This window comes from Bombina bombina, chromosome 2 (assembly GCF_027579735.1).
Source record: "Bombina bombina isolate aBomBom1 chromosome 2, aBomBom1.pri, whole genome shotgun sequence".
NCBI classification, from domain to species: Eukaryota; Metazoa; Chordata; class Amphibia; order Anura; family Bombinatoridae; genus Bombina; species Bombina bombina.
In genome coordinates, this window is record NC_069500.1 from 344,160,988 (window position 1) to 344,233,076 (window position 72,089).

The following is a 72,089-nucleotide window of genomic DNA, read 5'->3' on the forward strand; positions in this document are numbered from 1 at the left end:
TAATTTTAAAACACTTTTAAATTCACTTCTATTTTCAAATGTGCTTTATTCTATTAGTATCCCTTGTTGAAAAAGAATACGCACATATCATACACTAGTGGGAGATGCTGCTAATTGGTGCCTGCACATATTTGTCTCTTGTGATTGGCTAAATAGATGTGTTCAGCTTCCTGCCAGTAATGCAATACTATTCCTTTAGCAATGGATAAGAAGAGAATGAACTAAATTTGATAATAGAAGTAAATTGGAAAGTTGTTTAAAATTTTATGTTCTACCTAAATCATAAAAGAAAATGTTTGGGTTTACTATCCCTTTAAAGAAACATTTTCCACAAAAGTAAAATTCTTCCATTCACCTTTTTTTGTTTTAAGCAGATGTTATCAGTCTTAGGGACCACACCAATTCCATGTGAGGTGAGCAAACTGATTTAACCTAATAAATGTGTAAGTTTGCCTAAACAGTGATATCTTTAACAGGGACATTAAACACATTTTATTAGCATCGTGTTCAGGTTATTCCCCGACTCCCTCTAGTCATGGGTGCTGCTACCTAGCTGATACCTGCAGCGTAGCCTACGTTCCAAAATGGCAGCAGGATGTGCATGAAATCTATTAAGGGTTTAATGTCCCTTTAAGTCCTGCCCATTATGCAGCAAATGAATAATTAGGTTGGACACAGATTTAAAACATTTGAAAGCTGGATGAATTCTGGGTAAACAGTTGGCTGGTCTGTTGCAAAGGGACAGCCTGAATACAGGGGTAACTGTTTGCCACACTTCTACAGAATATCCCGAAATGTAAACCTGTGTAGAACTATTCAAAAAGCTTTGCCTATTAATGTTATATGGAGTCTCTTCTAATGGTGTATTGTTGGCCAAGACTTTGTACCACTGGTGGCAAAAGTGAGATCATTCTTAGAATTTTAAATGCAATCATGTAAAAAAACTTTATTTTTTTTATTAAACTATGGTTGTTTCATTATTTTATAATGCAACAAGAAGAGGACATGATGGAACTTTCTCCAAAGCAGATTATTAAAACAAGAATACCATATTGGTCCAGAAAGGTTTATTTTAAAATCATTGCTGAATGAGGGAAAGATGTAAAACAAATGTAAACAGTTACATATATTGTCATACACTGAAATGTAAATGTTTAAAACAAGAGGTATGGAAAAGAATAGCAAAACCATAAAAGGAATAAACTGTCAAGGTTACATATTTGTGCACTTTAGCTCATACTACATTGTTCTAAGAAAATATTATTGTGCATTTTATATTCAGACTGGAAATGAGCTCTGTACATCAAGCAGTTAAAAGGTGAACCGAGTACCAAGCACAGTCTGCCATTTATATACAGAAGAAATAAAACAAAATGTTAACAGTAGTGTTATTTGTGCAATATAAGCGAGGGGAAAATAAAAATAAAAATTATAGGCTCGATTTATCAAGCCCTTCTCTCCCCTTTGACTGCAGGTTCGCACAAGAGAACCTGCAGTCAGGATTCATCAAGCAGCTGCTTCCCTGTTCTCCACCTCTTAGGTGGAGATTTTCAATCTCCCTGGTCTCTTCTGACCAGGATGATTGACAGCTCCTGCCTGCGCATGAAATCATGTGCAATTGTGAATGCAGGCAGCCGATTGCTGCCCACCAGATGAGAACCCCGGGGGGACAGGGGAGAATATGTCCGCCCGCGGAGTCCTAAGAGACTGTGCAGACAGTATTTCTCCCAAGAACTCCTAGTGCAGGACTTGACAAAAGGTGTCTATAAGCTAGGGGCCAGCCCAAATCTATAGGACCCACTGATTTTCAAACGCATTTGGGCGCGTTTGTGTACATTTAAGAGGCAGTGCACTCTAAGACTGGTTTCCGGGGTATGGGGGAATTGCTCCTTTAGGATTATTTTTGTATATGAAAGAGCTGTTTTTGCCCTTTGAAACCACAACCCCATTAAAACGAGCTGAGTTTGCAGAGAGAACATATGATCTTATGCTATATAATCACCAACGTTTCTTGTCTCTGAGATAACAATTGAAAATTAATATGTTAGAACCCTTTTCTCACATCCCCACTAAGAGTGTGATTTCTTTTACTGGATCTTGTTCATATTGCTTTTGTGCACCATTACTGCAGTACTGAAAATTTCACTGTAGGTGGTGGCTTAATCAGGCAAAATCAGTCATTTCAAATGACAAAATAAAAAAGGTAAAATGTAGCTATTTGTAAACTATTTAATACACTCCAGTAGGTAAAATGCATAATTAAAAACACATTAAAACGGAGATTATACACTAGATTTTTCTTTGGATAAAGGTTTTGTAGATGATTCAATTTATATAGCCTACACAGCGCTTTTTTTATGTATAGTTTTGCTTATTTTTAAATAACATTGCTCTGATTTTCAGACTCCTAACCAAGCCCCAAAGTTTTAGGAGAATACTGATATGTACCTACTCCTGCTTGCTCCTGTTTGTGTAAAGTCTTTTCATATGCAGAGGAAGGGGGAGTGTCTGCTTTTTTATGCTATAGAACCACTTTCAGTAGGTGTTCCAGTTTATCTTTTCAACAGTGCTAAACTGGCAGCTTCTAAGTAAGTTTTTAAACTGTTTTATACTGGATTTTTAGATCAGTATCTGTGCATATTATTCTTTGTAGTAGTGTTTATACACCAATTTTCAATTAACTGCATGTACTACTGTTCCTTTAAGGGGAGACAAGTTTACAGTACAAAGTCCCCTTTCACACCCCACAAACATTATGGTCAATTAAGCCACATAACAGTAATCAACCTTTTGCATGACACACAATAGTAAAGAACAGCAAGTTGAGAGAAGGGATTCTGGGAGGAGATAAGGTGGGCATTGCTTTGCCTGGGAGGGATGCAAATGGAGTATATTGGGCTGGATGAGAGGACTGATTACAACAGTTACGGTTAGGTCTTTGCACAAGTTATTTCGAACCCCCACCGGGATGCGCTACCTCAGTGCTCCATCCAGAGCACCCATACATCACTATTAGCTCTCCATTTCTACATTTGCGCATTGTGCACGCATGTGCATTTATTAAAGAAAAAACTGTTAAACACAGGATCTTGAAAATCCAGTTTAACTCAGAGAATTTTACCATTGGTCCTAAATTTGATGGATTATTTTACATATAATCTATATATCTAATTCTGATTCATTTGAAATGTATGAGACAGCAAGGATGTAGATGAACGATCTGGTCAACACTTCATATATTGTGAATTATAGCATATACAATATGCTAACAAAGACACTTTTTGTTATAAAAAAATTAAACTGTTTTAAATACAAGATAACAGAAGATTGTAAATTACTATATTCCATGTCTAATGAGTGATTTCTCCAACATAATAAAAGTATGTTACCTTAGCCATCCCATCGGGGTCACCTGATTTCACAACAGCATCAGATTCACAAAACGTTATAAAATACATTTCTGAACATATTGGTTTTCATAACCCATAATCCCTTGGGCAGTGCATTTTATTCAACATTACAAAAATGAGGAACCTGAATTTGTATTACACTTTTATTTTTTAAAACTAAAGTAGATTGTCCCCTTGCTTGGTTCTCTCCTGTGTACATTTTTTTTTTTAATAAAAGATTGTCAGCTTGCTTGGTCCTCTCCTCTGTAGGTTAAAGGGATACTTAACCCAAATGTTCTCTTTTGTGATTTAGATAGAACATGCAATTTTAAGCAACGTTCTAATTTACTCCGATTATCAATTTTTCTTCGTTCGCTTGCTATCTTTATTTGAAAAAGAAAGTCCAGTGCCCTGGACAGCACTTGTTTATTGGTAGATGAATTTATCCACCAATCGGCAAGGACAACCCAGGTTGTTAACCAAAAACAGGCCGGCATCTAAACTTACATTCTTGCTTTTCAAATAAATATACCAAGAGAATGAAGAACATTTGCTAATAGGAGTTAATTAGAAAGTTTCTTAAAATCGCATGCTCTATCTAAATCACAAAAGAAAACATTTGGGTTCAGTGTCCCTTTAAAGCTGATACTAAAAATGTCTGAACAATATTTTAAAAAAAGGATATTCAGACATTCATGATAATTGGATACTCTCATATAAGGAAATAGTAGTGTTGAAATATTGTGCTTTTTGAGTACTCTTGTCTGAACGTTTGGGCAGTGTTTTATTTACCCCACAGGCAGTAGCCTCTACAAAGTGGTTACACATATACTTCATCATGCCCTGAACCTGAAGAGTTACACAGCTGATGAACCAGGTGTTTACCCGCTGTGTTCCTTTATGTGCATTTTATTATTATTCTTACACTTATGCTCCCAAATTAAAAACATTAATTTTACACCAAATTCTTAAAAAGGGATATTTTTAACTTGTTAATAAAATGTATAGGAGGGGGGAGTATTATTCACCAGGGTCTACATTTTGTTTTTCTAAATTTTCCAACCATTGGATTCTTACTTTCCTTATTTCTTCTCCATACAGTTTATGAAGCTTTAAAAAACAAAGCGGATCTGCTACATCTATAGTGTCCTCAGGAGAGAAGCATGCTTCATCAACCACCAACTCCGATTGGCTTCCTGGAGTTAAGGAGGCCCCTGACAAGTTTACCTCTGGATGCCCTAGCTCATCTTTATCCTTTGGTCCATTAACCTGTAAATATCCATTTGGCAAATTGACTTGATAGTTGTCCCATATAGCAGTGCCATTGTCTTTCTGATAATGTTGTTGGACTGAGGTCTCCTTAAGGTTTGAAGACAGCACTTGCCGTTCCATACTGGAATTAGTTTCTGAGGTTTCAGTTGATCCCTGTATGTCATAGGTCTTAGTAGTGGTTTTCTTTATGTCTGTAAGTTGCTTCTGCAGTTCATTTACAACAAGCCTAATATATTCAAAGTTTGCCCTTGAGAGTGCTTTCACCCATGATTCCATAACACTCTGGCTGTCTGCAGCAAGTATGTAAGACCGTGATTTGGGATAAGCAAAACTGATTGCAAAGCTGAATTCTTCTGTAGACTCACATAGCTCCACTCTGCATCCTTCTAGTATTATAACGCCAACCGGTTCACGGCTCTCTTCATTGTCAAAATAGAAGAACATATTGCCCTTCAGGACAAACCAGCGCTTGTGATAGGCAGCATTGCGGTCTCCTTTCTTAAACAGGAAACCACTCTTGTCCACAGGAGATTTGCATGTGGCGTAAAAAACCAGGTTTCGTTCGTTCAGCTTCATGGCTTAATTCTTATGTTTCCCTAAAAAAGCAAAGATAATTATCTCTCTCTCTCATTAGAAACAGCAACATATATACAGATAAATAGAAAGACAGTGTAATCAGACATTCATTATTAGGCTTTTGAACTTTTCAGTGCCTCCGAATTTGTGAAATACTATTTAGAGATTTAAGGAACTATACTAGTTAACCATTCACAGGGATTTTTTACTTATATAGCAGCTACTCACATATATATTTTCTTAACACCTCTGAAGGCCTAAGAAGAGGAGAATTTAAGAGATCAGTAGCCACCATGGCAAGAGTCCATGAGCTAGTGACGTCTGGGATATACATTCCTACCAGGTGGGGGCAAAGTTTCCCAAACCTCAAAATGCCTATAAATACACCTCCCACCTCACGCATACCTTAGTTTAATGTGTAGCCAAGAAGTGAGGTGTAAAAGAAGGAGTAAAAAGCATAAAAAAAAAGGAACTTGATAAATAAAGTGCTTTATACAAAAAAATCATAACCACCAAAAAAAGGGTGGGTCTCATGGACTCTTGCCACTATGAAAGAAATTAATTCATCAGGTAAGTTCTTACATAAATTATGTTTTCTTTCATGTAAGTGGCAAGAGTCCATGAGCTAGTGACGTATGTAAATATAATACCCAAGATGTGGAAATCCACGCGCCACGTGCCCCTCCTCTAAATATGCTTTGTGAATCAAAAAAGTTTCATCCAAGATGCCAGAGAAATGACAGAAGCTTTCTGACCTTTCCTGGAGCCAGAAAAAAGGAAATTTATGCTTGCCTGATAAATTTCTTTTTCGATACGATGATTCCACGGATTTCATCCTTACTTGTGGGATTACGCAGGAGGAGGCAAAGAGCACCACAGCAGAGCTGTATATATATATATATATATAGCTTCTCCCTTCCCTCCCAACTCCAGTCATTTGACCGAAGTTAGGAAGAGAAAGGAAAAGCCAAGGTGCAGAGGTGTCTGAAGTTTAACAAAAAATATAAAAACTTGTCTCAGAGAACAGGGCAGGCCGTGGACTCATCGTATCGGAAAAGAAATACATTTGTCAGGTAAGCATAAATTTCCTTTTCTTTTTCAAGATATGATTAGTCCACGGATTTCATCCTTACTAGTGGGATACAATACCAAAGGTATAGTACACGGATGAAAACGGGAGGGACAAGACAGGGAACGTAAACGGAAGGCACCACTGCTTGAAGAACCTATCTCCCAAAAAACAACCTCAACCGAGGCCAAGGTATCGAATTTATAAAATCCTTAGTAGCTTGTAAGTAGAACTGCAAGCACGTACGACATCTGAATAATGAAGCAGATGTTCCTTCTAATAAGGATTAGAACACAAAGATGGAACAACAACATCCTAATACAAGTTCTTTCTGAAACAACCTTAGAAGAAAACCAGGAGTAGAACATAACACTACCTTATCCCCATGAAAAATAAGGAAGGAGAATGATATAGGAATGTCGAAAACTCAGATACTCATCGAGTAAACGAAACAGCAACAGGAAATAAAACTTTCCAGGATAATAACTCAATATCTATGGAATACATAGATTCAATGGAACCTCTGAATTTGGATCTAACGGTTTTTTCAAACTCCATGGAGGAGCAAGTGGGTTAAACACAGGCCTGACCCTAATCAGAGCCTGACAAAAAGATTGAACAGAGATCCAACCTGTCAGGGAACTCACTGAAGAAACCCCTTCTCCAATCCTTCTTGGAGAGAAGATAAAAATCCTGTGAATCCTAACTCTACTCCATGAGTAACCTTCGGATTCACACCAATAAAATTATTTACACCCTAATGTAAGGTAAATCTTTTATTTACACCCTAATGTAAGGTAAATCTTCCTAGTTACAGACTTACACGCCTGAAATAAGGTATCTATGACCGAATCAGAGAATCTCAGCTTACATAGGATCAAGCGACCAATCTCCAATCAATCAGCTTCAGAGAAAATGGACTTAGATGGGAGGATAAAAATCCTGAATAAGAGGTCCTACCCCAACAGAAGTATCCATGTTGCAGAGATGACACGTCCACCTGATCAACATAGCAAATCCTGTGAGGCCATGCATAAGCGTGGAGGATCACTGATGCCCCTTCCTATAAGGCTTGAACAACAACCCGGAAAGCAGCACAAATGGAGAAAATAGACATTCTAGGCTGAAGGACCCAAGAACTTCCAAGGTAGCTATCAGCTTGGACTGGGGCCCTATACCTGGACCCGCAACCCAGAAGTCCGGCATTCTGACACAATGCCATGAGATCAAAATCCAGCCGATCTCATATGAAAACCCCAGCCGATCTCATATGAAAACCAGGTTGGAAAATACTCCCGGATGGAGCTCCCATTCTCCCGGATGAAAGATTCGTCTACTCAGAAACCCCGTTTCCCAAGGGTCCACCCCTGGAATATGGATCGCTGACAGATAGCAATAATGAGATGCTACCCACTGGATAAGCTTGGACACCTCAGCCCCGGTTAAGGAACACCTCGTTCCATCCTGGCGTGGACATAGTGTCCGTCTTAAGAAAGAAGAACTGGGCCGAAGCCAACTGAGACCAGACGAGCCTTGAGCTCGCTCTGAGTACCAGGAAGTCTACAAAAAGATTAGACTCCGCCAGAGGCCACACACTGCTAAATCAAGTTCCCTGGAATAGATGAGCCAGAGACTAACTGAGGAAACAAATCCGCATAGTCTCATTTCCCTGAGCATGCTTAACTGTATTGAAGCAACAAACAGAATCGGAAGGAACACAAGATACGGCTCAGTCGATCAACCTTAAAAAGATGAAAGACAGCAGACCACACCGGAGATAGAGTCCGCAACCCTTGGGTTGTCACAACGTACAGCCACAGTGCCATAGCACGCTGAGCTACCTGTCCGGCTATTGTGGCTTGCTGACACCATCTGACCAACTACAACTAAGTACTAATCCACTGAAGGCCGAGAGAGGATTGAAGAACTAGGCGGAAAATGATAGAAATTAATTTCCTGACCCAAGTCAGAAAATCCTACATAGATATGGAACCAGTCATGAATCCTAAGAAAAAACTACCAATGAGCTTGGGCCTAAGGAACACTTGTCCAAAGCCACCCTCCTCTCCTGGGAGCACGGGACGTAAAACACCATGTCCGAGTAAATCCTGCTCGTTACAAGGATGACGCTGGGAATAGGACATCAGCCAGATAGAGCGCTAGTGCAATGTCTCATAACCGAAGCATCACCATAGCGATCCCAGAGTCTCCGTAAGAACTCGGAACTATGGCAAGATCGAAAGGAACACAAATAGAAGTGTTTGTCCAGAAAGTCAAACCCAAAAACTTGAGCCGATTCTCGTGAACGGCACCTGAAGGCACCTGATCTTAAATCCACTGTTGTCATAAAATGACCTACTAGGATTAAGGGAGAAATGGCACAATAAAAGTACCCCTCCTGAAGGACAGAATCCTCACAAAATGGTTAGAGGATTCCCATTTTACGAGAGCCAGATCCTGGACCAGTATTAAAACTGGAACCATCACTCCCAGGTCCAAGAGATCTCCTGCACAGAGCAAGGACGACTCACCTTTCGTCTAATCTTCAGACAAGATTGAAAGCAGAAACTGCCTCTGAGAGAAAAACATTTGAGCTTAAACCAAACTTAAACGAAAAACAGAATTTATGCTTACCTGATAAATTACTTTCTCCAACGGTGTGTCCGGTCCACGGCGTCATCCTTACTTGTGGGAATCTCTCTTCCCCAACAGGAAATGGCAAAGAGTCCCAGCAAAGCTGGCCATATAGTCCCTCCTAGGCTCCGCCCACCCCAGTCATTCGACCGACGGACAGGAGGAAAAATATAGGAGAAACCATATGGTACCGTGGTGACTGTAGTTAGAGAAAATAATTTATCAGACCTGATTAAAAAACCAGGGCGGGCCGTGGACCGGACACACCGTTGGAGAAAGTAATTTATCAGGTAAGCATAAATTCTGTTTTCTCCAACATTGGTGTGTCCGGTCCACGGCGTCATCCTTACTTGTGGGAACCAATACCAAAGCTTTAGGACACGGATGAAGGGAGGGAGCAAATCAGGTTACCTAAACGGAAGGCACCACGGCTTGCAAAACCTTTCTCCCAAAAATAGCCTCCAAAGAAGCAAAAGTATCAAATTTGTAAAATTTGGCAAAAGTGTGCAGTGAAGACCAAGTCGCTGCCTTACATATCTGGTCAACAGAAGCCTCGTTCTTGAAGGCCCATGTGGAAGCCACAGCCCTAGTGGAGTGAGCTGTGATTCTTTCAGGAGGCTGCCGTCCGGCAGTCTCATAAGCCAATCGGATGATGCTTTTAAGCCAAAAGGAAAGAGAGGTAGAAGTCGCTTTTTGACCTCTCCTTTTACCAGAATAGACAACAAACAAAGAAGATGTTTGTCTGAAATCTTTTGTAGCCTCTAAATAGAATTTTAGAACACGGACTACGTCCAAATTGTGTAACAAACGTTCCTTCTTTGAAACTGGATTCGGACATAAAGAAGGTACAACTATCTCCTGGTTAATATTCTTGTTAGAAACAACCTTTGGAAGAAAACCAGGCTTAGTACGCAAAACCACCTTATCTGCATGGAACACCAGATAGGGCGGAGAACACTGCAGAGCAGATAACTCTGAAACTCTTCTAGCAGAAGAAATAGCAACCAAAAACAAAACTTTCCAAGATAGTAACTTAATATCTATGGAATGTAAAGGTTCAAACGGAACCCCTTGAAGAACTGAAAGAACTAGATTTAGACTTCAGGGAGGAGTCAAATGTCTGTAAACAGGCTTGATCCTAACCAGAGCCTGAACAAATGCTTGAACATCTGGCACAGCTGCCAGTCTTTTGTGTAGTAAGACAGATAAAGCAGAGATCTGTCCCTTTAGAGAACTTGCAGATAATCCTGTCTCCAAACCTTCTTGTAGAAAGGATAGAATCTTAGGAATTTTTATCTTATTCCATGGGAATCCTTTGGATTCACACCAACAGATATATCTTTTCCATATTTTATGGTAAATCTTTCTAGTTACCGGTTTTCTGGCCTGAACCAGAGTATCTATCACAGAATCTGAAAACCCACGCTTTGATAGAATCAAGCGTTCAATCTCCAAGCCGTCAGCTGGAGGGAGACCAGATTTGGATGTTCGAATGGACCCTGAACAAGAAGGTCCTGTCTCAAAGGTAGCTTCCATGGTGAAACCGATGACATATTCACCAGGTCTGCATACCAAGTCCTGCGTGGCCACGCAGGAGCTATCAAGATCACCGAGGCCCTCTCCTGTTTGATCCTGGCTACCAGCCTGGGAATGAGAGGAAATGGTGGAAATACATAAGCTAGGTTGAAGGTCCAAGGTGCTACTAGTGCATCTACTAGAGTCGCCTTGGGATCCCTGGATCTGGACCCGTAGCAAGGAACCTTGAAGTTCTGACGAGACGCCATCAGATCCATGTCTGGAATGCCCCATAATTGAGTTAGTTGGGCAAAGATCTCCGGGTGGAGTTCCCACTCCCCCGGATGGAATGTCTGACGACTCAGATAATCCGCTTCCCAGTTTTCCACACCTGGGATGTGGATCGCAGATAGGTGGCAGGAGTGATCCTCCGCCCATTGAATTATTTTGGTCACTTCTTTCATCGCCAGGGAACTCCTTGTTCCCCCCTGATGATTGATATACGCAACGGTCGTCATGTTGTCTGATTGGAATCTTATGAATCTAGCCTTTGCTAGATGAGGCCAAGCCCTGAGAGCATTGAAGATCGCTCTTAGTTCCAGAATGTTTATCGGGAGAAGAGACTCTTCCCGAGACCATAGTCCCTGAGCTTTCAGGGATTCCCGGACCGCGCCCCAGCCCACTAGACTGGCGTCGGTCGTGACAATGACCCACTCTGGTCTGCGGAAGCTCATTCCCTGGGATAGATGGTCCAGGGTCAGCCACCAACGGAGTGAATCTCTGGTCTTCTGATCTACTTGAATCATTGGAGACAAGTCTGTATAGTCCCCATTCCACTGTTTGAGCATGCACAGTTGTAATTGTCTTAGATGAATTCGTGCAAAAGGAACTATGTCCATTGCTGCAACCATCAACCCTACTACTTCCATGCACTGCGCTATGGAAGGACGTGGAACAGAATGAAGAACTTGACAAGTGCTTAGAAGTTTTGACTTTCTGACATCTGTCAGAAAAAACCTCATTTCTAAGGAATCTATTATTGTTCCCAAGAAGGGAACTCTTGTTGACGGAGACAGAGAACTTTTTTCTATGTTCACCTTCCATCTGTGTGATCTGAGAAAGGCCAGAATGATGTCTGTATGAGCCTTTGCTTTTGACAGGGACGACGCTTGTATTAGAATGTCGCCCAAGTAAGGTACTACTGCAATGCCCCTCGGTCTTAGAACCGCTAGAAGGGACCCTAGTACCTTTGTGAAAATCCTTGGAGCAGTGGCTAACCCGAATGGGAGGGCCACAAACTGGTAATGTTTGTCCAGAAAGGCGAACCTTAGGAACTGATGATGTTCTTTGTGGAAAGGAATATGTAGGTACGAATCCTTTAGATCCACGGTAGTCATAAATTGACCTTCCTGGATAGTGGGTAGAATCGTTCGAATGGTTTCCATCTTGAACGATGGTACCCTGAGAAATTTGTTTAGGATCTTCAAATCCAAAATTGGTCTGAAAGTTCCCTCTTTTTTGGGAACTACGAACAGATTTGAATAAAATCCCATTCCTTGTTCCTTTATTGGAACTGGGTGTATCACTCCCATCTTTAACAGGTCTTCTACACAATGTAAGAACGCCTGTCTCTTTATTTGGTTTAAGGATAAGTGAGACATGTGGAACCTTCCCCTTGGGGGTAGTTCCCTGAATTCCAGAAGATAACCCTGAGAAACTATTTCTAGTGCCCAGGGATCCTGAACATCTCTTGCCTGAGCAAAGAGAGAGAGTCTGCCCCCTACTAGATCCGGTCCCGGATCGGGGGCTACTCCTTCATGCTGTTTTGTTAGCAGCAGCAGGCTTCTTGGCCTGCTTACCCTTGTTCCAGCCTTGCATCGGTTTCCAGGCTGGTTTGGGTTGTGAGGCATTACCCTCTTGCTTAGAGGATGCAGAATTAGAGGCCGGTCCGTTCCTGAAATTGCGAAAGGAACGAAAATTAGACTTATTCTTGGCCTTGAAAGGCCTATCTTGTGGAAGGGCGTGGCCCTTTCCCCCAGTGATGTCTGAGATAATCTCTTTCAATTCTGGTCCAAATAGAGTTTTACCTTTGAAAGGGATGTTAAGCAATTTTGTCTTGGATGACACATCCGCTGACCAAGACATTAGCCAAAGCGCTCTGCGCGCCACGATTGCAAACCCTGAATTTTTTGCCGCTAATCTAGCTAATTGCAAAGCGGCATCTAAAATAAAAGAGTTAGCCAATTTAAGTGCGTGAACTCTGTCCATAACCTCCTCATATGGAGTCTCTCTACTGAGCGACTTTTCTAGTTCCTCGAACCAGAACCACGCTGCTGTAGTGACAGGAACAATGCACGAAATGGGTTGTAGAAGGTAACCTTGCTGTACAAAAATCTTTTTAAGCAAACCCTCCAATTTTTTATCCATAGGATCTTTGAAAGCACAACTATCCTCGATAGGAATAGTAGTGCGCTTGTTTAGAGTAGAAACTGCCCCCTCGACCTTAGGGACTGTCTGCCATAAGTCCTTTCTGGGGTCGACCATAGGAAATTATTTCTTAAATATAGGGGGGGGAACAAAAAGGTATGCCGGGCTTTTCCCACTCCTTATTCACTATGTCCGCCACCCGCTTGGGTATAGGAAAAGCGTCGGGGTGCACCGGAACCTCTAGGAACTTGTCCATCTTGCATAATTTCTCTGGAATGACCAAGTTGTCACAATCATCCAGAGTAGATAACACCTCCTTAAGCAGTGCGCGAAGATGTTCTAATTTAAATTTAAATGTCACAACATCAGGTTCAGCTTGTTGAGAAATTTTCCTGAATCTGAAATTTCCCCATCTGACAAAACCTCCCTCATGGCCACTTCAGATTGGTGTGAGGGTATGACAGAACAATTATCAGCGCCCTCCTGCTCTTCAGTGTTTAAAACAGAGCAATCGCGCTTTCTCTGATATGTAGGCATTTTGGATAAAATATTTGCTATGGAGTTATCCATTACAGCCGTCAATTGTTGCATAGTAATAAGCATTGGCGCTCTAGATGTACTAGGGGCCTCCTGCGTGGGCAAAACTGGTGTAGACACAGTAGGAGATGATTTAGTATCATGTTTACTCCCCTCATCTGAGGAATCATCTTGGGCAATTTCATTATCTGTGGCAGTACTGTCCTTACTTTGTTTGGACGCTATGGCACAATTATCACACAAATTTAAATGGGGAGACACATTGGCTTTCATACATATAGAACATAGCTTATCCGAAGGCACAGACATGTTGAACAGGCTTAAACTTGTCAATAAAGCACAAAAAACGTTTTAAAACAAAACCGTTACTGTCTCTTTAAATTTTAAACAGAAAACACTTTATTACTGAATATGTGAAAAAGTATGAAGGAATTGTTCAAAAATTACCAAAATTTCACCACAGTGTCTTAAAGCATTAAGAGTATTGCACACCAATTTTCAGAGCTTTAACCCTTAACCGGAGCCGTTTACAAATTTAACCCCTATACAGTCCCAGCTATAGCCTTTGCTGTGACCTAACCAAGCCCAGAGGGGAATACGATACCAAGTGACGCCTTCTAGAAACTTTTCCAGCTACTTTCAGATCCTCACACATGCATCTGCATGTCTTGCTCTCAAAAACAACTGTGCAGTAATGGCGAGAAAATGAGGCTCAGCCTACAACTGGGAAGGCCCTCCCTGACTGGAAAAGGTGTCTAACATAGTGCCTGCCGTTAAAAAACGTTCCCCAAGTTTATAAATGTGAATTATCAGCATAAACATGTATAAAATGCCCAAATAAAGCAATCGATTTAGCCCATAAAAGTGTCTACCAGTTTTATAGCCCATATTAAGCCTTTTATTCTGTTTGCTTGACTAAGAAAATGGCTTACCGGTCCCCATGAGGGGAAATGACAGCCTTCCAGCATTACATGGTCTTGTTAGAAATATGGCTAGTCATACCTTAAGCAGAAAAGTCTGCTAACTGTTTCCCCCAACTGAAGTTACTTCATCTCAACAGTCCTATGTGGAAACAGCAATCGATTTTAGTTACTGTCTGCTAAAATCATCTTCCTCTCACAAACAGAAATCTTCATCCTTTTCTGTTTCAGAGTAAATAGTACATACCAGCACTATTTTAAAATAACAAACACTTGATAGAAGAATAAAAAACTACATTTAAACACCAAAAAACTCTTAACCATCTCCGTGGAGATGTTGCCTGTGCAACGGCAAAGACAATGACTGGGGTGGGCGGAGCCTAGGAGGGACTATATGGCCAGCTTTGCTGGGACTCTTTGCCATTTCCTGTTGGGGAAGAGAGCCTAGGAGGGACTATATGGCCAGCTTTGCTGGGACTCTTTGCCATTTCCTGTTGGGGAAGATTTATTCCCACAAGTAAGGATGACGCCGTGGACCGGACACACCAATGTTGGAGAAAACTGAGAGAGTCAGCATGGAGAACTTGTCCCGGTCCGGAATTGGATCTTGTGGGGGCTGTCTTCGATTCAACAGCAGGCTATGTTTCCTTTTTTCTTTTATATCAAGCCAGGTCTCTACAAGTTAGCTCCTGGCAAGGACTTTTAAAACATATCACCATAAAACAAGGCTCCAACCATAAGGTCCCAAAAAATGGAACAGAGCCGAATGCCCCCAGTTAAAAAACTGGAATCCGCCATATGAAAACCTTTATCTAGTCCTGGATGTTATCCAGAGAAGCTACTGACTGAACAGCCTCAGACAGTGCAACAAACCAAAATGCCGTCACACTAGTAACGGTAATAAAGCACACAGAAGGTTGCCCTTGTAAACCCTGGTGCATGTCCCATTACACACACATTATATATATATATATATATATATATATATATATATATATATTCCCCTTTCTTTCTTTTTTATCAGACTACCCGCTAAGGGTATAGAAGTTCTTGTAGTGAAGTCGAAACTACACCGCTCCCCTAAAGGAGTGTCGCCCAGTCTCTTCAGCTGAGTCAGCAATGAACAAAAAACAGTCTTGAAAATATAGGGAATGCCTAAGGTACCCCTCCGTCTGAAACTGAGAGTCTCAGAAACATTGAGGAACCTAATGGAATAGCAATTCCTCCAGCAATGCTTTTACCTCGTGTAAAAGTATAGAATGCAACTTAACTCCTAGTGGAATGTGAAGGAAACGCAGGGCACTGCATGTGGGCCATAAAATTTCGATTGGAAACTATAGGAGAAATTTGTGGCCAAACAGCAATCGCTGAAGAGGGAGTAGGTGCAAAAAAGAAAAATAAATTAGACAATCAACTATTCTTGAGTGCGTTTGTTGCATCCTCAGCCATAAAGGATGAACTAACAAATAAACAGCTGAAATTCTTTAGCAGAACAAGACGTTACGGTCTCTTTAAATCTAAAGTAACTCAGTCCTGTAAGATTTAGTACCATCCTAAGCCACAAAGGATGATTTAAAAAACAAAACAGCCCCAATTCCTTTAATAAAATTTACACAGAAAAAAATATTACTGTCTCTTTAAATTTTAAAAGAATGGTTGATTTCTGTTGTTCAGAAACAATTCAATAACATATACATTGCTGTAACAAGACATCGCTATGCACATCAGAAGCAAAATCTTTGCTAGGAACTGCAGAGCACTGCCTGTGGGTCAAAAATTAGTTTGGGCACCCCATGTAGAATATTGTGGCATGGATTGACTGGTGACACCACTGCTGTAGACGGAGAAATCACAGTAAAATTTAACCAGGAAAATATGCTACTGTCTCTTTAAATGTAAAAGGAATAACATTATTCCTTCATATTAGCTGCAGATTATTTATTTTTTTAGAAAATGCAGCAGCTGTCCTTGGGATGGGGGCAGAGTACTTGGCACTGGGCAACATGACCCCCATTTATTAGTTAACTAAAGATATCAATACCCTTCAGTAGAAACTGTAAATATACCTCCCCGAGCAGTGTGTTCCCTATGTTTACCGGAACCCCACCGCAACAGAAAGAACATAGGCTACAGTCCAAGTATGCCTATAACATATGAAAAAAATATCAGTGTTTCTGTCATTCTAGAAAGGGGGAAACAGACACCTAAAGCGCGCAGAGCCTCTCTACTATATGATTTGCACACAGCCGAGAAAGCATCTGGCGTCCATTGAAGGGATAGATCAAAGGCGCGCAAACCATGGCGCGTATCTTAACTGAAACGCCCACGATGGGCGGAGCCAAGTCTCCCTGGCCGCTACTTAATGGCAAATGGAGCCGTCGGAGAACCGCATGGCACTTTCTCCCATGATGCCAAAGAAGTCATTGTGACTCTCAGTCTCAACGTGATACAAAACAGGGAAGTAAATCTTCCATTCAGCTGCCCTTGTGGTGCAATAAGCTGAAGGGAACGAGACATACCCACGCATGTACAATAAAATAATATAAGTTGTTGGGGGTCTGTAGCAACATGTAAAGCAATAAAAAAAACTCCCCGTCGACAGATTATACAAAATAAGCCCTAAGGGAGGTAGGACATGAAACCCCATGTATTTCTTTGTCGGTTGTTAGTTTTCTAAGAACAGAAGCCGCTGTAGAGTAACAACACTCTGAAAATACAAAAATGAAGCAGTGACTATTTCACACACATCCCATAACTGAACACGGATAACCCTCCTGGGCTGCAAACATATAGTCATTTAAGCCCTTGAAGGCAGTACTGAAGGGAGTAGATATGGTTACTGAGACTGCAGGAAAACTGCCCAATAACTTAACCTCCCCTGATTCACATAGGGATAAAGTTATGTAATGTCTCCAAGTAATAAGGGAAGTCTATAAAATCTAATTCCCCACTTATCAGATAGTTAAGCATACAGTCTATTCTGAGTTAGTTTTATGTCCCAGAATAATAAGGACTGCACTTACCTCTATGCTGAGCGACAGCATGACCGGTCTCACAGGATCAAGAGGTTTTTTCCCTCCTGCAGTTCTGTGGACACAGAAAGGGCCTTAGTTAATATCTGCTAAGACCATCAATCCAGAAGGGCAGCACTAGTATGGGAGGCGCAGTGAGTGTAAAAACCCACCAGTTCCCATTGCTTTAAAGCAACCTGTAGCTCTACTCTAGAGGCTGAAAAGGAATACAGATACACCCTGTAGTAAAATAGCACACTTTGGCACCATTTTAAAAATAATAAACTCTTGATTGAAGAATCTAAACTAACACCTCACTTTACCTCTTCCTATCACTAATACAGGCAAAGAGAATGACTGGAGTGGGAGGGAAGGGAGGAGCTATATATACATAGCTCTGCTGTGGTGCTCTTTGCCTCCTCCTGCTGACCAGGAGGCGTAATCCCACAAGTAAGGATGAAATCCGTGGACTCATCGTATCTTGAAAAAGAAAATAGACTAAAAAAAAAAAAAAAAAGTCTCTGAAATCTTTAGTAGTCTCAACATAATAATATTTCAAAGCTCTTACCACATCCAAATAATGTAAAGATCTTTCAAGAGTATTCTTAGGATTAGGACACAAAAGGAGGAACAACAATTTCCCTATTGATGTTAGAATTCAAAACTTTAGGCAAAAAAGTAAATGAAGTCTGCAAAACAGCTTTATCTTGATGGAAAAAAATCAGATAAGGAGACTCACAAGAGAGCAGACAATTGAGAAACTCTTCTTGCAGAAGAGATAGCCAAAATAAATAACACTTTCCAAGAAAGTAATTTAATATCCAGAAAATGCATAGGCTCAAAAGAAGGAGCCTGTAAAATCTTCAAAACCAAATTGAGACTCCAAGGGAGGAGAAATAGATTTAATAACAGGTTTGATACAAATCAAAGCCTGAACAAAAACAGTGATCAGGAAGTTTAGCAATCTTTCTATGAAAAAAGACAGAGCAGAAATTTGTTGTTTCAAAGTATTTGCAGCCAACCCCTTACCCAAACCATCTTGAAGAAACTAAAATCCTAGGAATACTGAAAGAATGCCAAGAATAATTATGAGTGGAACACCATGAAATATAGGTTTTCCAAACCTGATGATAAATTTTCCTTGAAACAGACTTACAAACCTGTATCATAGTGCTAATCACTGAGTCAGAGAAACCTCTATGACTAAGTACTAAGCGTTCAATTTCCATGCTTTCAAATGTAGAGATTTAAGATCCTGATAGAAAAAAATGGCCCTTGAGACAGAAGATCTGGCCTTAAAGGAAGTGGCCAAGGCTGGCAACTGGACATCCGAACCAGATCCACATACCAAAACCTGTGAGGCCATGCTGGTGCTATCAGAAACACATGAGATTGTTCCATTATGATCTTGTACATCACCCTTGGAGGAAGAACCAGAGGCGGAAGAATATAAGCAGGTTGGTAAAACCAAGAAACTGTTAAGGCATCCACCATCTCTGTCTGAGGATCCCTGGACCTGGAAAGGTATCTGGGAAGCTTCTTGTTTAGACGAGAGGCCATCAAATCTATTTCTGAAAAACCCCAACATCTGTACAAGATGAAAAAAACACACATCTGGATGGAGAGACCACTCCCCTGGATGTGAAGTCTGATGGCTGAGATAATCCGCTTCCCAATTATCTACACCTGGGATATGAATCACAGAAATTAGACAAGAGTTGGATTCCATCCAAGAAAGTATCCGAGATACTTCTTTCATTGCTGAAGGACTGATAGTCCCTCCTTGATGATTGATACATGCCATTGTTGTGATATTGTCTGTCTGAAAACAAATGAAAAGTTCTCTATTCAATAGAGGCCACGTCTGAAGAGCTTTGAAAATAGCACAGACTTCAAAAATATTGATTGGTAACCTCGCCTCTCGAGGTTTCCAAACTCCTTGTGCTGTCAGAGACCCCCAGACAGCTCCGCAACCTGTAAGACTTGCATCTGTTGTGATCACAGTCCAGGTAGGACGAACAAATGAGGCCCCTTGAACAATAAGATGATGGTCTAACCACCAAGTCAGAGAGAGTTGAGTGTTGGGATTTAAGTATATCAGTTGTGATATCCGAGTATAATCCCTGCAACATTGGTGCAAAATGCAAAGCTGTAGAGGCCTCATATGAAAACGAGCAAAGGGGATCGCGTCCGATGTTGCAGTCATGAGACCTAAAACTTCGATGCACATAGCCAGTGCCACTAAAGGGAATGATAGAGACTGAAGGTTTAGACGAGCTAAAACTAACTTTATTCATCTCTTGTCTGTCAGAGAAAGAGTCATGGACGCTGAATCTATCTGGAAACCTAAAAAGGTAACCCTTGTCTGAGGAATCAAACTCTTTAGTAAATTGATCCTCCAACCATGTTTTTGAAGAAACCACACTAGTTGTTTTGTGTGAGATTCTGCAAAATGAAAAGATTGAAGCGAGTACCAAGATATTGTCCAAATAAGGAAACACTGCAATACCCTGCTCTCTGATTACAGATAGAAGGGCACTGAGAACCTTTGAAAAGATTCTCGGAGATGTCGCTAGGCCAAACAAAAGAGCGACAAATTGGTAATGCTCGTCTAGAAAAGAGAATTTCAGAAAACGATAGTGGTCTGGATGAATTGGAATGTGAAGATAAGCGTCTTGTAAGTCTACTGTGGACATAAAATGACCTTGCTGAACAAAAGGCAGAATAGTCCTTAGTCACCATCTTGAAAGTTGAGACTCTTACAAAACCATTTAAAAATTTCAGATCCAGAATTGGTCTGAACGAATCTTCTTTCTTTGGGACAATGAATAGATTTGAATATTAAAAAAAAAAACAAAAAAACACGTTCCTGCAGAGGAACTAGAACAATCACCCCTGAAAACTCTAGGTCTGAAACATATTTCCGAAAAGCCTGAGCCTTCACAGGGTTTGTTGGAACATGAAAAAGAAAGAATCTTCCCATTGGAGGTCTTATTCTGAAACCTATTCGATACCCCTGAGAAACATTCTGAATCCACTGATTTTGAACAGAAACTGTCCAAATGTGTTGAAATAATTTCAATCTGCCCCCCAACAGTTGAACTGGTTTGAGGGCCCACCTTCATGCGGTCTAAGGGACTGGATTTTTTTTATTTTTTTTTATAAGGCTTGGATTTATTCCAATTTGAAGATGGTCTCCAATTAGAGCCAGAGGCCTTAGGAGAAGGAGTGGTCTTTTGTTCTCTATTCTGACGAAAGGAACGAAAACGATTGTAAGCTTTAAAATTTACCCTTAGATTTCTTATCTTGGGGCAGAAAAACTCCCTTCCCCCCGGTGATAGTGGAGCTAATAGAATCCAATTGAGAACCAAATAAATTACTACCCTGAAATGATAAAGATAGTAATCTAGATTTAGACACCATATCAGCATTCCAAGATTTAAGCCATAAAGCTCTTCTAGTAAGAATAGCTAAAGTCATAGATTTAATATCAATCTTAACATCAAAATATAGCATCACAAATAAAAACAGAATTTATGTTTACCTGATAAATTTCTTTCTCCAACGGTGTGTCCGGTCCACGGCGTCATCCTTACTTGTGGGATATTCTCTTCCCCAACAGGAAATGGCAAAGAGCCCAGCAAAGCTGGTCACATGATCCCTCCTAGGCTCCGCCTACCCCAGTCATTCGACCGACGTTAAGGAGGAATATTTGCATAGGAGAAACCATATGGTACCGTGGTGACTGTAGTTAAAGAAAATAAAATATCAGACCTGATTAAAAAAACCAGGGCGGGCCGTGGACCGGACACACCGTTGGAGAAAGAAATTTATCAGGTAAACATAAATTCTGTTTTCTCCAACATAGGTGTGTCCGGTCCACGGCGTCATCCTTACTTGTGGGAACCAATACCAAAGCTTTAGGACACGGATGAAGGGAGGGAGCAAATCAGGTCACCTAAATGGAAGGCACCACGGCTTGCAAAACCTTTCTCCCAAAAATAGCCTCAGAAGAAGCAAAAGTATCAAACTTGTAAAATTTGGTAAAAGTGTGCAGTGAAGACCAAGTCGCTGCCCTACATATCTGATCAACAGAAGCCTCGTTCTTGAAGGCCCATGTGGAAGCCACAGCCCTAGTGGAATGAGCTGTGATTCTTTCGGGAGGCTGCCGTCCGGCAGTCTCGTAAGCCAATCTGATGATGCTTTTAATCCAAAAAGAGAGAGAGGTAGAAGTTGCCTTTTGACCTCTCCTTTTACCTGAATAAACAACAAACAAGGAAGATGTTTGTCTAAAATCCTTTGTAGCATCTAAATAGAATTTTAGAGCGCGAACAACATCCAAATTGTGCAACAAACGTTCCTTCTTTGAAACTGGTTTTGGACACAGAGAAGGTACGAAAATCTCCTGGTTAATGTTTTTGTTAGAAACAACTTTTGGAAGAAAACCAGGTTTAGTACGTAAAACCACCTTATCTGCATGGAACACCAGATAAGGAGGAGAACACTGCAGAGCAGATAATTCTGAGACTCTTCTAGCAGAAGAAATCGCAACTAAAAACAACACTTTCCAAGATAATAACTTAATATCAACGGAATGTAAGGGTTCAAACGGAACCCCCTGAAGAACTGAAAGAACTAAATTGAGACTCCAAGGAGGAGTCAAAGGTTTGTAAACAGGCTTGATTCTAACCAGAGCCTGAACAAAGGCTTGAACATCTGGCACAGCTGCCAGCTTTTTGTGAAGTAATACCGACAAGGCAGAAATCTGTCCCTTCAGGGAACTTGCAGATAATCCTTTTTCCAATCCTTCTTGAAGGAAGGATAGAATCCTAGGAATCTTAACCTTGTCCCAAGGGAATCCTTTAGATTCACACCAACAGATATATTTTTTCCAAATTTTGTGGTAAATCTTTCTAGTCACAGGCTTTCTGGCCTGAACAAGAGTATCGATAACAGAATCTGAGAATCCTCGCTTCGATAAAATCAAGCGTTCAATCTCCAAGCAGTCAGCTGGAGTGAAACCAGATTCGGATGTTCGAACGGACCCTGAACAAGAAGGTCTCGTCTCAAAGGTAGCTTCCAAGGTGGAGCCGATGACATATTCACCAGATCTGCATACCAAGTCCTGCGTGGCCACGCAGGAGCTATCAAGATCACCGACGCCCTCTCCAGCTTGATCCTGGCTATCAGCCTGGGGATGAGAGGAAATGGCGGGAACACATAAGCTAGTTTGAAGGTCCAAGGTGCTACTAGTGCATCCACTAGAGCCGCCTTGGGATCCCTGGATCTGGCCCCGTAGCAAGGAACTTTGAAGTTCTGACGAGAGGCCATCAGATCCATGTCTGGAATGCCCCACAGGTGAGTGACTTGGGCAAAGATTTCCGGATGGAGTTCCCACTCCCCCGGATGCAATGTCTGCCGACTCAGAAAATCCGCTTCCCAATTTTCCACTCCTGGGATGTGGATAGCAGACAGGTGGCAGGAGTGAGACTCCGCCCAAAGAATAATTTTGGTTACTTCTTCCATCGCTAGGGAACTCCTTGTTCCCCCCTGATGGTTGATGTACGCAACAGTCGTCATGTTGTCTGATTGAAACCGTATGAACCTGGTCCTCGCAAGCTGGGGCCAGGCCTGGAGAGCATTGAATATCGCTCTCAGTTCCAGAATATTTATCGGTAGAAGAGATTCTTCCCGAGACCAAAGACCCTGAGCTTTCAGGGATCCCCAGACCGCGCCCCAGCCTATCAGACTGGCGTCGGTCGTGACAATGACCCACTCTGGTCTGTGGAACATCATCCCTTGAGACAGATTGTCCAGGGACAGCCACCAACGGAGTGAGTCTCTGGTTCTCTGATTTACTTGTATCTTCGGAGACAAGTCTGTATAGTCCCCATTCCACTGACTGAGCATGCACAGTTGTAATGGTCTTAGATGAATGCGCGCAAAAGGAACTATGTCCATCGCCGCCACCATCAACCCGATCACTTCCATGCACTGAGCTATGGAAGGAAGAGGAACGGAATGAAGTATCCGACAAGAGTCCAGAAGCTTTGTTTTTCTGGCCTCTGTTAGAAAGATCCTCATTTCTAAGGAGTCTATAATTGTTCCCAAGAAGGGAACCCTTGTTGACGGGGATAGAGAACTCTTTTCCACGTTCACTTTCCAGCCGTGAGATCTGAGAAAGGCCAGGACAATGTCCTTGTGAGCCTTTGCTTGAGGAAGGGACGACGCTTGAATCAGAATGTCGTCCAGGTAAGGTACTACTGCAATGCCCCTTGGTCTTAGCACCGCTAGAAGGGACCCTAGTACCTTTGTGAAAATCCTTGGAGCAGTGGCTAATCCGAAAGGAAGCGCCACGAACTGGTAATGTTTGTCCAGGAATGCAAACCTTAGGAACCGATGATGTTCCTTGTGGATAGGAATATGTAGATACGCATCCTTTAAATCCACCGTGGTCATGAATTGACCTTCCTGGATGGAAGGAAGGATAGTTCGAATGGTTTCCATCTTGAACGATGGGACCTTGAGAAATTTGTTTAAGATCTTGAGATCTAGGATTGGTCTGAACGTTCCCTCTTTTTTGGGAACTATGAACAGATTGGAGTAGAACCCCATCCCTTGTTCTCTTAATGGAACAGGATGAATCACTCCCATTTTTAACAGGTCTTCTACACAATGTAAGAACGCCTGTCTTTTTATGTGGTCTGAAGACAACTGCGACCTATGGAACCTCCCCCTTGGGGGAAGTCCCTTGAATTCCAGAAGATAACCCTGGGAGACTATTTCTAGCGCCCAAGGATCCAGAACATCTCTTGCCCAAGCCTGAGCGAAGAGAGAGAGTCTGCCCCCCACCAGATCCGGTCCCGGATCGGGGGCCAATATTTCATGCTGTCTTGGTAGCAGTGGCAGGTTTCTTGGCCTGCTTTCCCTTGTTCCAGCCTTGCATTGGTCTCCAAGCTGGCTTGGCCTGAGAAGTATTACCCTCTTGCTTAGAGGACGTAGCACCTTGGGCTGGTCCGTTTTTACGAAAGGGACGAAAATTAGGTCTATTTTTTGCCTTGAAAGGCCGATCCTGAGGAAGGGCGTGGCCCTTACCCCCAGTGATATCAGAGATAATCTCCTTCAAGTCAGGACCAAACAACGTTTTCCCCTTGAAAGGAATGTTTAGTAGCTTGTTCTTGGAAGACGCATCAGCCGACCAAGATTTCAACCAAAGCGCTCTGCGCGCCACAATAGCAAACCCAGAGTTCTTAGCCGCTAACTTAGCCAATTGCAAAGAGGCGTCTAGAGTGAAAGAATTAGCCAATTTGAGAGCATTGATTCTGTCCATAATCTCCTCATAAGGAGGAGAGTCACTATCGAGCACCTTAAGCAGTTCATCAAACCAGAAATATGCGGCAGTAGTGACAGGGACAATGCATGAAATGGGTTGTAGAAGGTAACCCTGCTGAACAAACATCTTTTTAAGCAAACCTTCTAATTTTTTATCCATAGGATCTTTGAAAGCACAACTATCCTCTATGGGAATAGTGGTGCGTTTGTTTAAAGTAGAAACCGCTCCCTCGACCTTGGGGACTGACTGCCATAAGTCCTTTCTGGGGTCGACCATAGGAAACAATTTTTTAAATATGGGGGGAGGGACGAAAGGAATACCGGGCCTTTCCCATTCTTTATTAACAATGTCCGCCACCCGCTTGGGTATAGGAAAAGCTTCTGGGAGCCCCGGCACCTCTAGGAACTTGTCCATTTTACATAGTTTCTCTGGGATGACTAAATTTTCACAATCATCCAGAGTGGATAATACCTCCTTAAGCAAAATGCGGAGATGTTCCAATTTAAATTTAAATGTAATCACATCAGATTCAGCCTGCTGAGAAATGTTCCCTAAATCAGTAATTTCTCCCTCAGACAAAACCTCCCTGGCCCCCTCAGATTGGGTTAGGGGCCCTTCAGAGATATTAATATCAGCGTCGTCATGCTCTTCAGTAACTAAAACAGAGCAGCCACGCTTACGCTGACAAGGGTTCATTTTGGCTAAAATGTTTTTGACAGAATTATCCATTACAGCCGTTAATTGTTGCATAGTAAGGAGTATTGGCGCGCTAGATGTACTAGGGGCCTCCTGAGTGGGCAAGACTCGTGTAGACGAAGGAGGGAATGATGCAGTACCATGCTTACTCCCCTCACTTGAGGAATCATCTTGGGCATCATTGTCATTATCACATAAATCACATTTATTTAAATGAATAGGAATTCTGGCTTCCCCACATTCAGAACACAGTCTATCTGGTAGTTCAGACATGTTAAACAGGCATAAACTTGATCAGAAAGTACAAAAAACGTTTTAAAATAAAACCGTTACTGTCACTTTAAATTTTAAACTGAACACACTTTATTACTGCAATTGCGAAAAAACATGAAGGAATTGTTCAAAATTCACCAAATTTTCACCACAGCGTCTTAAAGCCTTGAAAATATTGCACACCAATTTTGGAAGCTTTAACCCTTAAAATAACGGAACCGGAGCCGTTTTAAGCTTTAAACCCCTTTACAGTCCCTGGTATCTGCTTTGCTGAGACCCAACCAAACCCAAAGGGGAATACGATACCAAATGACGCCTTCAGAAGTCTTTTATAAGTATCAGAGCTCCTCTCACATGCGACTGCATGCCATGCCTCTCAAAAACAAGTGCGCAACACCGGCGCGAAAATGAGACTCTGCCTATGCTTTGGGAAAGCCCCTAAAGAATAAGGTGTCTAAAACAGTGCCTGCCGATATTATTATATCAAAATACCCAGATAAAATGATTCCTCAAGGCTAAATATGTGTTAATAATCAATCGATTTAGCCCAGAAAAAGTCTACAGTTTAAATAAGCCCTTGTGAAGCCCTTATTTACAATCGTAATAAACATGGCTTACCGGATCCCATAGGGAAAATGACAGCTTCCAGCATTACATCGTCTTGTTAGAATGTGTCATACCTCAAGCAGCAAGGGACTGCAAACTGTTCCCCCAACTGAAGTTAATTGCTCTCAACAGTCCTGTGTGGAACAGCCATGGATTTTAGTTACGGTTGCTAAAATCATTTTCCTCATACAAACAGAATTCTTCATCTCTTTTCTGTTTCTGAGTAAATAGTACGTACCAGCACTATTTGAAAATAACAAACTCTTGATTGAATAATGAAAAACTACAGTTAAACACTAAAAAACTCTAAGCCATCTCCGTGGAGATGTTGCCTGTACAACGGCAAAGAGAATGACTGGGGTAGGCGGAGCCTAGGAGGGATCATGTGACCAGCTTTGCTGGGCTCTTTGCCATTTCCTGTTGGGGAAGAGAATATCCCACAAGTAAGGATGACGCCGTGGACCGGACACACCTATGTTGGAGAAATGATTAGCATGTTGAAGTAAAAGAACAATGCTTGACAATTCAGGATCTGTTAACTGTTGAGCTAAAAACTGTCCAACCAAAAAGTTGAAGCAGCAGCAACATCATCAGCCATAGAAATGGCAGGTCTAAGAATATAGCCAGTATGTAAATATGGTTTTCTAAGATAGGAAGATTAAATCCTATCTAAAGGATCCTTAAAGGAAGAACTATCTGCCATAGCAATAGTAGTACGTTTGGCGAGAGTAGAAATAACCCCATCAACCTTAGGGACTTTTTCCCAAAACTCTGAAATTAGCTACAGGTAAAGGATATAGCTTTTTAAACCTAAAAGAAGGGTTAAAAGAAGCACCAAGTTTAGACCATTCCTTAGTAAACATATGAGAGCTAGCATCTGGAATAGGAAAAACTTCAGGAGTAACCTCAGAAGTTTTAAAAACAGAATTCAAACATTTGCTATTCTTGTTATCAAGAGAACTAGATTCCTCAATACCCAAAGTAAACAATACTTCCTTTAATAAAGAACAAATATATTCAATTGTAAAAAGAAAAGCTGATTTATCAATATCAGTCTCTGAAGTCTCTGATCCTCTGAGCCAGAAAAATCCTCATCAGCAGAAGATACTTCAGTATGCTGTAGATCAATACAAACCATCAGATTTATGAGAAGTTAGGAGAGATCTTTTACATTTATTTAAAGGGATACTGATTTCTCTTTCACGATTCAGATAGAGCATGCAATTTAAGCAACTTTCTAATTTACTCAATTTTCTTCATTCTCTTGGTAACTATATTTGAAAAGCAAGAATGTTTGTTTAGATGCCCGCCCATTTTTGGTGAACAGCCTTGGTTGTTTTTGCTGATTGGTGGATAAATTCACCCACAATTAAACCACTGCTGTCCATGGTCATGAACCAGAAATTGGCTGGCTCCTTAGCTTAGATGCATTTTTTTTCAAATAAAGATAGCAAGATAACGAAGAAAAATTGATAATGGGAGTAAAATTAGAAAGTTGCTTAAAATTGCATGCTCTTTCTGAATCACAAAATAAAAAAAATTGGGTTCAGTATCCCTTTTAAGGCGGAATAGAAGTTATAGCCTTCGCTATGGCAGCAGCAATATAATCTTTTTATATCTACAGGAATATCATGTACATTAGACTGTGAAGCTTTAACAGTAGATATATTTGTACTTATAGCATGTAATAATTTTTCATAACAAGTGCCACATATTTGAGCTGAAGAAGTAAGATCAGCTAATTTACAACAAACACATTTAGCTTTGGTAGAATTGTATTTAGGCAGCTTAGTTCCTACAGTAACATCTTGCAAAATGTAACAAAAAATAAAATAAAATATATACAAAATATCCAATTTCCTCAAAATAGTTTCAGGAATGGGAAAAAATGCTTATGAACCAAAATGAGAGCAGAGAGTAAAAGAGGGAGACACTTAATATAACAAATTATGGCTCCAAGAATGGTCCAAATGCATAGAGAAAAAAAACTTTTGACGCCAAAGTTTAACAAGTGAAATGACAAGACTTGAGTCAAAAAAGTCGCAAGAAATGACGCAATCATGGCGGGCGTGACTTTGCGCCAAAAATGGCGCAATAAAAAGTAACATTCTGCATTATCTCGCGCCTAAACCCACGAAAATTTAGAGGAAAAAAAAACAAAAAAAAAAAAAAAAACAAACAGACTCCAAAGTTACAACTAACTGGAACCCCAGGTAGGTCTAAAAACTCCCCAAAACATAAATTTCCATGCTGAAACTGCAAAGGGAAATACAGACCTGACTCATGGCAAATATATACAATATACATTTAAGACTTTATAAGATAGATAAAGTGCCAAACATAGCTGAGAGTGTCATAAAAAATGATATATACTTACCTGAAGACACCCATCCACATATAGCAGACAGCCAAACCAGTACTGAAACAGCAGAGGTAATGGTAGGAGTATAATGTCAATCTGCAAAGGGAGGCAGAGATGAATCTCTGTGACTGATTACATCGTTAGGCAATACTCCCTTCACATCCCTCAGAAAAACACTGTACTTTGAGAGGAACTGGGCTTCAATATGTTTAGAAGCGCCTATCACAGAAGAAAATCAAGCACAACTTGCTTCACCACCTCCATGAGAGGAAAAGTTTGCAAAACTAAGATATGTGTGAGGTAGGAGGTGTATTTATAGGCATTTTGAGGTTTCGGAAACTTTGCCCCCTCCTGGTAGGATTGTATATCCCATACGTCACTAGCTCATGTACTCTTGACACTTGCATGAAAGAAAAATGGGTTCAGTATCACTTTAACTGCATCAATAAGTCTGCCTATTTCACTGCAATATACATACAGTTTAACATATTGCTTCCAGTCTTTCTTCCCCCATCATATAGCTTTTTTTTTTTATTATTATTATTATTATTATTATGTTTGTTTTTAAGTTAAGCATGTAAGGTCTGCTTTAACTTTTTTTTTTTTTTAACCTTTGTACTTATGCAGTAATTATATAAAGATTTAAAATGTTATGCATGAATGTTAAAGGGCGACAAAAATGTTATTTGAAATCAAGAATCAGAATTCAAAAGTATATACTTGGCACATACACTTACATCAGCATTGGGTCATGTCACCGCAAAACACTAATTGAAACACAAACACAAGCATTTTCAATACTTGCACTTTACATTCACATACAGTGAAGGAATCTAGCTTTTCAAGAAAAGAACGGGAAAAAAAATAAAGTTTAACCCCTTTCCACCGTTAGGACGCTAGGCTTTAGTGCAGGTAGGATGGCATGGAACGTCCTAGCCGTTTGGCTGTACTGATGCCATAACTGCTTCCTTTATGTAATCGCGGGCTTCCCTCCTGACCCAATCCCATCATTGAAATCACACGATTGCATGAATGATCGTGTGATTTAAATTTACTTGTTTGTTTACATCAGAACTTTGTTCCGATGTAACAAAAGTATCGCCATGAAAGGGTTAAAAGGGATATTAAATTTATGTAAATTTTGATGCTCAAGTGACCGTTTTTTAAAAATTTGATTAAAAAAACAGGGGCACTTTAATTCATCAAAATTTACATTTCACTGATGTTGTGGAAAAAATACTTACCTTTTAAAAACAGAATTTATGCTTACCTGATAAATTACTTTCTCCAACGGTGTGTCCGGTCCACGGCGTCATCCTTACTTGTGGGATATTCTCTTCCCCAACAGGAAATGGCAAAGAGCCCAGCAAAGCTGGTCACATGATCCCTCCTAGGCTCCGCCTACCCCAGTCATTCGACCGACGTACAGGAGGAAATATGCATAGGAGAAACCATATGATACCGTGGTGACTGTAGTTAGAGAAAAAAATTCATCAGACCTGATTAAAAAAAACAAGGGCGGGCCGTGGACCGGACACACCGTTGGAGAAAGTAATTTATCAGGTAAGCATAAATTCTGTTTTCTCCAACATAGGTGTGTCCGGTCCACGGCGTCATCCTTACTTGTGGGAACCAATACCAAAGCTTTAGGACACGGATGAAGGGAGGGAGCAAATCAGGTCACCTAAATGGAAGGCACCACGGCTTGCAAAACCTTTCTTCCAAAAATAGCCTCTGAAGAAGCAAAAGTATCAAATTTGTAAAATTTGGCAAAAGTGTGCAGTGAAGACCAAGTCGCTGCCTTACATATCTGGTCAACAGAAGCCTCGTTCTTGAAGGCCCATGTGGAAGCCACAGCCCTAGTGGAATGAGCTGTGATTCTTTCAGGAGGCTGCCGTCCGGCAGTCTCATAAGCCAATCGGATAATGCTTTTAAGCCAAAAAGAAAGAGAGGTAGAAGTTGCTTTTTGACCTCTCCTTTTACCAGAATAAACAACAAACAAAGAAGATGTTTGTCTGAAATCATTAGTAGCCTCTAAATAGAATTTTAGAGCACGGACTACGTCCAAATTGTGTAACAAACGTTCCTTCTTTGAAACTGGATTCGGACACAAAGAAGGTACAACAATCTCCTGGTTAATATTTTTGTTGGAAACAACTTTCGGAAGAAAACCAGGCTTAGTACGCAAAACCACCTTATCTGCATGGAACACCAGATAGGGCGGAGAACACTGCAGAGCAGATAACTCAGAAACTCTTCTAGCAGAAGAAATTGCAACCAAAAACAAAACTTTCCAAGATAATAACTTAATATCTACGGAATGTAAGGGTTCAAACGGAACCCCTTGAAGAACTGAAAGAACTAGATTAAGACTCCAGGGAGGAGTCAAAGGTCTGTAAACAGGCTTGATTCTAACCAGAGCCTGAACAAACGCTTGAACGTCTGGCACAGCTGCCAGCCTTTTGTGAAGTAAAACAGATAAAGCAGAGATCTGTCCCTTCAGAGAACTTGCAGATAATCCTTTCTCCAAACCTTCTTGTAGAAAGGATAGAATCTTAGGAATTTTTATCTTGTTCCATGGGAATCCTTTAGATTCACACCAACAGATATATTTTTTCCATATTTTATGGTAAATCTTTCTAGTTACAGGCTTTCTAGCCTGAATAAGAGTATCTATTACGGAATCTGAAAACCCACGCTTTGATAAAATCAAGCGTTCAATCTCCAAGCAGTCAGTTGGAGGGAAACCAGATTCGGATGTTCGAATGGACCTTGAACAAGAAGGTCCTGTCTCAAAGGTAGCTTCCATGGTGGAGCCGATGACATATTCACCAGGTCTGCATACCAAGTCCTGCGTGGCCACGCAGGAGCTATCAAGATCACCGAAGCCCTCTCCTGATTGATCCTGGCTACCAGCCTGGGAATGAGAGGAAACGGTGGGAATACATAAGCTAGGTTGAAGGTCCAAGGTGCTACTAGTGCATCCACTAGAGTCGCCTTGGGATCCCTGGATCTGGACCCGTAACAAGGAACCTTGAAGTTCTGACGAGAGGCCATCAGATCCATGTCTGGAATGCCCCATAATTGAGTTATTTGGGCAAAGATTTCCGGATGGAGTTCCCACTCCCCCGGATGGAAGGTCTGACGACTCAGAAAATCCGCTTCCCAATTTTCCACCCCTGGGATGTGGATAGCAGACAAGTGGCAGGAGTGATCCTCCGCCCATTGAATTATCTTGGTCACTTCCTCCATCGCCAGGGAACTCCTTGTTCCCCCCTGATGGTTGATATATGCAACAGTCGTCATGTTGTCTGATTGAAACCTTATGAATTTGGCCTTTGCTAGATGAGGCCAAGCTTTGAGAGCATTGAATATCGCTCTCAGTTCCAGAATGTTTATCGGGAGAAGAGATTCTTCCCGAGACCATAGACCCTGAGCTTTCAGGGGTTCCCAGACCGCGCCCCAGCCCACCAGACTGGCGTCGGTCGTGACAATGACCCACTCTGGTCTGCGGAAGCTCATTCCCTGTGACAGGTTGTCCAGGATCAGCCACCAACGGAGTGAATTTCTGGTCCTTTGATCTACTTGAATCGTCGGAGACAAGTCTGTATAATCCCCATTCCACTGTCTGAGCATGCACAGTTGTAATGGTCTTAGATGAATTCGTGCAAAAGGAACTATGTCCATTGCTGCAACCATCAATCCTATTACTTCCATGCACTGCGCTATGGAAGGATGAAGAACAGAATGAATTACTTGACAAGAGCTTAGAAGTTTTGATTTTCTGACCTCTGTCAGAAAAATCCTCATTTCTAAGGAATCTATTATTGTTCCCAAGAAGGGGACTCTTGTTGACGGGGACAGAGAACTTTTTTCTATGTTCACTTTCCATCCGTGAGATCTGAGAAAGGCTAGAACGATGTCCGTATGAGCCTTTGCTTTTGACAGAGACGACGCTTGAATCAGGATGTCGTCCAAGTAAGGTACTACTGCAATGCCCCTTGGTCTTAGAACTGCTAGAAGGGACCCTAGTACCTTTGTGAAAATTCTCGGAGCAGTGGCTAATCCGAATGGAAGTGCCACAAATTGGTAATGCTTGTCCAGAAAAGCGAACCTTAGGAACTGATGATGTTCCCTGTGGATAGGAATATGTAGGTACGTATCCTTTAAATCCACCGTGGTCATAAATTGACCTTCCTGGATGGTAGGAAGGATCGTTCGAATGGTTTCCATTTTGAACGATGGAACCCTGAGAAATTTGTTTAGGATCTTGAGATCTAAAATTGGTCTGAATGTTCCCTCTTTTTTGGGAACTATGAACAGGTTGGAGTAAACCCCCATCCCTTGTTCTCCTATTGGAACTGGATGAATTACTCCCATCTTTAACAGGTCTTCTACACAATGTAAGAATGCCTGTCTTTTTATTTGGTTTGAAGATAATTGAGACCTGTGGAACCTTCCCCTTGGGGGTAGTTCCTTGAATTCCAGGAGATAACCCTGAGAAACTATTTCTAGTGCCCAGGGATCCTAAACATCTCTTGCCCAAGCCTGAGCAAAGAGAGAAAGTCTTCCCCCCACCAGATCCGGTCCCGGATCGGGGGCCATCCCTTCATGCTGTTTTGGTAGCTGTGGCAGGCTTCTTGGCCTGCTTACCCTTGTTCCAGCCTTGCATCGGTCTCCAGGCTGGTTTGGGTTGAGAAGAATTACCCTCTTGCTTAGAGGATGTAGAATTAGAGGCTGGTCCGTTTCTGCGAAAGGGACGAAAATTAGGCTTATTTTTAGCCTTAAAAGACCTATCCTGAGGAAGGGCGTGGCCCTTTCCCCCAGTGATGTCTGAAATAATCTCTTTCAAATCAGGACCAAACAGTGTTTTACCCTTGAAAGGGATGTTAAGCAATTTTGTCTTGGAAGACACATCCGCTGACCAAGACTTTAGCCAAAGCGCTCTGCGCGCCACGATAGCAACCCCTGAATTTTTCGCCGCTAATCTAGCTAATTGCAAAGCGGCATCTAAAATAAAAGAGTTAGCCAATTTAAGTGCTTGAACTCTGTCCATAACCTCCTCATACGAAGATTCTTTATTGAGCGACTTTTCTAGTTCTTCGAACCAGAAACACGCTGCTGTAGTGACAGGAACAATGCATGAAATTGGTTGTAGAAGGTAACCTTGCTGAACAAACATCTTTTTAAGCAAACCCTCTAATTTTTTGTCCATAGGATCTTTGAAAGCACAACTATCTTCTATAGGAATAGTAGTGCGTTTGTTTAGAGTTGAAACCGCCCCCTCGACCTTGGGGACTGTCTGCCATAAGTCCTTTCTGGGGTCGACTATAGGAAATAATTTCTTAAATATAGGGGGAGGAACAAAAGGTATGCCGGGCCTTTCCCACTCCTTATTTACTATGTCCGCCACCCGCTTGGGTATAGGAAAAGCATCGGGGGGCACCGGAACCTCTAGGAACTTGTCCATCTTACATAATTTCTCTGGAATGACCAAATTGTCACAATCATCCAGAGTAGATAATACCTCCTTAAGCAGTGCGCGGAGATGTTCTAGTTTAAATTTAAATGTTACAACATCAGGTTCAGCTTGTTGAGAAATTTTTCCTGAATCTGAAATTTCTCCCTCAGACAAAACCTCCCTCCTGGCCCCTTCAGATTGGTGTGAGGGTATGTCAGAACAGTTATCATCAGCGTCCTCTTGCTCTTCAGTGTTTAAAACAGAGCAATCACGCTTTCTCTGATAAGTAGGCATTTTGGATAAAATGTTAGCAATAGAATTATCCATTACAGCCATTAATTGTTGCATGGTAATAAGTATGGGCGCACTAGATGTACTAGGGGCCTCTTGTGTGGGCAAAACTGGTGTAGACACAGAAGGGGATGATGCAGTACCATGCTTACTCCCCTCATTTGAGGAATCATCTTGGGCAATATCATTATCTGTGGCATCATTGTCCCTACTTTTTTTGGACACTATGTCACAATTATCACATATATTTAAATGGGGAGAAACCTTGGTTTTCATACATATAGAACATCGCTTATCTGATGGTTCAGACATGTTAAACAGGCTTAAACTTGTCAACAAGGCACAAAAAACGTTTTAAAATAAAACCGTTACTGTCACTTTAAATTGTAAACTGAACACACTTTATTACTGAATATGTGAAAAAGTATGAAGGAATTGTTCAAAATTCACCAAATTTTCACCACAGTGTCATAAAGCCTTAAAAGTATTGCACACCAAATTTGAAAGCTTTAACCCTTAAAATAACGGAACCGGAGCCGTCTTTACATTTAACCCCTATACAGTCCCAGGTATCTGCTTTGCTGAGACCCAACCAAGCCCAGAGGGGAATACGATACCAAATGACGCCTTCTATAAGCTTTTTCAGTGGTTCTTAGCTCCTCACACATGCATCTGCATGCCTTGCTCTCCAAAAACAACTGCGCATTAGTGGCGCGAAAATGAGGCTCTGCCTATGACTAGAAAAGGCCCCCATCTGAAAAAGGTGTCCAATACAGTGCCTGCCGTTTTTTTAAAACAATCCCCAAGATTATAATAACTATAAGAGTTATAATCTGCCAAATATGTTTAGTAAAGTAATCGTTTTAGCCCAGAAAAATGTCTACCAGTTTTATAAGCCCTTATGAAGCCCTTTATTCTTTTACTTAAACTAAGAAAATGGCTTACCGGTCCCCATAGGGAAAATGACAGCCTTCCAGCATTACAAAGTCTTGTTAGAAATGTGGCCAGTCATACCTCAAGCAGAAAAGTCTGCCAACTGTTTCCCCCAACTGAAGTTACTTCATCTCAACAGTCCTGTGTGGAAACAGCAATCGATTTTAGCAACGTTTGCTAAAATAATCTTCCTCTTACAAACAGAAATCTTCATCTCTTTTCTGTTTCAGAGTAAATAGTACATACCAGCACTATTTTAAAATAACAAACACTTGATTGAAGGATAAAAACTACATTTAAACACCAAAAAACTCTTAGCCATCTCCGTGGAGATGTTGCCTGTGCAACGGCAAAGAGAATGACTGGGGTAGGCGGAGCCTAGGAGGGATCATGTGACCAGCTTTGCTGGGCTCTTTGCCATTTCCTGTTGGGGAAGAGAATATCCCACAAGTAAGGATGACGCCGTGGACCGGACACACCTATGTTGGAGAAATTGACAGCAGCTCCAGCTTCCTCCGGTCGTCGCAAACCATTTCTGACGTCAAAAATGGATGTCATCATCCTCCAATCACGGCTTCCCGGGGGAAATCAGTGTCAGATTCAACGCTGTGATTGGAGGAAGCCAGATTCCTCATTTTAGACCCAGGAAGGGGCTTTGCGACGGGTGGAGGAAGCTGGAGCGGCTGTCAAGATTAAAAGGTATTTTTTCACAACAGGAGTGTAATGTAAATTGATTAAAGTGTCCCTGTTTTTAATCAAATTTTTAAAAACCGGGCACTTTAGCATCAAAATTTACTTTCACTTTCAATTGTACAACTACAGTAGCAGTGCTATGCTTTTGTTTTTCCTCTAGAACCTCTCCTTAAAGCTGGTAAAGCTCTGCATCTTTATACTGGGTGTCGCCATCTTGGTACACGTTTGTTGCATTCTTTGACACAGGCAGTGTGCTTTTACAGATAAGTGAAATTGCTGGCTTCTTGGACAGTTGTACATTTTTTTACAGTTTTAAAGTAATAAAAAAAAAAAAAAAAAAAAAAAAGAGAAATGCAGCACTGCAAAAATGTACAGCTCTGTATTGTGCACGCTAAACTGAAGTGCATAATACTGCTTGTCAGGAAGACAATATCTATAAATGTTCTGTGAATGTCCAACACTTCTGTTACAGGTTACAAAACTTAAATTCCAAGATGGCAGCACCCAGTGTGAAGATACAGATTGTCACTAAACAGCACTGTTGGAGGATTAAATTAAGAGAACAGCTTTGAATTGAGCGGCAGGAAAACTAATAGAGCGAGTAGTAACAAAGCTACTGTAGCTCACCCAGCAGCTTAAAGTGAAAGTAAAGTTAGATGCTAAAGTGCTGATTAAAAACGGGCATTTTAATTCATCAAAATTTACATTTCACTCGTGTTTTGAAAATACTTACCTTTTAATTTTGACAGCCGCTGCATCACTTCCCCCGCCCGTTGCAAAGCCTCTTCCTGGGTCTAAAATGAGGAATCCGGCTTCCTCCAATCATTCAGACACCGATTTTTCCGGGGGGAAGCCATGATTGGAGGATGACCGATCCGTCATTTCTGACGTATGAAGAGGCTTGCGACGACCGGGGGAATCCCTGGAGCGGCTGTCAAGATTAAAAAGGTAAGTATTTTCACAGCACAAGTGAAATGTAAATTTTAATGAATTAAAGTGCCCGTTTTTTAATCTGATTTTTTTTTAAAACCGGGCACTTTATTATCTAAATTTACATTCACTTTAATGTCCATGTGGAATATATTTTGTATCAAACAAGCACTCTGATAAATGTATACTTTTGTCAGGGGACATAAATGAAATGTACATGTGTATTTCAAGTCTGAATAGTAGCATTTTTGCATTACACGTTTACTAGCAGGGATGTTTCAATTAAACACAATAAGCTTTTTAGTAAGCAATAGCTTTTACTCTTGCTATGGTGAATACATAGCATAAAGGGGTTGGGCAAAATAATGTGAGCACCTGGGAAGTAGCAATGTTTCTTTATTAATAAGGTTTAGGACCACCTTTTGCCTTTAATAGAGCTTTCAACATTCTTGTGAGATTCCTAGAACTTTTAAATAGACAGATGGTACAACATTCCACCAGAACATCTGCCAATTGCTTTAGATATGTTGGAGGAAGGAATCTGCTTCTCACTCTTCTCTCCAAAACTGTCCACAGTGAATAGATGATATTCAAGTCAGGTGATTAAGTTGGCCAGGGCAGATGTTAAAGTTCATATTGGCACTCCACAAACCAAGTGATATAAAATAATTAAAATGAAGAAGAAGAAAAAAAAAACTGTGCACAAAGTCCTTGTGTAAATAAAGATAAAGAAACCTAACCAAGACTGGACTGTTCTGGTTGTGTGTATTGGCACAATATCATCTTGAAAAATTGCATTGTTAAACAAAATTTCGACCATTGGATGCACTTGATCACCTAGAATGGACCATTGGATGCACTTTATCACCTAGAATGTCCAAGTACATGATGGCAGTAACATGACAATTTAGGGTAATGATAGGGCCAGCCAATACCAACATATTGTCCCCAAAATCATCACAGGTCCACCCCCATGTTTAACAGTTGGAACCAGACAGTCCAATTTGTACACTTCCTTGTAAGTTATCCATACATAAACCAAAACTTGCTGTTGGGAATAATGTAAATGATGACTGATCAGAGAATATCACTTGTTTCCAATCTTCAGATGCCTATATTTTATGATCATGGTGACCATCTTTTTTGCACAGGCATCCGATTAAAGGTTTAGCAATTGCAGCTCTTCCATGGATGATGGCTTTGTGAAGATCTCTGCTGAATGTTTTGTGGAAACAGGGTCTTCAAGGTGAATACAAAGTTTTGCATTTATTTTTGCTGCAGTAGTTTCCTGTTGTTTGGACACAATTGTTAGTTTTCAACGGCCTCTATCATTCAGTTTCAGTTTTCACCCACTATTCTCCTTCACCAATTAAGTCTTGCCATGCTTTGTGTACGCAGTTATAAATCATGGAAACTGTTGCTCTTGAAACACCAATTTGGCTGTTTCAGTAATGTATGCTCCTGCGATTTGTCCTCTTTGGAAGTCTGACAAGTCACCCATTTCACTGACCAGTTGTAATAACCTCTACTGAACATAACTTTTATTTCATTAGCATACAACCTAGAGAATACAGACAAAGAAAAAAAGATAATTGGGGTCCCCTTCACTGATAATATTAACCCCTATAACAATGGTGTTCACATTATTTTGACCAACCCCTTTATGTATATTACTGAAACGTTAATGGGGTTTACTACAAGCATTGTTTCTAATACAATTGTAACATAGAAACTATTCAGAATACAAATGCACTTATGTAAATTTCAACTATGACTGCTATGTCCCTTTAAATAAAATACAGTTCATTTAAAAGTGTAGCCCTAAGGATATTCATGTTTTGCTCATAGTTTAGGAATGTGTTTGAACAATAATATAATCACTGTACTGATTCAGAGAGTGTACAATTCTAAAGAAAAACTTTACGTCTAGCAACATACTTACTGTCTCTGGGTGTCCTTTGTTAAAATGTAGCTTTTTCTTAGAGCATACTCAACCAAGCTCAGAAGTGTGCATTAGAAAGTACAACTACTGCCAAATAGTGCTCACTACACATGCACGCTCCTGAGCCTACTTCAGAAAAGGCTAAGTTTAAAAAAAGGCTACCAAGAAAGAAAAGAATTTTTTTTTGATCAAATAAATTATTATTACTGTGATCAATTGTATACAATCTGAATCTTGAATGTTAAAAATTGCAATTTCTATGTTGTCGATAACACATTTGTAACAATGGCTTTTAATATAACGCCTAACAATCATGCACAGTTTAAAAGAAAGATAGCAGCATTGATTGTTTCTTGTTTTAAATCCTGTATCTATGACATTTATATGATAAGCCTGGAATATATTGGTTTTCATGTTTTTTGGACAGTATTTTGTGTCAATTGTTACTTTTACCTTTGCATTATCTGCTATTGCTCAGTACTGAAAATAAAAAAAATATAACTATAAGTGTATTAAGGGAGTAAATATTAAAAACACAGTCTGCAGATCTTGCTAATACTGTATTTAAAATATGATCATACTGGTCAGACTAAGACAGAGGATATTGCTGAAACTATATCAACTCACACATTTCCATTTAGCTTGACAAACAACTTGAGTACAGTATAGATTTTTCCAGGAAATACAAAACAAACACAAAAACACCCATAAGCATTGCCACCTCTTCAGACTTTAAAACTGTGACAATCCACAACCCTCACAATGCTGTTTGGCACTATACATTGCCATCTAAAATTTAAGTGAAAACAAAAAAAAAACAACAACATCTTTACATGGGTATATACTGTACACACACTCACACAAACGGCAGTGTATTTTAAACACCATTAGAAACAGGTTTGGTTTTAAAGCATTTCATAAGAGCAGTGAGCGTAGTTACTTTTTAGAGACCACTATCTGCTTTAAAAGAAAGTGCGAAGTAGCCCTTTAAAAGAAAATGCTTATTGTATCAGCTGCAGCACAGTAATGTAATTGGTCTGTACAACCTGTGGTTTACTGATGTCTGTCAAAAGCAGTTGAACTAGATAAGCATAATACATTGGGGCCGATTTACTAACTGTCGGACGGACATGATCCAACATCGCTGAATGCTGACAGCATACGCTGTCGGCATTTAACATTGCACAAGCAGTTCTGGTGAACTGCCGCCCCCTGCAGATTCACGGCCAATCTGCCGCTAGCAGGGGTTGTCAATCAACCCGATCGCATGAGAGGAGGCAGACGAGTTAAAGAGCAGCGGTCTTAAGACCTAACAGACAAGGTTCTTAACTCCTGTTTCCAGCAAGGAAACAGGTGCATTAGGCACGAAACGGAGGTAAATAAATCAGCCCCAAAAAGTTTTTGTATTGAATTAAAATGGCAGAGGAATCAATGACCAATGTAACCATTTAAGCAAATTATTTTTTGAGTAGTTATTTACATAAACCTTCTAGGCTATTTTAACCCTTTGAGTGCAAGCACTTTCCAACCTGGGTGCTAAGATTTTTTTAATTTTTTTTTTTATTTTTAACAATTTTTTTTTTTTTTTTTACTTTATTTTTTTTTTAGACCCCCAAGATTTGCACTGTTGGAAAGGTTAGGCGATTACCTTTCCAATGGTGGGTGGGTCTTGGGGGTCTGTAGCTGCTTAGATGCCCGAGATACAGGCTTCTAAGCAGCATGCCCCCTGCTCCTATACTTAACATTGTTAAGTATAAATAAAGTTGCGCAGTGACTTCAACCCGTTGTTGCGCGTGACGTCATCACGCAAAACAGGAAGCCCCGGTGATGCCTGTCACTCTACAGGCACGAGCGCCGGGGTAGGAGCAGGTGGGAGCCCCCAGATCTCCCTCAAGGTGGGAGAGTGCTAGTGACGGCTCTGAGCCGTCATTAGCACCAGAGTGGGAAACTCTGTGACGGCTCAGAGCCGTCATTAGCACTCAAAGGGATATGAAACCCAATAAATGTAGAGCATACCATTAAAAAAAAAAAAGTTTCCAGTTTACTTTTATTATCAAATGTGCTATGTTCCCATTATATTCTGTGTTGAAGAGATACCTAGGTATGTATTTGGAGCACTACATGGAAGGAAATGGTGCTGTCACCTAGTGGTCTTGCAAGTGGAAAACTGCTGCTATATAGTGCTCCAGAAATGGGCCAGCTCCTAAGCATACGTCCCTGCTTTACAACAAAAGTTACCAAGAGAATGAAGACAATTTGACAATAGAAGCAAATTAGAAAATAGTTTTAAAAAAAGCATGCTCTGAATCCTGAAAGAAAAAGGATTGGGTTTCATATCCCTTTAAAAAAAAGAGACATACAGCTATAGTCAAAATAAAGGATACTCAAGTGCTAAATCGCTTGGAAGTGATGCAGCACATCTGTAATAAGTGGACTAACATTATAATAATATGAACATCTCTATGTAAAAAGGGAAGATATTTTACCTAAATATTTCCTCAGCAACCACATCCCACTGTAAAGCACAGATGATGCTGATTTTTCCCATGGCAGTAAAAATAAATAAATGAGTAGCTAAAGCAGTGGTCTCAAAGTAGCTGCCCTGTGGCTATATGCGGCCCTCAAGATAGTTTAATCTGGCCCTCCCTTGCCTATTAGGTAAATTATTAATATGGCCCATCAATTGTTTTAGGGTTCTAAGAATTGTAACAAGTTGATGTTCTATACAAGTAAACAAACAAAGGAAGAAAATGGACAAGTCTAGAGCACTCAAAAGATAGTATTATATATGAACAAGTGATGGCAGGGGGAACCACCAACTATTGAGAAAGAATGTATAAAACTTAACATTTAATTGCCATTATAAAAACATAAGTGTCCAAAATAGTGAGTGTATTAAAACTTAGATTAAATAAAAGTATTGAGTGCCAGAGATCACAAAGTACTAAACGCTCAACAGCAGGGCACCACACAGACCAATACAAACATGCTAGTGTGCTGCATGAGAAACCATTACCTATAAAAAGAGGATTGACCTCACAACGTATTATACTGATTAAATGCAGCAACAAGAGCTAGTAAGCAAAGGTCTGAGTAGTAACCATAGCTGAAGATAACTCAATAGCTCAAAACAGAGCTGTAAAACAGACAAAATTAAGGTCAAATAATGTGATAACTGGACTCAGGAAAATTTAAATTTGAGGCTTACATATGAGTACTGAAAAGGTTGAATTTTTGGATGTGAAATCTATAAAGTTGACCTAAACAAGTTGAAAACTGACCTATATAGAAAAGACACAGCTACTAATTCCATACAGCTGCCATACATGGCAAACAAAAAGAGCAATCCCACGGGGGAGTTCTTAAAGGGAAATGACACCCACATTTTTTCTTTCATGATTTAGAAAGAGAATGCATTTTTAAACATCTTTCTAATTTACTTCTATTATCTAATTTGTTTTATTCTCTTGATATTCTTTGCTGAAAAGCATATCTAGATATACTCGGTAGCTGCTAATTGGTTGCTGCACATAGAAACCTCATGTGATTGGCTCACCCATGTGCATTGCTTTTTCTTCAACTAAGGATATCTAAAAAATGAAGCAAAATAAATAATAGAAGTAAATTGTAATGTGGTTTAAATTTGTATGTTCTATCTGAATCATGAAAGAAATATTTTGGGTTTAGTGGCCCTTTAAGAGTAAAGAGAAATTGTACAGATGATGTTGTCTTTTATGAAAGAGCCAAAGAACTTAAATTACGTCTTAAGGAGAGAGGCTATACATGCCAAATAATTTGCAAAGCCTTTCAAAGAGCGAAAAAAAACACCAAGGGACCAATTGTTGATTCCTAAAAATAAAATCACCAACATTAATGAAAAAGTGAGATTTGTTAGTACATTTAATGAAGAACATCAGATTATAAGTGAAATACTAAATCACCATACTGGTATTCTTAAGTCTGAAAAGGATCTATCCCAATTTGTGGGAGATAAGATGTACACCAGTTGGAGAAGAGCTCCTACGATTGGTAATAAACTGGTCAGAAGTCATTTTGTCAGGAGAAAAAAACAGTAACAGAAATGTTTGTGGTACGTACCCTTGCGGCTCATGTAGCTTTTGTAAATACAGTATATTAAACAATGAGAGAGAATTTAACACACTTATAGGTGGAACAAAGAAAATGTACTGATTCGCTAATTGGACTAGGAATTTTGTGTACTGCCGATCCTGCGTTTGTGGCAAAAGGTACATAGGAATCACTACTTGCGAATTACGAATGAGATTGGGCGAACACATAAACAACATCAAAAATTGTGAGAATGACAAGACAAAAATTTGACTCCTGTGGCCAGACACTACCTAAAATCACATGGAACAAAACCTAATGTAAAAGTATCGTCTTACAAGTTATTAGACCTGGAATAAGGGGTGGAAATATAGAATCCATGTTACTGCAGGTGGATATTTTGGTTAAACATCCTTACACCAGTAGGTTTAAATGAACAGGATGGATATGGCTCTTTTCTGTAAATGACCATACTATTTAGTTATTCACCATTAAGAAAGAGATGTGGGAATGACTTGCCAAATTAATTACTATAAGCTAACTTATTGAGAAATTCATGGCTTTTATATCATAATACTGGTTTAAATACCAGTGATCACTTTAGGTCCTCAGTGTGAAGCATACTTTACCATATGACTATACTGTATTGTGGGTACTTTTTGCTTTTACTATGTTATCATCACAGCGCTACATATGTTAATATGAACTGTACTGATTAGAAGTGTATATATATCCATGTCATCTCCCATGCAATGTCCATGTATAGGATAGAGATAAATACACACAAAAATGTCCTGATAAAATAATTGCTTTTAATTCCCCTATGTGTGAGATCTATAACTGCCATAGTACTACTATGGTGTCACTCATGAGACTCGTTATTTAATACGGCTATATCATAATGTATTACATAGAAAATATTATGGCTTTAATTTGAGTAGATACATTTATTGATTAATCTTACAAGCGTCTCTTTGTTATATTTAAAGGGACAGTCAACACTAGAATTGTTGTTTTTAAATATAGATAATCCCTTAATTACCAATTCCCCAGTTTTGCATAACCAACACAGTTATAATAATACACGTTTTACCTCTGTTATTACCTTGTATCTAAGCCTCAGCAGACTGCCCCCTTATTTATGTTCTTTTGACAGACTTGCATTTTAGCCAACCAGAGCTGTCTCCATGGTAAATTCACATGCATGAGCTCAATGTTATCTATATGAAACACGTGAACTAATGCCCTCTAGTGGTGAAAAACGATCAAAATGCATTTAGATTAGAGGTGGCCTTCAAGATCTAAGAAATTAACATATGAACCTCCTAGGTTTAGCTTTCAACTAAGAATACCAAAAGAACAAAGCAAAATTGGTGATAAAAGTAAATTGGAAAGTTGTTTAAAATTACATGCCCTATTTGAAACTCTGTCTCACCACATCACTTTGATATTGGTCATTGTTACTATTGCAGCGCTTTGGAATTTAAATATCAGCTTTCAATCTCTATTATCTCTCATCCCTACGATCTGTTCATATCAAGGAACATTTAAGCGCTCCACTTTCATATACCCCCCTGCATTGTACTTTTGCAGTATGACTATCAGCATTTAAGTTTATGTGATCGATAAATAAATATAGGTATTTTGCCTGTTGGAAATATTTACGATCTCGTTGAAATAAGGGTCTTCACTATGACGTTTTTTTTTGAAGAGTCTGATTGGCCAACTCCCCTGCTCTCTATCATATGACGTTGTTTGCCAACCAATTAAATTGCAGTTCATGTGATAGGAGCATTTAAGAGGTGTGGTACGATGCTAACCTTTGATTGGCCATTCGATTACTTTTATGTAGGGAGGCTCTGGTTAGCCTTTTACAAAGCCACGTAGCGCATCAGTGTTTTTCCTGAGTCCAGTAATCACATTATTTTACCTTAATTTTGTCTGTTTTACAGCTTGTTTTGAGCTATTAATGAGTTATCGTTAGCTATGGTTGCTACTCGGACCTTTGCTTACTAGCCCTTGTTGCTGCATTTAATCAGTATAATATGTTGTGAGATCAATCCTCTTTTTATAGGTAATGGTTTCTCATGCAGCACACTAGCATGTTTGTATTGGTCTGTGTGGTGCCCTGCTGTTGAGCCTTATTCCTCTTATTTAGTACTTTGTGATTTCTGGCACTCAATACTTTTATTGTAATCTAAGTTTTAATACACTCACTATTTTGGACACTTATGTTTTATAATGGCAATTAAATAGTTTTATACATTCTCTCTCAATAGTTGGTGGTTCCCCCTGCCATCACTTGTTCATATATAATACTATCTTTTGAGTGCTCTAGACTTGTCCACTTTTCTTCCTTTGTTTACTTTATATACTTTTGGACATTTAGCACCCCAACGACCACTTAATTATGGTAATACTTCAAACATAATTCATGTTGGAGCTGATAATTTGTATTAAATTCTTAGTGGGGATTAATTGATACATATATTCCCTAACCATTCACGTTTCATACTGATGTTCTAAACAGGCATTCACAAGATAAATATAAAGACAAGCAGGCATTGTCAAGTGTAGCCTCCTATTATGCACTGGTTGGATAAATGTCACCTTTTATTCAGCTCCAGAATGATCACTTCACTTGGCACTCACAGGATAAATATACTGTGAATGTTTATTGTGAACTACAACTCCTACTTTGGTAAATGTCACTTCCAGTTTCTAGTATATCCAGTTTTAGAGCACTCACTCCGTTCAAGGGGCCCCCATTCAAATTGGCCTTGGACAGCATGAACCCATATGCAGGCTACTTCACATAGCAGTAAAGAACCATTGATTAGTATGCCACCTGAAAGAAGTTATCTTAACAATAGTTTCTAAAGTAGTAGCATTATCCTTGCAAATAAATCCAAGTAGCAGGAGTACAAACTGGTTAAAGTATAGAGCAAATGTACTCATGCCATGTTATTTATATATATATATATATATATATATATATATATATATATATATATATATATATATATATATATATATATACACACATATACAAACACACACACACACACACATATATATACACACACCTTTTTAGTAATGCCCCATACTAGGAATCTCACAAATATCCCCATGAATACTCTTAATAGCTATTTTGCAAAGATACTTCCACATTACTGGCTTGTTCACAACATACACATTTAAATAATTTTGAGTAAGGGGCTAACTTGCATATACACAACCAGATTCCACTTCTCAAAAAGTTAAAAATGTCCACAAAACATGTCAGGGTCTATAGATAATTTACACCCCACAAATAAAAATTTTTTTACATATAAAACACATTTAATAAGAGATTTTGATTCTTTAAAGTAAGACACACCCCTTCCTGGAAATCCAAACAGTTCCAACAAATGTAAACTAAGATTGTGACACCAACTTGCTTTGCAGACAGATAATCTGCCCTAAAAAAAATAAAAAAAAACCTTTTATGGTGCAATTGGGTTTTCAAAGTTTTCCATAAAACTGAGCAATTTGAACAGTCCTGAAACTGAAGCTTGTGCTCTTTAATATTTACATATAAAATGGCATCTTATAAACGAAATTACAATAACTACAATAAAAATGTTATCAGAAGATGACAGCAACAGAATTAGATGTTAAACAGGAAACTATAACCCCAACCCAGTTCTACTGAACTAAAATAAGCACTCCCAGTGCCAGCAAAAAAAAAAAAAAAATCTGCCTGATGATTAGTTTCAGTTCTGAGCACAATCTGAATAATTTATGCTAAGTAAGCATCTTGGTAATAAAATAAAAAAATATATTACACCCCAATGAAGGCAGCAATACTATACATAATAATAGGTGGTAGTGCATGGATCACTATCAGAACAGAAGTGGTAGATGCATAGATTACATCACAGAAAATATAATCAACTTAAACATATTATTATCATCATGAAAATAAAATACAGTACATTTATAAATTGTGAGTATTACACCATGACAGGATAATGCTTTTATCCACTGTCCTATTTATTACGTCTATTTCCATAGTAGATTATGATGGAAAAGTGATACCAGCAATACAAAGGCTGTAGCAGTCTATACCACCACAACCACCTATGCAATAATTTGATTGTTAGCTCTTTGCTACGCACCGCACCACCTGGCATAGGATTCTTTGTAGAGGAGCTGCAGTGCACTCAGGCATTAGCAGCCACTAAGCAAACAGGTGAGCAAACATAACCTGCACGCAGATGCCATGCAGCTCTAGAGCGTTACCTTGCAACAATGTGCCCCCCAGTCTCCCCTTGCCCAGCGGTAGGGAGGTCCAGCTGCACAATAACCATCTTCTCACGTGCCCTGGTGTATCAGCCCTGGCATCCCCGACCTCCCTATTGTCCGCATCTCTCAATAGCCTCCACACATTTTCCAGTTCCACAACCCTAAACAGGAAATAGATTATCCTCAGAGACCCCGCCCACTCCCAGTTTAACCCTTTTGCAGGCAGGGAGGTTGCGTGGCTTTACATTATCTGGTTTGTGTCATATTTATTCACGGGGATTGTGGGTAATAGCTATTTTCCATCAAACACGGTTATCTAAACATTTAGGAATTTTATTGCAGTTGGAAAGGTATAAGTTGCTGTCCAAGAAAATAAAAAGTACAAAACTAATATATACTAGAAATTCTTCAGGGGCTATTTTGTTATAATTTCACAATGTCCGTTGTTTAAAATAGCACGCATAAAATAAAGTAAAAGCGGAAAGATGAATATGCAGTTGGGGATTCTAGTTAAAATAGACAAAACTGTATGGTTATCTTTGTCATTTCGGGTTATTGAGGTGGTAAATCACATTCAATAACCATAATTATTTTAATATAAATATTTAATTATGTATAGTAAAAAAATGCAATACACATTTACACATTTATAATTTATTTTGCCCCTTTTCCTGCAATTTATCTCTCAAAATTGTGGTCTTTGCAATACCACAGAGTTTCTGCATGGCAATGGACACTGCCAGTGGTGGTTCTAGAACTTTGGGAGGCTAACAATGGTGGTGAAAACACATCCCAGATTTTATATGAAGCCCTTTGCAGCTAAACAGGGGTGCAGTATGAGCATCTGGAGGTGCCAAGCACCCCTCAGCACCATTCCACCACAGAACTGCCAAAGAGCACCACACTATTCTAGTTTTAGATTACAATTAGGGACAGATATGAACAGGCAATAGTAGGCCAGATTACAAGTGAAGGACTAAATATCTCTTTCATAAAAGCAATATTTGCGCTCCACTGTGTAATACAAGCACACTCTAATGTGCGCTGGTATTACAAGTTGTCAGCAATGTGAATGCAAGCTCATGTTCACATTGCTGGGAAGCATTGTGCTCACGAGAAAGCACTTCCATAGGCTCCAATGGAAGCCTTGGTCTGATGTCGTTAGATGACATCAGAACCTAAGCACATCGAATGGGGTAAGTAGCGCAGAAATGGCAGCAAATTTAAATATATATGTGTAGGCTTATATACATATATTAACACATAAATATATATATATGTATATAAGCATATACATACAGTATCTCACAAAAGTGAGTACACCCCCTCACATTTTTGTAAACATTTTATTATATCTTTTCATGTGACAACACTGAAGAAATGACACTTTGCTACAATGTAAAGTAGTGAGTGTACAGCCTATATAACAGTGTAAATTTGCTGTCCCCTCAAAATAACTCAACACACAGCCATTAATGTCTAAACCGTTGGCAACAAAAGTGAGTACACCCCTAAGTGGAAATGTCCAAAGTGGGCCCAAAGTGTCAATATTTTTTGTGGCCACCATTATTTTACAGCACTGCCTTAACTCTCTTGGGCATGGAGTTCACAGGTTGCCACTGCAGTCCTCTTCCACTCCCCCATGACGACATCACAGAGCTGTGGATGTTAGAGACCTTGCGCTCCCCCACCTTCCATTTGAGGATGCCCCACATATGCTCAATGGGGTTTAGGTCTGGCGACATACTTGGCCAGTCCATCACCTTTACCCTCAGCTTCTTTAGAAAGGCAGTGGTCGTCTTGGAGGTGGGTTTGGGGTCTTTATCATGTTGGAATACTGCCCTGTGGCCCAGACTCTGAAGGGAGGGGATCATGCTCTGCTTCAATATGTCACAGTACATGTTGACATTCATGGTTCTCTCAATGAACTGTAGCTCCCCAGTGCCGGCAGCACTCATGCAGGCCCAGATCATTACACTCCCACCACCATGCTTGACTGTAGGCAAGACACACTTGTCTTTGTACTCCTCACCTGGCTGCCCCCACACGCTTGACACCATCTGAACCAATTAAGTTTATCTTGGTCTCATCGGGCCACAGGACATGGTTCCAGTAACCCATGTCCTTAGTCTGCTTGTCTTCAGCAAACTGCAGACTTTCTTGTGAATCATCTTTAAAAGACAGCCATGCAGACCAATTTGATGCAGCGTGTGGCATATGGTCTGAGCACTGACAGGCTGACCCCCCCACCCCTTCAACCTCTGCAGCAATGCTGGCAGCACTCATACGTCTATTTCCCAAAGACAACCTCTGGATATGACATTGGGCATGTGCACTAAACTACTTTGGTCGACCATGGCGAGGCCTGTTCAGAGTGGAACCTGTCTTGTGAAACCGCTGTATGGTCTTGCCCACCGTGCTGCAGCTCAGTTTCATGATGTTGGCAATCTTCTTATAGCCTAGGCTATCTTTACGTAAAACAACAATTCTTTTTTTCAGATCCTCAGAGAGTTCTTTGCCACGAGGTGCCTTGTTGAACTTCCAGTGACCAGTATGAAAGAATGTGAGAGCGATAACACCAAATTTAACACACCTGCTCCCCATTCACACCTAAGACCTTGTAACACTAACGAGTCACATGACACCGGGGAGGAAAAATGGCTAATTGGGCCCAATTTGGACATTTCCACTTAGGGGTGTACTCACTTTTGTTGCCAACGGTTTAGACATTAATGGCTGTGTGTTGAGTTATTTTGAGGGGACAGCAAATTTACACTGTTATACAGGCTGTACACTCACTACTTTATATTGTAGCAAAGTATCATTTCTTCAGTTATGTCACATGAAAAGTTATAATAAAATATTTACAAAAATGTGAGGGGTTTACTCGCTTTTGTGAGATACTGTATATATTTACTGGGAACACATAGTTCCCATAGACCGCAATATAAAGGCACTTTTTAGTGCCGTTTTTTTCTAATACCCCACTCCCGCCAACAGGACCAGACTGGGACCAAAATCAGGCACAGGCATTTAAAGGCAGAGCAGCCCATGTCAGTTAGACATCTGTCAGCTAGGTAGCCATAATAGACCAGAACTCTCATACGGCAGCACCTTTGCTTAACAGCCACACAGAAAATGTACTCTATTAAGAGAGGGAGGGGCTTCTTTATAGCAGCAAGGCCCACATTAGAGCCGGGCCCACCCGGCATTTGCCCTGTATGCCCTATGGCCAGTCTGGGCCTGACCGCCAACTTTAGCCCCAAAATACTGCCTAATACATTTACACATATTTCCTCAATATTCAAAAACGCTAGGATTTACCATCACTAAAACTAAAGCTCACCTTCATTCATCAGTTTAAAATAACTGATGAAAAGGTGCCTTTATTTCGCCACGGCTTCACTACTTAGCTAAGCGTCTCTGATGGCCCACGGCACTGCTCATTTTTTCAATGAGATGATGTTTCCACCTTTTAGCCAATAATGCCAACCGGCCCGCGCGGTTATTGGCTAAAAGGTAGAAACGTCACTTTATTGAAAAACGGAACAGTGCTGTGGGCCGCTAGGCTCGGCAGTGAAGCCACGGAAAAATAAAGGAACTTTTTTATTTGTTTTTGTAAAACTGATAAATAAAAGTGGCCGTTAGTGATGGCAAATCCTAGTGTTTTTGAAATGATAGGATTTACTCTCACTTTAAACAACTAACACAATTAAAAAATACATCTTTATAGTATTCACAGGCTAATCTTTGCTTTAAATACATCATTATATTTAGCATCTATTTACTGTTAAATGTCCCTTTAACACTCCAAACTGTGATGTCAAAAACTAAGTTAACGAGTTACAGTATGGTATGGTAGTTTGAGTGTGGTGAGACTGGTTGAGGCTGCAGAGATTAAGGAGATCAACATTTCCTGTATCCTGCAAGGCTAAAGATTCAGAGGTCAGAGTATTACAGGAACATTAAACGCTTTCGACTAGATTACAAGTTTTGTCGGTAAAAACTTGCGGGGCTAACGCTCCTTTTTTTCCAGCGCTTACTTTAAACAACGCTGGTATTACAAGTTTTCTGAATGGCTGCGTTAGCCTCAGAAAAGTGAGCGTTGAGCAAAATTTAGCTCCACTTCTACCTGTAATACCAGCGTTGCTTACGGTAGCGGTAAGCTGGAAAAACGTGCTCGTGCACGATTTCCCCATAGGATACAATGGGGCTGAGCTGGCTGAAAAAAAAACTAACACCTGCAAAAAAGCAGCGTTCAGCTCTTAACGCAGCCCAATTGTTTCCTATGGGGAAACACTTTCCAAGTCTGCACCTAACACCCTAACATGAATCCCGAGTCTAAACACCCCTAATCTTACACTTATTAACCTCTAATCTGCCTCCCCCAACATCGTCACCACCTGCATTATACTATTAACCCCTAATCTGCCGCTCCGGACAACGCCGCCACCTACATTATCCCTATGAACCCCTAATCTGCTGCCCCTAACATCGCCGACACCTATATTATATTTATTAACCCCTAATCTTCTGCCCCAACGTCGCCACCACCTACCTACACTTATTAACCCCTAATCTGCCGACCGGACATCGCCGCCACTATAATAAATGTATTAACCCCTAAACCACCGCACTCCCGCCTCGCAAACACTATAATACATTTTATTAACCCCTAATCTCCCGCCCCCAACGTCGCTGCTACTATAATAAAGTTATTAACCCCTAAACCTAAGTCTAACCCTAACACCCCCCTAAGTTAAATCTATTTTTAATAAATCTAAATAAAATTTCTAAAATTAAATAAATTAATCCTATTTAAAACTAAATACTTACCTATAAAATAAACCCTAATATAGCTACAATATAACTAATAGTTACATGGTAGCTATTTTAGGATTTATATTTATTTTACAGGCAACTTTGTATTTATTTTAACAAGATACAATAGCTATTAAATAGTTAATAACTATTTAATAGCTACCTAGTTAAAATAATTACAAAATTACCTGTAAAATAAATCCTAACCTAAGTTACAAATACACCTAACACTACACTATCAATAAATTAATTAAATAAATTAACTACAATTATCTAACATAAAATACAATTAAATAAACTAAACTATATTACAAAAAAACACTAAATTACAAAAAATAAAAAAATATTACAAGCATTTTAAACTAATTACACCTAATCTAAGCCCCCTAATAAAATAAAAAAGCCCCCCAAAATAATAAAATTCCCTATCCTAAACTAAATTACAAAGTAATCAGCTCTTTTACCAGCCCTTAAAAGGATAGGGAATTTTATTATTTTGAGGGGCTTTTTATTTTATTAGGGGGCTTAGATTAGGTGTAATTAGTTTAAAATTCTTGTAATATTTTTTTATTTTTTTGTAATTTAGTGTTTTGTTTTTTGTAACATAGTTTAGTTTATTCAATTGTATTTTATGTTAGATAATTGTAGTTCATTTATTTAATTAATTTATTGATAGTGTAGTGTTAGGTGTATTTGTAACTTAGGTTAGGATTTATTTTACAGGTAATTTTGTAATTATTTTAACTAGGTAGCTATTAAATAGTTATTAACTATTTAATAGCTATTGTACCTAGTTAAAATAAATACAAAGTTGCCTGTAAAATAAATATAAATCCTAAAATAGCTACCATGTAACTATTAGTTATATTGTAGCTATATTAGGGTTTATTTTATAGGTAAGTATTTAGTTTTAAATAGGATTAATTTATTTAATTTTAGAAATTCTATTTAGATTTATTAAAAATAGATTTAACTTAGGGGGGTGTTAGGGTTAGACTTAGGTTTAGGGGTTAATAACTTTATTATAGTAGCGGCGACGTTGGGGGCGGGAGATTAGAGGTTAATAATTGTAGGTAGGTGGCGGCGACGTTGTGGGGGCAGATTAGGGGTTAATAAATATAATGTAGGTGTCTGCGATGTTAGGGGCAGCAGATTAGGGATTCATAGGTATAATGTAGGTGGCGGCGATGTCCGGTCGGCAGATTAGGGGTTAAATAATATTATTATAGTGTTTGCGATGTGGGGGGGCCTCGGTTTAGGGGTTCATAGGTAGTTTGTGGGTGTTAGTGTACTTTGTAGCACTGTAGTTAAGAGCTTTATGTTCCGGCGTTAGCCCATAAAACTCTTAACTACTGACTTTTATATGCGGTAGGAGTCTTGGAGGTAGAGGCTGTACCGCTCACTTTCTCCAAGACTTGTAATACCAGCGTTAGGCAAATCCCATTAAAAAGATAGGATACACAATTGACGTAAGGGGATTTGCGGTATGGAAAAGTCGCGGAAAAAAGTGAGCGGTACACCTGTACCTGCCAAACTCGTAATACCAGCAGGTGTTAAAAAGCAGCGTTAGGACCCCTTAACTCTGCTTTTTAAAGCTAACGCAGAACTCGTAATCTAGGCGTTTGTAATTACTAGACATTAATGTTGTCTTTCCTTAGAATAACATGTGAGCTAAGTCTAAATGTTTTAAAAACAAATTATCATCTTTGTTTCAAATGTTTTTCAGTAGCTAAAGTCCACCCACCACTTGCCAGGAATCAATCCGGGCTTGAGTCTGCAGATATTAAGGTTTGTCAAGGTCATACTGTTAGTGTAAAGTGCATTGTTTTTATACGTTAAAGCCAGTTAGGTAAATATATGTAGCATGGTTAGCCTAAGAAATCTACAGTATGCATTTTCAGTTTTGAGAATTAGAAAAGCCACAATTTTAAGAACTAAATTACAAAAAAGTTGTTTTACTGTTCACTATTAAACATGTTATATTACATTTTATATTACAATCTCAAGGTGTTTACTGTTTTTGAAAGACTGCTTAGCTGCTGATATACAAGTTGGTACTGCGAGTAGGAACAGGTCCTGTTATTTACATATCAGTAAACCCTTGCAACTGCAAGGACTAGAGATTTCTTTCTTTAGTCAATCTAATTCAAATAAATATCTCAAATACAGTCTATCTAGTACAAGAAGATACCACTAACATTGTGAAAAACAATTTATACTTACCTGATAATTATTGTTTTTTGCTAGCATGGACCGTCCACGAATCCATTAAATTACTATTGGGAATTCAACTCCTGGCAAAGAACACCCCAGCAAAGCTTCAAGTATCCTCCCACTACCCACAATCCCCAGTCATTCAGCCGAGGAAGAATACACAAAGGGTATAGAGGTGCCTGAGGTTTAGAAAAATGACAAAAAGCCATCTTGAAAATAAGCGTGGGTCGTGGACTCTCCATGCCAGAAAAGAAAATAATTTATCAGGTAAGTATAAATTATGTTTTCTTTCCAATGGCATGGACAGTCCACAAATCCTTACAATTACTAGTGGGAACCAATACCAAAGCTAGAGTCCACAGAATGGAAGGGAGGGATACACAAAACAGGCAAACCTAAACAGAAGGCACCACTGCTTGAAGAACTTTCCTCTCAAAAGAAACCTCAGCTGAGGCAAAAACATCAAATTTGGAAAAAGTATGCATTGATGACCAAGTGGCCGCCTTGCAAATCTGTTCCATAGAAGCATCATTTTTAAAGGCCCAAGAGGAAGCGACAGCCCTAGTGGAGTGAGCCGTCATTTTCTATGGATGCTGCTGTCTCATAAGCCAATTGAATAGCACTTCTCAACCAGAAGGAGAGAGTAGAAGTGGCCTTCTGACCCCTCCGTTTACCTAAAAAGACAACAAAAAGAGCAGAATATTAACGAAAATCTTTCGTAGCCTGTAAATAGAACCTTAAACCACGCACAACATCCAGATTGTGCAATAACCGCTCCTTCTTAGAGGAAGGATTAGGGCAAAATGAAGGAACAACAATTTCTTAGTTAATATTGTGTTCCGAGACCACCATAGGTAGAAATCCTAACTTAGTACGGAGAACCGCCTTATCCGCATGAAGAATAAGATAAGGAGAATCACACTGTATAGCCAAAAGCTCAGAAACTCTAGGGGCAGAGGAAGTTGCCAGCAGAAACAAAACCTTCAAGGACAATAACTTGAAATCAACAGAATGCATAGGCTCAAATGGAGCCTGCTTTAGAACTTTAAGAACCAGATTAAGACTCCAAGGATGAGCAATTGACCTAAACACAGGCCTGATTCTAACCAAAGCCTGGACAAAAGATTGAGCATCTGCCAAAATTGCCAGACGCTTCTGCAGAAGAATCGACAGAGCCGAAATCTGACCCTTTATTGTACTGACTGATAAACCCTTCTCCAGGCCCTCCTGAAGAAAGAACAGAATACTGGGAATTCTCACCTGACTCCAAGAAAACCCCTAGATCCGCACCAATAAAGGTATTTACGCCATACCTTATAATAAATCTTGCGAGTAACAGGCTTACGAGCCTGAATCATAGTCTCAATAACCTTCACAGAAAAACCTTGTCTGGACAAGACTAAGCGTTCAATCTCCAAACAGTCAGCTTTAGAGAGACTAAGTTCGGATGGAGGAAGGGACCCTGAAGTAGAAGATCCTTCCTGAGAGGCAATTTCCACGGTAGAAATTACGACATCCTCACTAGATCCGCAAACCAAGTTTTGCTGAGCCACGCTAGAGCTATTAGAATCACCGAAGCCTGCTCCTGTTTGATACGAGTTGTCAACTGAGGAAGGAACGCAACCGGAGGAAACAGATAAATTAGACCGAAATCCCATGGCACTGCCAGAGCGTCTACCAGAGCTGCTTTAGGATCTCTCGATCTTGCTCCGTATCTTGGAAGCTTGGCGTTTGGACGAGATGCCATCAGATCCAGCTACAGAACTCCCACTTGAAGGTTAACATCGAAAAAACGTCCGGATGGAGAACCCACTCCCCTGGATGAAACATCTGCCTGCTCAGATAATCCGCTTCCCAGTTGTCCACCCCTGGGATTTGAATAGCAGAGAGATGACAATTGTGAGACTCTGGCCTCTGAAGAATGCTAGTCACCTCCTTCATACCCAACAAGCCCCAAGTTCCTCCTTGGTGGGTATATACTCCACCAAAGTGATGTTTTCCGATTGAAATCTGATAAACCAGATGAAACTCAGTTGAGGCCAAGCTGATAGAGCATTGAGAACTGCTCTCAATTCTAGGATATTTATTATGTAGGGCAAACTCCTCCTCAAGCTATTAGGGACCCCCAAACTGCTCCCCAGCCTAACAGGCTGGCATCCGTGGTCACAATCTCCCAAGAAGGTCTCAGGAAACAAGTGCCCTGAGACAAATGGTCCTGGGAGATACACCAAGACAGAGACATCCTTGCTTGAGAGTCTAAAACTATCCTCTGAGAGAGATCTGAGTGGTCTCCGTTCCATTGATTCAGCATACGTAACTGTAGAGGTCTCAGATGGAAGCGAGCAAATGGAATAATGTCCATAGATGCCACCATGAGACCAATTACTTTCATGCATAAAGCCACCGATGGACGAACAGCAGACTGAAAAAAACGACAGGCCTCCAGAAGCTTGAATTTTCTGACCTCCGTCAAAAAAATCTTCATAGATACTGAGTCTATGATTGTCTCCAGAAAACATACCCTGGTACTTGGCACCATGGAACTTTTCCTTAGATTCACCTTCCACCTGTGAGAGCAAAGAATAGCTAACAGAGAATCTGTATGGGATCTTGCTAACTGAAAAGATGGCGCCTGGACCAAGATATCGTCCAGGTAAGGAGCCACTGCAATCCCTAGAGATCTGGCCACAGCCAAAAGAGCCCCTAGAACCTTCGTAAAGATTCGAGGAGCAGTGGCGAGGCCGAAAGGCAGGGCTACAAATTGGAAATGATGATCTAAAAAAGTGAACCTCAGGAACTTGAAATGTTTCCTGTGGATAGGCACATAAAGATATGCATCCTTTAGGTCTATAGTGGTCACAAACTGACCCTCCTGAACTAGAGGGAGAATAGAATGAATAGTCTCCATTTTGAAGGACGGGACCTTGAGAAACTTGTTAAGAGACTTTAAGTCTAGAATGGGTTGAAAAGTTCCCTCCTTTTTGGGAACTAAAAAAAGATTTGAATAAAATCCCTGACCCTGTTCTGCTAGAGGAACTGGGATAATCACCAGCAGAGAGGACAAATTCCTTATGCAGTTTAAGAAGGCCTCTCTCTTTACCTGGTTTACAGATAATCTTGATAATAGGAATCTGTCCCTGGGGGGGACAAGACTTGAATCCTACCCTGTATCCCTGGGAGACTACATCCACTGCCCAAGGATCTGGAACGCCTCTGAAAAAAGGAAAACCTGCCCCTATCTGATCCAGAACTGAATCGGGGGCAGCCCCTTCATGCTGACTTTTGGATTGCTTACCCTTGTTCCAGGGCTGGCTAGCTCTCCAATAAGTCTCGGCTTGCTCAGATTAAGAACACGAGGAAGATCTCTGTCCCTTGAAGAAATGAAAGGAATGAAAATTAGAAGTCTGATGACCATTGGGTCTATTCTTCTTATCCTGTGGAAAAAAAACTCCCTTTCCACCAGTAACCATGGAAATGATCTCTGTACCTTAAAAGGTAGAGACAGAAGCTTGGATTTATAAGTCACATCCGCAAACCAAGACATTAACCAAAGGGCTCTGTGCAGGCTTGTATTGCAAAACTAGAAATCTTGACTCCCAGCCTAATAAGTTGCATACTGGCATCACAGATAAAAGTATTAGCCAGCTTTAGAGCCTTGATCCTATCCTGGATCTCCTCTATAGTAGTCTCCTCTGAAATTAGATCAGAGAAAGAGTCACACGAATAAGAGGCTGCACCAGCAACTGTTGCAATACTAGCAACTGTTTGCCACTGCAAACTCTGATGAAGAAACATTTTTCTTAAATAACCCTCCAGTTTCTTATCCAAAGAGGAACTATCCTTGAGAGGAATAGTAGTTATCTTGGCTAAGGTAGATATAGCGCCCTCTACTCTAGGAACAGTGCGCCTCAGCCACAGAAAACATCTTTTTAAACACAGGAGACGGGTTAAAAGGAACACCCGGCTTCTCCCATTCCTGAGATATAATGTCAGACATGCGATCTGGAACAGGAAAAACCTCCACAGATTTAGGTTTGACATCAAAAACTCTATTCAGTTTATTAGCCTTTTTAGGAGCCTCTGCAACAGTGTCAGAGTCATCCAAAGTAGCTAAAACCTCCTTCAAAAGTAAACGGAGATGCTCCAGTTTAAATCTAAAATTAACCTCCTCAGAATCTATTGTACTAGGAACTGCACATTCTGAATCAGAAATCTCGCCCTCAGAAGCTGCAGTGGAATGATCCTTGCTAGATAACTGAGAAAGACTAACCAAATCAGTCTTGGCAGAATTAGAACCCATAGAAATGTTCTTAGATTTCCTCTTCCTTTTACCAGAACTAGGTAAAGCACTTAGGGCTGCAGAAACTGCAGAAGTCAATTGCGCAGCAAAATCTTTAGGCAAACAAACACTCCCAGAGACTGACTGAGAGGAACCGCAGGGCACTGCACGTGACTCTGTCAAGGACTGGGACATGTTAGCAGAAGGCTAAGACAACCCCTGAACAGCATTATCCTGAGAAAAAGAAGGCTCAGATAAGGAATCCTTATCCTTAGATAATAAAACTTTATTAAGGCAAGGGGAACAAAATTGCACAGGAGGTATAACCTGGGCATCTGCACAAGACATTTATCAAATAACAGAGAAAGCTTGGAATCGGATTCCAAAGTAAATAAAATAGCCCTTTTCCCTTATACTCTAATTTCAATATAACAAATTAGAATAAAGTTCTAAGCATAGATAAATAATTATTAAAACCGGCACCTCTATACCCCAGCCATGCTGGAGAGACTCACCCAACCGGTAACCAGGAATCCAATCCACACCAGCAGATAAATTCTGTTCAAACTGCAGATCCTAGAAAGCTGCAAACTTCAGAGAGAAGCGACAGGCAGGAAAAACGATCTAATGCCAGAAAATCCAGTCTGTCTCCTAGAAAATCCGGCTTCCAAACAGCCGGCTAGAAACAAACTGTTCAGCACTCAGGAAGTTACAGAGCGGTCACATGATCACAAATTCAAAAGTAAGGTGCGGTCCAACAACTTTCTTAAAGAGAGAATACCCAAACTTAATAAAAGGTAAACTTGTGCAAACAAATCCCCATAGCCAAAATAAAAAAAAACTTCACATGACAGAACAGTGCCCGGAACTGCTGCCCAATAAATCCCCAACCTTTAAAAGGGATATTCAGTCCCATAAGGATCCACCTTGTTCTCTAAGTATCCTTTTTTTCTCTCTCTCAAAACAAGGAACTACTTAGTGCTGCATCCTTCTCACCTAGAAGGCAAAAGCACTTATCTGTGGATCCGCTGTAGGGCAGGTACAGCAAACAGGTGTGACAGAATCGTCACTGACATAGACCTGCAGATAAAGAAAAAACAGAGTAACCAACCCTGGTTTTCTATATAGGGGTAGCAATAATGTTGGAAGGTAAGCAAAGATCACCTTGCCGTCTTCCAACTGCTAAAAGCCACCATTACTCTTACTAAAGAGAATTACATGGACACAGCATAACCCCAATCCTTGCTTGCAGGGAAAAGTACCTTTTTACCTTGGATGAGAGTAGGTAAAATAACCATGTTTACAAATCAGCTGATTATTTCACCTGTGCTCCAGTTCAAATATCCTCAGAATCTGGCCTGTTAAGGAAGCCTGAGGACAAGTTTGAAAACCAGTGATATAGATTATGCAATATAAACAGTGTTCAATTTACTTCTATTATCAAATTTGCTTAGTCCTTTTGGTATCTTTTGTTGAAAAACATACCTAGGTTGGCTCAGGAGCAGCAATGCACTGGTTGCTGGGAGCTAGTTGCTGATTGGTGACTGCACATATATGATATGCCTCTTGTCATTGGCTAGCTCCCAGTAGTGTATTACTGTTCCTTCAAGAAAAGATACCAAGAGAATGAAGCAAAATGTTATTAATATAAGTAAAATGGGAAGCTGTTTAAACAATATGTTCTGAATCATGAAAGACACATTTTGTGTTTAATGCTCCTTTAACTGTGAATGACGACACAATGCAGACTATGTTTTGTCATCTTGGGGGGATTTTGGAGCTCATTTCATCCCCCCTGCATTTACCCCACATATCTGGTGGGTTATGACTCCAGCATCACCTGGGGATTCCAAGGATGCTGGTGGCATCACCATGCATGTTGACATTACCAAGCCGATGGCTAGCACAGCTATTGGCCTAGAGGTGGAAGCATCACCTAATTGTAAAAATACAAAAAGAGCTATGCAGTGGGCGTCCGGAGCCGCTTAGTTTAGCAAGGAAGCCACAGCAAAGAAAATTAACGATAGGATTTACCATCAAATAGTTTGAGATATCCTAAGGTGAAGTTTTGTAACAAAATGTTAACTATTAAAACTTTCCACTCACTTATGGGTATTGTCTGACGTCTTTGAGGGTCATTTGTCAAAAAAAATCTCTATAGCAAGCTAAAGCACATCCATTACAAAGACATGTTAACAATTATATGATTAAACATGTTACTGAAACACATTGTATTCACAAATAATGCAGACACACCTTAGCTGAGTGCAGAACAGTATAATGAAATGCCTGGGAAAGTTGAATCTATCAACACCAGCCCGTTTATTTACACATGCTCCACAAATTATTTGTTTATTCTGAACATAAAACATATATTTTATTTATAGAGCTCTGTATTTTAACCCTTTAAGGACACAGGTTTTTCCCAGTTTCCAATCTTAATGACAGTTTTGCTCTTGTTATACACTATGAGCTAGATTACGAGTGGAGCACTATTTATTGCTCCCACTCGTGCGTTAACTCCGCTAGAAAGAAGCTTTTTGTGCAATAGACAATAGACTGAATTATATGTGGGGGAACTACCTACATCACCAATTCTCTCCTCTCCCCAGCAACCGAGATGGAGATTTTCACATACTCATTAAAAGTTCTCTTTCGAGCACTGATAATTTGAACTCAAGTATTTTTGCAAATGGCAATGTATTTTTAGAAAGCACCTTAAAATTACTGATACAAAGAGACATTTTAAGCCATGAAAGTTTTTGAAATGCTTATAAAGTTTTTTTTGCATGTGAATGTGGACCACACAATTGCCTAGATTACAAATGGAGAGCTGAGAGATTATTTTGCTATCTTGTATTACAAGCCCATAGTAAAACATTATTACCAGAGAATGTTTAGCTCAACCGACATCCCTTTATCACACCTTATACTTTCAATGGATAATATGGCCCTGCTAAAAATCACTCATATTACAAATCAACACATAACATCAAATGTGATCATATTAAAAAAATCATTAACTTTTTCACAAACTTTGGGTTTCTCACTGAAATTATTTATATACCACGTGTGTAGTCATAACACAAATTGTTGTAAAAGTATTTCTGGGATCCCTTTGTTCAGAAATAGCACACGTTCATAGCTTTTTGCCATTGCTTTTTGGTGTTTAGCAGGCTGCTAATTGCAGCTGCACATCACACTTCTGAAAGTGCTAACAGTGAAGGGGTTAATAAGTAAGCTGGTAAGGGTCATAGTATTATAATGTAGGTATTCTCCCACCTGACACCTCCCACTTCCTTGATCTCTCCCAAACTGCTTTGATGTGTTTTGTGCAACTTTTTTGTTTTGGCAAACAGTTAACCAGAGCTCTGAAGTTGCAGTAATAATTCTAGTGTAAATCGCGATTGCCATCAAGCGATTGAGTTTACGTTCAACTCGTAATGCAATCAATAAGCGCAAATGCCCACAATAAACCCCTTATTACTTGCGCACAAACGTTTGTGCTCCAGTCATAATCTGGCTCTCTATATTTAAATCTCAAGACGTTTAATGTCTCTTTAAACAAAATCAGTTCATATATTCATCATAATATTTGCTTTATATTAAGAGCTGGCAGCAGCTACACAATACATATAAAATGTATCAGGAATGACTAAATGACAGTTTGGGCAGAGTGTAAATATCAGGAGTCAAATTTGAGGAGAAAAAAATCACCCAAATTGTCAGCCAACCTCAGAGCAGCAGAATACAAATATAACAACAAGATAATACCCTGGGAAACTGTCTACTTTAAAAGCCTTTTCTATAGTATATATTATATATCACTATAGTTAACTAGTTAGGAATGATGTTTTTACTCATGAAAGATACAATATTTTGTCATAAAAATGTTCACCAGCACAAAAGTCTGAAACTCCAAAAAAAGTATCCACATTTCTTAAGAGGGCACAATACAAACGAAACAATATATGAACTAAAGGGACAGGAAACCTCAAAATTTTCTTTCACGATTTGGATGGAACATACAATTTTATCTGTATGTGTGGCCCTTTGCAGATAATTATTTATTTATTTTTTTCATTTATTTAAAACCTTAGCCATATACCATAATGCCATAAAGTACGTTAGCAAGGGCTACAAATTACATGGCATGGCATTTGTACATAATGATACACAGCAGATAAAATACAAATGACCATGGGGCGGAGCCAGCGCTGCATTTTGAGTGAGCTCCGGTCTCCCTCATTTGCATAAATTCATCTTGAGCACCTTCTAAGGCACCTACTATAGCAATTGCAGTGACAAACTGCAAAGTAACAACATGGCAAGCCGAATAGGCACTTTTTATATTTCGAGAGAGTGTCTCCTTCATTCTGGAACACTGCAACAGCAAGGAGTGCCGCACTTACAAAAAAAGGGGCACCATTCTACTAATTCCACTGGGCCTAACAGCCGGGGAACTTTATTTCTGTATAGAGACGCATCTCCTTAATCCACTTGCGGTGTCCACGGTCCGCGGACTCGGTTCACTAACAGTTTGGGGACTCTTTTAAATTATGCAATGCTGAGTACTGCAGCCTAGCAGCTTCTACACCTCAATTGTTTAGATGGCACAGTGAAGTGTAGTGCGGCCAGTGTCACTCACTATCTAAATAACACCTCTCATGCTCACAAAAGATTTCCACCATGTTGCATGGTCTGCAATGTAACCAGTACTCTGTTAATATCAGGAGGCCAAAGCTTGCACATATGATTTATGCATTCAAGAGTAAATGTTGCCTTTCCCTTTGGCCTGAGGATTGAAATACTCCAGATTCTATGAATAACCGCATGCTCACATATTAGATCAGTTCCTCCTATCGACAAACTGGATTGCAGCATCTGTTGTTCTTACCCTCTATATACTGCACTTCTGTTTACACGGATATGACAAATTGTTTCATATTGTGGTGTATTGTATTTTACCTCATTGCTTGTATTACTAATTTTTGCACAGTATAATACAGCCTCTTGATATTTTCCTGGGACACTAACTCCATTTCGCTGCCATTTTTTACATCCCTGCTTATATTTACAATAACTCTTATTCTATTCTGTACCATGTCTCCTAAAAAGGCAAATAAAGCTGATAAATCAACAAAGAAACCAGCAGCCTTGACACCCTCTGTAAACAACTTCTTCAAAAGTCTGACCTCAACTAAACCCACCTCTTCTTTAGAACCACAGTTCCGACCCTCCTCACCTTCATCAGATTCTAAACAGTCTAATACTGTCATCTCGATACCTAAGGCTTTACTAGACTCTTCATCATCAAAAAAAGATTTTTCTACTCTAATCTCCCATGTGAAGCAATGCATACGTGAAGAAATTTCTGAAATAAAAAAGGATCTTTCAGAGATGAGTCAAAGGGGCAGATTCACACTGTAGCTGCGAACAACCTTAGCACTCGCCTCACTAAACAAAGTGAAACCTTTATAGATCTGGAAAATAAAATTGATGACTTAGAGAATAGGAGTCGTCGCCATAATATTAGCAAAGGAGGAGTTTTTAGAAACAATTGCTGCCTCTGAATTGGAATCTTATTTACAAAGTGTATTTGCATTTCTGACAGATGAAGATGAAAATACAACAATTGTGTTGGACAGAGCCTTAAGAGCCAAACAAATCCCTTAAGGGGTAACCACCTACAGACATAATTGCAATAATCACTAGGTTTCTGGTTATGGGGGAACTGATGAGGAAGGCCAAACAGAACCAAAATTTAGATCTTAAGGCCTACAAATTTTTGAAGACCATTTAATTAGAATTCTACAAAAAGGAAAGAATTTCATCCTCTCACCACCATACTACACTAGCATAATATTCCATACAGGTGGGGACACCCTTTCAACTTACAAATTCAACGGAAAGGCAAGCGAATCATCAGCACATCAGTAGAAGATATCCCCTCTACCTGTAAATTGTTGGATATAACACCACCTCATCTTCCTGAGGTTAGTCCATCAAACTCTGCAGCAGATAGACAACAACAGTGTCCTTTACTTCAAAAGTGGAACAATGTTTCTTCCAAGAGGTCACATAAACTGATCTCAAACATCAGCATTACTACACCAGAAGGATGGTGAATTGAAAACATTTTTGTATCCTTTTGAAGTTGTGTGTTATAGGTTTTTTGCTGGTTTTTCAATACTGTTGTGCAAGCTTATTAGTGCCTAGTTGACACTATTTTTCTTAAGGTTCCCATTAGTATGTTAATGTATGTAATCACATTTCTTGTGCTCATGGGGGTTGTCTTTCCCTCCCTCAATTTCAGTACTTCATGCACTTGTTTAAATACTTGTGATATTGAATGTTTGTTGTTATGCACAGTTATGCTTTGTTGCCTAATTCCTATCTTTAAAATATATTTCATTTGGGGCATCAATACTTATGTTCATACACTTTATCCAGTTAAGCTTTATAGGTCTGTTCCATTAACTGAAAAGATTTGACTCACAAAATATACACATGAAAAAACAAGGTATGGACAGTGCTAAAATGCTTAAAAATTACCACAACCAAAATATGGATACAAAAAATAAGGAGATTTGCTAGTCCATTGTACAATAAAAAGTAGATTTATTCATAGAATGCCATATACTAGTAACTAACTATAATAATGATACTATAGTGACCGGTCACATAGGATGTGCTAGATGTGTACACTTATACATACAGGAGTAAATAGATTTAGATATATTCATAGGTTAAATACCATTTACAAAGGATTTCGTTCTAAACCTTTATATTGCTAAAATCATATAATGTTAAAATATCAGCTTTCTAAAAAACACCTTAGGTTGCTTATTATATTTAAAACCACCTAGATGTATCAATGCTCTTGAATCACCACCTTTGTGAATAGTTCAAAGTCTAAGGCCTAGATTTAGAGTTTGGCGTTAGCCGTGAAAACCAGCGTTAGAGGCTCCTAACGCTGGTTTTAGGCTACCTCCGGTATTTGGAGTCACTCAAAAAAGGGTCTAACGCTCACTTTTCAGCCGCGACTTTTCCATACCGCAGATCCCCTTATGTAAATTGCGTATCCTATCTTTTCAATGGGATTTTTCTAACTCCGGTATTTAGAGTCGTGGCTGAAGTGAGCGTTAGAACTCTAACGACAAAACTCCAGCCGCAGGAAAAAAGTCAGTAGCAAGAGCTTTCTGGGCTAACGCCGGTTTATAAAGCTCTTAACTACTGTACTCTAAAGTACACTAACACCCATAAACTACCTATGTACCCCTAAACCGAGGTCCCCCCACATCGCCGCAACTCTATTAAATTTTTTTAACCCCTAATCTGCCGACCGCCAACTACGTTATCCTTATGTACCCCTAATCTGCTGCCCCTAACACCGCCGACCCCTATATTATATTTATTAACCCCTAATCTGCCCCCCACAACGTCGCCGCCAGCTACCTACACTTATTAACCCATAATCTGCCGACCGCAAAGCGCCGCCACCTACGTTATCCTTATGTACCCCTAATCTGCTGCCCCTAACACCGCCGACCCCTATATTATATTTATTAACCCCTAATCTGCCCCCCTCAACGTCGCCTCCACCTGCCTACACTTATTAACCCCTAATCTGCCGAGCGGACAGCACCGCTACTATAATAAAGTTATTAACCCCTAATCCACCTCACTAACCCTATAATAAATAGTATTAACCCCTAATCTGCCCTCCCTAACATCGCCGACACCTAACTTCAATTATTAACCCCTAATCTGCCGACCGGAGCTCACCGCTATTCTAATAAATGTATTAACCCCTAAAGCTAAGTCTAACCCTAACACTAACACCCCCCTAAGTTAAATATAATTTTAATCTAACGAAATTAATTAACTCTTATTAAATAAATTATTCCTATTTAAAGCTAAATACTTACCTGTAAAATAAATCCTAATATAGCTACAATATAAATTATAATTACATTGTAGCTATTTTAGGATTGATATTTATTTTACAGGCAACTTTGTAATTATTTTAACCAGGTACAATAGCCATTAAATAGTTAAGAACTATTTAATAGCTACCTAGTTAAAATAATTACAAAATTACCTGTAAAATAAATCCTAACCTAAGTTACAATTAAACCTAACACTATACTATCATTAAATTAATTAAATAAAATACCTATAATTACCTACAATTAAACCTAACACTACACTATCAATACATTAATTAAATACAATATCTACAAATAACTACAATGAAATAAACTAACTAAGTTACAAAAAATAAAAAAATATTTACAAACATAAGAAAAATATTACAACAATTTTAAACTAATTACACCTACTCTAAGCCCCCTAATAAAATAACAAAGACCCCCAAAATAAAAAAAATGCCCTACCCTATTCTAAATTACTAAAGTTCAAAGCTCTTTTACCTTACCAGCCCTGAACAGGGTCCTTTGCGGGGCATGCCCCAAGAAGTTCAGCTCTTTTGCCTGTAAAAAAAAAACCCATACAATACCCCCCCCAACATTACAACCCACCAGCCAATCGGATTGAACTTGATTCTGATTGGCTGATTCCATCAGCCAATCAGAATATTCCTACCTTAATTCCGATTGGCTGATAGAATCCTATCAGCCAATCAGAATTTGAGGGACGCCATCTTGGATGACGTCCCTTAAAGGAACCATCATTCTTCAGTTGGACGTCGCCAGAAGAAGATGGGTCCGCGGTGGAGGTCTTCAGGATGGAGCCGGTCGTCATCGGATGAAGATAGAAGATGCCGCTTGGATCAAGATGGTTGCCAGTCCGGATCGCCTCTTCTTCCCGGATAGGATGAAGACTTTGGAGCCTCTTCTGGACCTCTTCAGCCACCGGATGATGGATCGCCAGCCCCCGCTTGGGTTGGATGAAGATTTTGGAGCCAGAACGGATCGGTGATACCTGGTGAGGTGAAGACAAGGTAGGATGATCTTCAGGGGCTTAGTGTTAGGTTTATTTAAGGGGGGTTTGGGTTAGATTAGGGGTATGTGGGTGGTGGGTTGTAATGTTGGGGGGGTATTGTATGTTTTTTGTTATACAGGCAAAAGAGCTGAACTTCTTGGGGCATGCCCCGCAAAGGGCCCTGTTCAGGGCTGGTAAGGTAAAAGAGCTTTGAACTTTAGTAATTTAGAATAGGGTAGGGCATTTTTTATTTTGGGGGTCTTTGTTATTTTATTAGGGGGCTTAGAGTAGGTGTAATTAATTTAAAATTGTTGTAATATTTTTCTTATGTTTGTAAATATTTTTTTATTTTTTGCAACTTAGTTCTTTTTTATTTTTTGTACTTTAGTTAGTTTATTTCATTGTAGTTATTTGTAGGAATTGTATTTAATTTATTTATTGATAGTGTAGTGTTAGGTTTAATTGTAGGTAATTGTAGGTATTTTATTTAATTAATTTAATGATAGTATAGTGTTAGGTTTAATTGTAACTTAGGTTAGGATTTATTTTACAGGTAATTTTGTAATTATTTTAACTAGGTAACTATTAAATAATTCTTAACTATGTAATAGCTATTGTACCTGGTTAAAATAATTACAAAGTTGCCTGTAAAATAAATATTAATCCTAAAATAGCTATAATATAATTATAATTTATATTGTAGCTATATTAGGATTTATTTTACAGGTAAGTATTTAGCTTTAAATAGGAATAATTTATTTAATAAGAGATAATTAATTTTGTTAGATGTAAATTATATTTAACTTAGGGGGGTGTTAGTGTTAGGGTTAGACTTAGCTTTAGGGGTTAATACATTTATTAGAATAGCGGTGAGCTCCAGTCGGCAGATTAGGGGTTAATAATTGAAGTTAGGTGTCGGCGATGTTAGGGAGGGCAGATTAGGGGTTAATACTATTTATTATAGGGTTAGTGAGGCGGATTAGGGGTTAATAACTTTATTATAGTAGCGCTCAGGTCCGCTCGGCAGATTAGGGGTTAATAAGTGTAGGCAGGTGGAGGCGACGTTGTGGGGGGCAGATTAGGGGTTAATAAATATAATATAGGGGTCGGCGATGTTAGGGCAGCAGATTAGGGGTACATAGGGATAATGTAAGTAGCGGCGGTTTATGGAGCGGCAGATTAGGGGTTAATAATAATATGCAGGGGTCAGCGATAGCGGGGTCGGCAGATTAGGGGTTAATAAGTGTAAGGTTAGGGGTGTTTAGACTCGGGGTACATGTTAGGGTGTTAGTTGCAGACGTAGGAAGTGTTTCCGCATAGCAAACAATGGGGCTGCGTTAGGAGCTGAACGCGGCTTTTTTGCAGGTGTTAGGTTTTTTTTCAGCTCAAACAGCCCCATTGTTTTCTATGGGGGAATCGTGCACGAGCACGTTTTTGAGGCTGGCCGCTTGCGTAAGCAACTCTGGTATCGAGAGTTGAAGCTGCGTTAAATATGCTCTACGCTCCTTTTTTGGAGCCTAACGCAGCCTTTATGTGGACTCTCAATACCAGAGTTATTTTTATGGTGCGGCCAGAAAAAAGCCGGCGTTAGCTTTTCGGGTCGTTACCGACAAAACTCTAAATCTAGCCGTAAGAGAGCAGTCCCGTGGATTAACAGGTAAATCCCTCACCGCATCTCTGACAATGGAAAAGTCTTGGTCAGAACTCCCACTATGCGGGTGTAAAGGAGTAGTAATCTTTATATCAGGAAATAATAAGGTACCTTTCTGTGTGGTAATATCCAGGTCTTTCAGTGTCATACACTTACTGTAATCCTTGGACGCTTCTCCGTTCTGTGATGGTATAATTCACACACCTTTGTCTCTGTATGTTGGTCCGCTTGTGTTTCAGAGTTACAGCGTTGCTGGTCTCCGTTACTTCCGTGTCACGTGTGTTGCCTTAATCACGTGCATCTTCACAGCTAATAGAGACTCTTGGAACTCGGCTTTCTCAGATGAACCCATTGGGGGATGTAAAATATTCTGTAAAATATTCTCTTAAGGCTCGAAGGTTCCTGAGCCTATTTGTGTACAGACAGTGTCCTTAAATTGACGCGTTTCACCTTCTTACAAGACTTTTTCAAGATAAAGAACCTCTTATTTGCAAAAATATTTCATTGTTAAATGAAAATATATTATGTGTCAAGATAAATGTTACACTTTCTAGTATGAATTTATCTATTTTGTCTAATTCTGTTTTATTCCCTATCAAAAAAATATTTGATCGCCTCAAGTCCCAATTCAGGGTCTATATTTGTGTATAATGATGTAACATCACAAGTGGCTATAATTAGTTCATTAACCCAAGGAAAGTTGTCCAATGTGTTGATAATATGTGTTGTGTCTTTTATATATATATATTTTATATAAAAAAAATGTAAACTAGATAGATTAATTTACACCACCCTAGCTCAGGAGGTTACTGAATAAGACTACCTATTACATTTAAATCAAAATTACTCTAATATATTGGACCAATTAAAGGTCATAGGTGATAAACGAAATACGCATTTCCAAATTGAAACTCAAATGAAGAAATGTTCTTTCAAGGAAAATGTTAGGGAGAAGGAAACAAAACTGTCAAATTGCTAACAAGAGCCCTTAAAAAACAAAACCTACAGTCTTATATTCACTTATTAAATGGACATAAAACAAGTTGGGATAGAGACAAAATATAATAATATGTACTTTATTTTACCTGAAAATGTATACTGCAGTGCCTCGCCATTAACCTTTTCTTTTTAGTTTCTGAATTGCAAAGCTCTAATTCCCCCCACACATGTCCTTATATGGCTGTATCTGTAGCTATTGTTCTTTTGGTAGAATGCAAAAAGGCATAGGGATTATCTGCTGAAGCATACCTAGAAGCTGTGAACTCAGTTGATATACAATGCCTGTGTCTAAACACTGATAAGGGGGTTGAAATTGACTTCTCCAGGCAGCTTAGTTACAGTATGTTATTCATTTTGCTTATTTTTGAAAATTATTTTAAAATACTTGCCAGCAATTTTTATATACAAATTTTTATGCAAACTATTTTTAATTAATTAGCCCTTCTAGGATATGCACAGATCTCAACCTGTTTTATGTCCCTTTAACTTCCAGTAATGGAAGTGAAATAGAAGATACAAAGCAAATAGCTGAACTTTTTAAGTTATTCTACTACACATTATATAATTTGTTTCCAAATAGAAACTTTCAGGTTCATAGACAGGCCTGTGGGGCCTATTTAGATCAAATTCCTTTACCTAAGCTGCCGCAAGAAGCAGCTCTTGCTCTAGAATGCCCGATCACTAATAAAGAAATTGTAGATGTCATCAACAGCTTGAAAGCTGGTAAGGCACAAGGTCCCGACAGGTTTTCCAATCACTATTGCAAAATCTTTTTCACCCAGCTAGTACCGCATCTCAATACGCTGTTTAATTATATCTCAGACCAAAATGTACTATGATCTGAACTTCTCCTAATAAATTTGTCCCCAATGCTTAAAGATAATAAACCGTAATGCCCTTTCAAAATTCAAAAGAAGGCTTTTAAGTATTTAGTAGTGTTTATATCCCCAGAGCTAGAAGTTTTATGCAAACTCAATAATGCGCACTTTCTGAGTTTCAATAGCTTACTTCTTCTTGGCTTTCGAAAAATATATCATGGTTGGGGAGAATACAAGCTGCTAAAATGATGCTTTTACCTAAGGTTCTTTACATTTTGCAAACATCTGCAGAATATTCATAAATTGTAAAATGTGATGAATGACTGCATTTGGTGACACTGGCCCCTGAGGCTCTCTAAGAACACTTTATATACAATTAGAGATGGTGGGTTAGGAGTCCCCAATCTACATATATAAATTAGCAATATACTTGAACAGGATAATAAACTGGTGAAGGCTAGTTGATGCATCATATAAAAGGGAAGTACATCTTGAAACACAATTGTTGGAATCCCCCCATCTGGGATGTGCCTGTTGAAACCCATCCATGTTCCTACTGCATAAAACCACCCATTACCCTATTATTAGAGAAACTTGGTAAGACTGGGAATTCATTAGCAATAAATATTGCAAAATCTCCACTCCTTATTCTCCTTTAACTAACCTGCTATTTAATACCGAGTTTCCTGCAGAAGATTTATGGGATGACATTCCAAACTCCAAATTTTTTGATCTGATAATCATACACAATTTAATAGATGTTGGAAAACTGCTTCCTAGAGAGGATTTGGTTCAATTGGATCGTACACACTTTGATTCTTGGTTTAGATACCACCAAAATCGTCATTATATTTTCACTCATAAAAATAAACAGGAAAAGTACTACCAGGTGGTATCTAACTACAAATAAATTGCAACCAAGAAAGTACCATCTTACACATCTGGTGGAATGGTGAGATTTTCCGCCCCTTCTGGAACCTAATAAATAGGTATTAAAACAACATTTTCTCCAGAAGTCTTTTTGTTCAATGTTCTTTCCGACATTTTGTCCAGACTTTGGAAATCACTCATATACCTTCTCTCTCAGACTGGGTATCACTAGTAGACAAAGCATTACTTTTAGAAAGGTTTCATTA

General features: G+C 39.6%; 1 protein-coding gene across 2 annotated transcripts; it reads right to left on the bottom strand.

Annotated features, from left to right (window-relative positions):
• Nucleotides 1-1,052: 1,052 nt before the first annotated feature.
• PHETA1 (PH domain containing endocytic trafficking adaptor 1) lies at nt 1,053-59,168 on the bottom strand. 2 transcript variants are annotated; one of them, XM_053701711.1, is made up of 2 exons: nt 59,055-59,168; nt 1,053-5,257 (listed from the first exon to the last, which is right to left on the bottom strand). In XM_053701711.1, exon 2 carries the CDS (start codon nt 5,235-5,237, stop codon nt 4,410-4,412), a length of 828 nt encoding a protein of 275 aa, XP_053557686.1. In that variant the 5' UTR covers nt 5,238-5,257; nt 59,055-59,168; the 3' UTR covers nt 1,053-4,409. The 2 variants fall into 2 exon arrangements, with proteins under 2 accessions (XP_053557686.1, XP_053557685.1); XM_053701710.1 differs by lacking the exon at nt 59,055-59,168 and adding an exon at nt 47,223-47,395.
• Nucleotides 59,169-72,089: the final 12,921 nt, after the last annotated feature.

Bases quoted from the DNA above. Each gene is read 5' to 3' on its own strand.
- PHETA1 (XM_053701711.1), bottom strand. From the start codon at position 5,237: ATGAAGCTGAACGAACGAAACCTGGTTTTTTACGCCACATGCAAATCT.